This window comes from Ixodes scapularis, unplaced genomic scaffold, assembly GCF_016920785.2.
Source record: "Ixodes scapularis isolate PalLabHiFi unplaced genomic scaffold, ASM1692078v2 PGA_scaffold1__304_contigs__length_218370807, whole genome shotgun sequence".
Taxonomy (NCBI): domain Eukaryota; kingdom Metazoa; phylum Arthropoda; class Arachnida; order Ixodida; family Ixodidae; genus Ixodes; species Ixodes scapularis.
The window spans coordinates 128,118,909-128,190,997 of record NW_024609846.1 but is presented as its reverse complement, the minus strand read 5'-3'; the positions used below and the strand labels follow the sequence as shown (position 1 = coordinate 128,190,997).

At 44.1% G+C, this 72,089-nt stretch overlaps 2 protein-coding genes and 1 pseudogene across 3 annotated transcripts; all 3 read left to right on the top strand.

Moving 5' to 3' along the window:
• Positions 1-10,885: 10,885 nt before the first annotated feature.
• LOC115313992 (pupal cuticle protein G1A-like) lies at positions 10,886-14,270 on the top strand. The gene is made up of 2 exons (XM_029973003.4): positions 10,886-13,597; positions 14,163-14,270. Coding segments are annotated over exons 1-2 (972 nt in total). The 5' UTR covers positions 10,886-12,627; the 3' UTR covers positions 14,165-14,270.
• Positions 14,271-21,524: 7,254 nt separating this feature from the next.
• On the top strand, positions 21,525-38,758 carry LOC115315792 (cuticle protein 16.5). 2 transcript variants are annotated; one of them, XM_040221829.1, is made up of 3 exons: positions 21,525-21,564; positions 23,405-23,803; positions 38,286-38,758. In XM_040221829.1, the coding sequence occupies exons 1-3, from the start codon at positions 21,556-21,558 to the stop codon at positions 38,694-38,696; spliced, it is 819 nt and encodes a 272-aa protein (XP_040077763.1). In that variant the 5' UTR covers positions 21,525-21,555; the 3' UTR covers positions 38,697-38,758. The 2 variants fall into 2 exon arrangements, with proteins under 2 accessions (XP_040077763.1, XP_040077764.1); XM_040221830.1 differs by lacking the exon at positions 38,286-38,758 and adding an exon at positions 24,323-24,417 and having other exon boundaries at positions 23,405-24,188.
• Positions 38,759-40,679: 1,921 nt separating this feature from the next.
• LOC115319309 lies at positions 40,680-54,446 on the top strand (annotated as a pseudogene).
• Positions 54,447-72,089: the final 17,643 nt, after the last annotated feature.

The window sequence follows — 72,089 nt, the reverse complement described above, 5'->3', positions numbered from 1 at the left end:
CCCTCCGGTGTTTTTTTAAGTATGGTGCAAGTTATCTGGGACGCCCTGTATGTCGGGCGTTCTGAATGGAAAGAACGGTCTCAAATTGACCAGAAAAATCGGCACCTGCATTTAAAAAGCTGGCTTTTCAAAGGTGTTTCTTTGAACGGCTGTATTCCAACCTGTGAAATTTCATCTCATACAGCTCCATTCTCGTGAAATGTTAAGAAACGCCGTTGACAACTCAATTGATGATGATAATGCAGAGGCGCCACCATCTGGAGATGCACTCTTAAAAATGAGTCAGGAAATTAACGAGAAAATCTTTGGCAGCTCCATTCCTCGTGAGAATGACGTACCGGCGTCTTCTGAAACTGTCTGAGAAAAGCCATAAAGAAGAGGTGCACTGCTTTTTTCAACTAAAAGTATGTATGTGTAGCATACAAACATTATGATCAGTGTTCTTCGCGTAATTGATAAGACAGAAATTGAAATCCTACTTATCCCTTTATTCAAGTTTCCGAGCATGCCTCACTGTACACTCTCGTTTGTGATGATGGTATGCCATTACATTCTGCGTAAAAAGAGAAGAGAAAATTACCCTATGCCACTCTATGATATAACATCACATAATTCGCTCAAAGGACCACTATGTGAGGAAGGCAAGATAGTAACAATTTCATCCTGACAAAAGGGCGAGGAAAATCGGACAATATCGCTTCTGAAAACCTGATACCTGAAAGAAGCTCTAACACAGAGTAAACAAAATGATTGGCATTTTCTTAATGTCTCCTTTTCTTTTGCTGTGAACACACATAGAAGTCATACGCTATTACACATTCAGTGGTGCGGCTTAATTTATGATAAGTACTTTTTTTATATAACTTCGAGCTTTTAGAGAAAAGATTCAATATAATGGGTCGGACATAAATGGTTGCTATGAACTATCCTATATATTTACACATTATCTGATATCATAAAAGCACTAGAGCAGGGTAAGTCTCTAGTGCATCAATTATAAATTTCTAACCAATTAAAAATTGGCATTTATTTAATTTATTAGTATTGGCTATTACTCTTTGACGAAGAATAACTCGGCGAGTTGGTACGTTGGTAGTCTTTCAACTCCATCGAATATTCTGGTCCTTGTAACATTTTTTTCATGCTTTTGCTTTTTCTAACTGCTCTGCCTTTTGTAGCGGCTTTCGCCGCCACTAAAAAACGTGACATCCAAACTCACTTTATTCACAACACAAAATCGCAAACTTGGAAAGCGTGCCGTTTCGGCATACGCAAAGAGATCGTCCGTCTCATATGGCACAGGCGTCAGCACGGGCAAGAAATCATGCTGCTCGCTCTTGTAACGTTTTTCACGCTCCCGCTTTATGAAACAAATCGTTGACGAGAGACTGTTAGAACCACACCTCAGAACTAGCATGACTTGTGATTACTTGAACTGCCGTCAGACTGTACTTGAACGCTCCGCAAAAGCGTCGTCGGGCGACCGTCGTAGGGACGGCGCCCAGGACAGGCCCTCGGCTGGCCCTCGGTTCCGCCGCACGCCAATCTTTCTCACTCTGCGGAGAGAGCCATAAATTTTGAAGATACGCTCTTCTCAAATAACGAAATAAAACCGGGTAGAGCATAGTGAGAGTCAAGCATAGCTTAGCAAGCACACGGTACAAGACAAAGTTTGAAACAGCGGCGCACTTCGCAGAAACAAAAGGAACTTCCTCACCTTCGCTTGCACCAGTCGGCCATGACTGTCCGCCACTTGCAACGCTGTGCCTCACAGCTCTCAGTAATCGCTTGCTGTTATTGAACACGGTATTCGTAAGGACGATATCTAAAATATCCGCAAAAACGGCTAAAACGTATAAAAAGGAAGCGATGCTCGAACTCTCCGGAACTCCAACGGCGGCCGAACCACTGATCTCAATGACAATTGCTGGATCGCGCTTGCCGCTCCCGCAAGTGAAGCCACCGGACTTCACTCGCTTGGGATACGATTTGCCGTTTTTGCTAGCCTTTGCTGCGGTTTTCCAGCGTGCTGTGGACACGTTTTCTACTCGTTCGTCGTCATTCGCCGAAGAAGTTTTTTGAAGACTCTGTGTATTGTTGAGACTTGCCGTCGTGAACACGTGGAAAATTTTACGAAAGTGCAGTGTCGCAGGAAAAAGGCACAACGCGTCGAAAGGAAGGGCTGGCGGCGTGTTCAAAGCTTCCTTGGCACGCCGAAGTGCCGTGTCTCTGTGCCTTCGCACGCTTGGATACCGACCAAGAATCGACGCCGTGTGGATGTGTTTTGCGAGTGCAATGTGCGTGAAGCCGTATCAAAAGGTACAACTCGTCGAAAACAAGTGTCGCCGGTGTCGAGGCGTGATCAAAGCTTCCTTGGCACGCCGAGTGATGCATCTTTGTGCCTTCGCACGCTTGGATACCGGTCAAGAATTGACGCCGCGCCAAAGTTCTGAACGTGTGTCGCGCGTAGAAGCCTTTAGATCAGTTATATATATCGGCCACGGAGTTCTGGATCGTCCAGCTGTTCCGGTGAGTTGCTATCAATAAAAGGGAGAGATCTGTACGTGTTCTTATGTACTATATTAACCATGGCTATGTCCCAAATCTACTCTAATAGATTCCGTGGGAGCACGAATAGGGCAACGTTGTGGAGCCAGGGGGGTTTTCGAAAGCAAAAGTACAAGACGGCGAGAATGAAAATCTTTGAAGCGCGGCCGATATGGTCGTGTGCAATCTGCTGACCAATTACAATTAGGCTAGCCGCGCTCAAACGTCAAGTGCAATTAAGTAGCTTGATAATAAGCCAGCACTGATCAGTGATGAGGAGCTGTTGTGCACGGTATTGTGTAAATCGTCTAAGGACGAAAAAAAGACGTACCTTCCCCCCATCTTCCGTCGCTAGTGGACGCTGGATTAAGCTCGTTCCTAAACCGCGAGGGGAAAAGACGCTGATCCAGAGGCGCGAACAGCTTCACGCACATTGCACTCGCTAGACACATACACACGGCGTCGGTTCTTGGTCGGTATCCAAGCGTGCGAAGGCACAGAGACACGGCACTTCGGCGTGCCAAGGAAGCTTTGAACACGCCACCAGCCCTTCCTTTCGACGCGTTGTTCCTTTTTCCTGCGACACTGCGCTTACGTAAAATTTTCTACGTGTTCACAACGGCAAGTCTCAACAATACACAGAGTCTTCAAAAAAATTCTTCGGCGAATGACGACGAACGAGTAGAAAACGTGTCCACAGCACGCTGGAAAACCGCAGCAAAGGCTAGCAAAAACGGCAAATCGTATCCCAAGCGAGTGAAGTCCGGTAGCTTCACTTGCGCGACAGCGAACAAGCGGGGAAGCGCGATCCAGCAATTATCATAGAGATCAGTGGGCCGAACGGAAGCTGATTGCAATAGCGATGGTCTTGCGCAGTTTTCAAAAGTCTCTTCTTTTCGTTCTTTTTTTTTTTTTTTGATGACAAAACTAAGCAAATTAATATATTAATAATAATAATGTCACTTTATTATATTCGTAAAATATTAACAAAACGTTTAGTCTATCTTAGGTTTTATCTAAACTTTCGGTTTTCTTTTTCAGTGTAAAACCGAAACTATCTGAAGCAATTTCTCCCTTGTCGCCAAGGCTATTTTGATTCATCAGCGCATGCTTGCACCGCTGGTATTTCGGCTTTTCTGGAAGGATCGGCTCTCGCGGCACATAAATAATGGGGGCAACCTCGTGTTTTGAAACAATGAGCGTGCCCGTCTTTTTTGACGAGGGGAAGACACGTTAAATTTACGTCGATTTTTTACAGTGTGTAAATCTCGATCGACGGTGTTGTTCGTTGTTGCAATTGTTAATCTCTTTTCACGTGAATTGAGATGTCTTAGAGTTTTGCAAGAAAAATCTACACCGTGAAACACTTTCGGTGAAAGCTTGAGGTTGTTACATAAAGGCGCCGATTTCTCCAGCCAATTTCAGAGCGAGCTTCCATTCATAACATCACTTCGCTTACGCGGTTCGGAAGTTGATTTGCGCTGCATGCGACCATGCAAGGTGGAGGATCTTATGTCCCCATTATTAGCCGTGGTTTCTTTTGCCTCTTGTCCTTTTGATTTCTGTGGATGCAGATATCTGAAACAGCGTATAGTACGCTGAGACCTGCATTACAAAAAACACCGGATTATCCTACAAACGTAATTTGTCTACTAGCCTATGAGGCAGCACGCAAGTGGCGGTGCACTTTGAAAACAAAGTCATGTGCATGCTTTTTCATCAGCAGCATCAAACACTTGGTGCGATTGCCCTCGATCGCCCAGCTTCCGAATAGTGCTAACAGTTTTTTTACAGTAAACCTTCATTCTTCAATAAAGGTAACAAATACAGCTCAGGGAAAATACAAGCTATGTTTGCAATAAAAGTAGACTTTTCAATTGCTAAATTTAAAGAAATGACTAGCTAAAATAATTATTGACAAGTTAGATAACGCTACTTTCCGTGGCGTACAATGTAGCTAATTTTTCTATTTGTGTTTTTTTTAGGCGTAAGTCCATGTTGCATTTGCGACGTAAGTATGCTATGACAGTGCCGGTCGTTTCCCCGGGGAACTTTTGGACCACGTGGTCTGCGCTGAAATGAGAAATGAAGCATCCCTTTGTCACATTGTATCAGCTATACCCGGTGATATTTTTTAATCAACTGGTTTTAGGAAAATTGGGGGCTCATGTCATGTTGATGCACTTTTCATGTGTGTCGTGCGACTCGGCGGACATTACATGGGTGAATAACCGTGGCAACATCTTTTTAAGTAATTAAAATCCGTAAATTTACTTTTTTTTATTATTGCTGTTTTAGAGGCAGTCGTTATTGGAGCCTAACACAATCAAAACTATTCACGAAACAGCAAGGGGCTTTAAGATATTTATTTATCAAATTTCGCACTTTTTCTCTCGATTCAAGAACCACGCGCGGCAGGGGCAGGCAAAGTGGAGAGTGAAATTAGCGGTTTTGACATGGCATATCGGTGATGGCATGTTTGTTTGTGTTAGCGAGAACTTCTCATACTGGAGTTCTATGCATTATTTAATTTTCTAGTGAAGTTACAACCCTCATAAAGTGCTGTCTCATTCAGCATGAAGGAAGTTGCACTCTTTTGAAAGCGTGCCTTTGGTGGATGCTCCAGCATCATACTTCCAACGGTTCAACTGAAGGGAATACGTAAGAATAGCACCTGCGCTCTGTCCAGTGCGCTGTTTTTAATCAGGCGACGAAAGGCAGGGTTTTAGCTATGAATAACCCAAAACTCGTCACCTTTTCGCAAATTGTTTCAGTTGGGCTAGAGTTTATTCATAGCCCCTTTAAAATTGAAAATTCAACATGGTCAATTACACTGTCAATTAAAAAAGCTAATTAGACAACGTACTGCGACGTTTATTTACTCATCTAATATCCACCGAGTCCCACAAATATTCTGTGAAAACGGCATCGGCCTATCTATCGCGTTTTTAGTGTGTTGATGTTAAAAATCGCACTATATATATATATATATATATATATATATATATATATATATATATATATATATATATATATATATATATATATATATATATATATATATACCCGTTATTATAATCTGAGTACACCAACTGCAAGCACTGAAAGTAGACCTTTAGTATACATAAGTGCACTTTCGGTATATTGATTTTGAACTACTTTTTACCGCGGGCACTACGATTCTACTATATGTACTAGTTTTGTCGGGACGAGTATACTTTCAGTCCACCGCCATTTTTACTGGAAGTATATTTTAAGTACACTTAAAGTATACAATCAGTACAAAGACCGCACTCAAAGTATACTTTTAGTATACTTCAGTACACTTCGAGTGTACTGGTTTTGAACGACTTTTCGCTAAGGGCGGGGAGACGGGGGTGGCACCCCTGTAACCTCTTCCGCTGTATCTGTTCTTAAAGCCAAAATAGATGTCACGTGCAGTTCCTCGAGTGGCCGCTGCGGGAGGAATGTTGGCGTTGTGTTCGTCATTAGCTCGGTGCTCGGAGACAGATTGGGGCCACTTTTTCAAAGCTGTCTCTATGGGAATTTCCCAATTGAGTGTTTTAGTAACGCTGGCAGCTGGGGATGGTTGCACTATCTTTCCACGGGCGCGGTGCCGTCGGGGCGGAGATGCGGTCCGATAACAAACCGAAACTTAAAAACCCGTCGAATTTGTGCGGTTTTCAGAAAGCCGTAAAATGCTTCGCGTGCCTTTTATCGTTCTGCAATTTGTTGATTTAGGGGTTTTCGATGATGCTGAGCAATTTTCTAATTTAAACCATGCCCTTAAACACAATAATAAAAAGTTAATTAGGCAAAATAATTAACAAGTTAATTATCCCCGACTTTAATAATTTTCATGAATGGGCCCCTGGCCCAGGACCACAATGCCAGAAGCCTTTTTTCGTGGCGATGAGTAGTTTTTGGCAGGAGCGATTTGGCCTGCGTTCTCTGAAACACCCTATATATATATATATATATATATATATATATATATATATATATATATATATATATATATATATATATATATAAACGAAATTGTGTAGATGAATGAACCGTACTTAATCCAATGAATTAAAGAATCCAAGTTTCCAGGAACCCACCGAAAGCCAAAAAACGACGGAGCCAGGATTTGAAGGTGAGTGGTTGATGCCCATCTGGAGTTGGGAGTTTCATTCCTCACAAACACTCTATTTCTTGTCTTTGAAGTGGTCCTGTGTCAGGCTTTTGGGAGCGAATCAGGCACGGTACGAGTATATTTGGTTCAAGCTTTTGTAGTGGTGGGCGATGACTCAATAATTTGTAACATTTTTTTTTTCTAAAAGTGTGGTGGCAGAATATTCGGGGATGGGCATTTAGTCGGGATGTTACGGTAAAAATTTCATCAACGTGTCGGGATTCATGTGCCTTGTCTCCATAGTGGGGGGGACAAAGCAGGTTTGAATTTTAAATCTTTGTTGCGTTATGTCCGCGAGGTATATATGTATGACCAAAATATGACACCGCCTTGCTCACACATTAATTGGATATCTTTCGGACACCTTTCTCGCAGTATACGAGACGACAGCTGGGGCTGTAACTTCGTCGTTTCAAGAAGTACGTGAGCGTTTCATATCCTGCTGTATGATTGTGAAAGACGGAAAATCAATTCAAATGAGCATGTGAGTATTTTTTGTTTACTTCGCAGTGAACGACACACTGAACCTTGATTGAAGCTTTTTAACATAGAGTTTGCATATGCAATGTTTATGCATGATTGTGGACGTGTTCATACTGCCCTAATGGATGGCAAGCTTTTGTAAACAATTGGAAACCTGTCTTGCCAATGTAGTTTAGATGTTACTACCTAGCAGCTCTAATCCCTTGCATACACACTGCTCGTTAACCTTTTTCCACAGTTCCTGAATGGAAGTAACAGATCCATGAACAGGAGTCAATTATTTCGGAAATGGTTCTGCAATTCTCAATAGAAAAATTAAGCTACACACCTGAAAATTTCATAACTGAACATGTTTTGAAGTTTTGAACTATGGTGAATGACGTTTAGATGCAGTAGCAGCAGTATTATAAAGAAAGCTTATATACATACCTTGCACGTTACGTCACGCTGCGACGCCCCTCCCCCCGCCCAGTACTACGCGAGCGCCTCCCAAGCCTTCGGTATGGCCCATTTCGCACAGCCGTCTAATTTTTACGTTGTTTGACAGTATCTCGTTTAATTTTTTTGTTTGTTTTGTTTATTACTTTGTGTAGTGTCTAAAGTCACGCGGTCGATAAACGAGTCTATTTAGCGTATTTTTGTGGCTCCCTCGCGGGCAAAAGATGCCTTCGTCGCTAGAGTGGAGTGGCCGCTTTGTGGTGGCTATGTAGACGTGCTCGTTGTTCCCACAAGAGCCAAATATGTGAAAGAGTTTGAACTTCATGCCTTCAATTATCGATAGAGACATTTTCAACAACAATTTGTTACGGTGAAGATCCATATACAAGCTTTGCGTCCATCTAGATATGCATGGAGACATCGTAAAAAAACTGATGTTTTCCGTCAGCGACATGACTCTTTAAGTGATGAAGGCATTCAAATTGCTTGAATCTCATAACTACTTCACCATTGGTGGGGTGAAAGGTGTACGGGTGCGAAGGAGCGCCTGTAAAAATGAGAGAACGGCGGTCGTTGACGCGTTCACGGCCGCGAAAATCGGCGCAGCGAATGCTCCTCTTGTTTACATTGCGATGTTACGCCATCATCCAGGTTACTGGCGCCTCCCAACAAAAATACACAATAGAAAAGATTCTTATATTTGCTGAAGTGGAAGCTACACACCTGTGAGTTGCCGTTTGCTTCCACGTCGGCTCTGCATGCTCATCCTCGTGATTCACACGCTTCTTCGCTTTTTCGACTGCTCAAGCATTTGCTGACAACTGCGCGTAACCACCTTTGGTTGCCTGAAAAACCTCGTGTCGCTAAAGGTGTCCCGGTAGCGAAGGTCTTTTTTCGTCTTATTTTCACCGGCAGAGACGCAAAGGGGAATCGCAGAAGGACGGTCGCCGTACTCGGCCGGCTACGATCACTGTAATGCTTTTAGTTTGGGTGCGCAGCCATGGCACCGGCTAGTCCTGCATACAATTTTGATGACATACGTGCAAGGCATGAATTGTTTTTGGCTGCAATTTGAACTACAATCACATTGATATGATTCAGATGGTCTCACAAAGTGTAGGGATGATGATGCTTTTATGACAATAGTTTAACCATAATAGTACCAAGCTGTGACTTAGGCCTCTCAGTTAATTTTCTGATGTGCAGGCTATCTTGGCACATTTCGAGTGCAAAGTAGGGGTGTGCAAATAGTAATTTTTTCTAACCGAAACGAATATGAATCGAATAGTGATGGGACCGAGTCAAATATGAACCCAATGGTGACAAAACCGAATGCAATAGTTTTTGAGTACTTGGTACACTTTTTGCAAGTGTGCAATCTACTAGAAAGAGGTGGGAATAAATGGCAAAAACAAGAACTGTGCATGTGTGAGTTAGCTGACTACAACAGGGTCTTGGCAACACGCAAACTGCGGAAGCATAGAAATCAAGTGAAGGAAACCACTCGAAAACGGTGTGAGAGAAACCAGAAAACCCACCAACGTCAAAACGCCTAAGTGAGCTCATAGGGCATCACTGATTGCAGACAGTTTTAAAATGAAAATAAAAATTATGTTAGTTTTATTTACATACCTCTCCACAAACTACACGGGGACAAAAGCAATTCGGGCGTGCAATTCAGGGGGTGTGCTATAAGTGTCGTGAGAAAGAGTGCCAGGGGCTTCATTACACGAATAAACGACACCGCTCGAATGAACAGACCGCTACTGCTAGCGGTAACCATCTGTCTCGGACAGCAGGGACACAAACTCTTTGTCGAGTATGCAAACCACCAGAGAGAAGTGACATCTTACAGCACGTATGTGGCAGGCGTGTTGTATATAAGCGTCTACGAGAGAAAATTTGCGGTGCTGAATCGTGCCTATGTTGTTTTCGGCTATTCGAAAACTTCGAAAAATACTCGAAACTTTGAGAAACAAATATTGGACACCAAATCAAATAGCTATTTTATCGCCCTATCCGATTCGGATACCGAATCGAATAGGGCTATCTTCGATTCCTTATTGGAAAATTGCAAATATTCGCACACCGTTAGTGCGCAGTGATTGGAGCGAAATTAGCTTTAGCAGTGCGGTCAAACTCGCATCGCCCATAGGGATTGAATTCGGTATGGGGGAATACTGTTCGTTTTAAAGGCTTTCATCAGTGTCTTATTATGTGCCCATTGCCAAGAAGTATTGTTAACTTAAAGTATAGAAATTACAAATTCACAATGCTTTGATTTCAGTCTATGATCCAAACACTTTAAGAAATATTCTGAAGCATTTCAGCATGTTGTGCTAAATGTTTCAGAATTGGTGCCTACTTTGCACCCACTAACATGGATAAAACCTTTTAATTTATGTTAGTGCTAATGATGTAATGAAAATAAATAGAAGCAAATGTGATTTCTCCAACCAGCTGCAAACACATCGCCCCGGGGTGGTACATATTTGTGCCCCTAACTATATTTATGTGACTCATGAAAGTGGTGCCCATTCGGGAAAGCGGTACGTATTGCAAGTTCAACAGTGTCATAAATAAAAAAAGTAATGTTGAACGCAAACTTATGTAAAAACAAAAACTTGCGTTGCAGAGCACAAAAAATAGTCCTGTTAAGCAAAACATTTTGCGCAAGTTGTCAGAAAAATCATCACAAACAAACACTTGCGATAAATCTGCCGCGTGTCGAAACCGTATACAAATATTCAGGAAGATCGTCACAACTTTCACAATATGGCAACACATTTCAAAGTGCTACAATATTATGCCATTGCCGCGACACGGTTGCCTGAAGATAATTTCTGAAGTAGCACATGTATTCACCCCTGCCCCGCAAAGGGTTAAAAAGCTGAAACTTTGTAAAACTAAGTTATATTTGTCTAGCGATACTTCTTATATGGGTATGCTAATCTTACTCGGCTTACATCTTGCTTCCAGGGAGTACAAACTATAGGAAATGGCTACACACCTTAGAGATTACCCATCTTAGATTGTACAGAAATCAATGATGCATTCAACACATTTTAATGTACCTAAGTACCGCGTTCACTATATGAACGTGTGACCATCTGAGCTTGAGCAAAACTGTAAGATTACACTAAAGCAGAAATCTAGTCGACGAGTTTTTTGCAGATTTACTTGATGGTCGGAATACTACGTGTTCTATATAGGCAATTCATTGGTAGCGTTCTAGCAATGCAAATCAAGGACGACCAATATCACGTCTTTATTTTCTTTTTCTTTTAGTGCGGGCAAGATTTATACGAGTAATGACCATATTCGAAGGTTACACCTTCGAGTATTGTGTAACCTTCGAGGCTACACCGTACTCAACGCTGCCCTGGTACAACTGGCCTTGATTATACGAAGCTTATAGCTCGTGATCTGAGTTTTCACTTGAAACCTGACGCACGTTTATGAGAATAAAAAAAATACAGGTCATCGCGCGACGTACCTAGATAAAACTACAAATAAAACTCGACTCGGCGAATTAAAGACAGCCTATTGCTCCAGTTCATTGCAGTGACTGTGATCTTTTTTTCTTTCACTATTGGTTTTATGCATACATTAATTAGCCGCACGTTCACGGGCATATCCTGTATAAGGCTGCGTTAACTTCATTGTTAAGCTCGATGCGAAAATTCGTTCTCTTTTTTTTTTTTAATTTACTCCCTACGTACTACTGATGATGGGACCAGCGCCGTCTACGAGTCGGGACATTTACATATATAAGGGGCTTCAGGACGGATCCTACTCAGCAGTCGCACCTTCGCAGGCTCGTATACTTCACCATGACTGGAGTAAGTTAAAGTTTACCGCTCGCGGAAAGTAAGATTTGCAGATTTAATCTTGAAATGCAATTTGCTTAAGTAAAAAGGATAATTTCAACTTCACGTGAATGATAGAACTGACTTAAAATTTCAGCAATACGATTAAGGCTTCGCGGGTACTAACATAGCTGGGGTTAGAACTCAATGTATTTCTACTAAACGATAGCAAAAATCAAATAGAAACGACCACTTACCCGTATCTTTTATTCGATTGCAAAAACCTTATACCCAAGCGACTCTCTAATATCTTCAATCAATGTGTACATGTTTGTATCAACCGATATTTATGTAGGGCCTTTGAAAGAGTTGATATAAACTTTTTCTCAACTTAATACTAGATGCATGCGAGAGTTCTCACCTTTTATTTTATATTGCTACTTTTAAATTTGGTGTTTCTAAGGAGTAATTCAGTAGTGGTAATGATACGCAGTCACGGGGTGAAATACATACCCAACTTTTTTAACTTTGGGCATTACCGTTGCATCCTTCTTATCTTTTTTCCCGTTACTACTGATCCATTTAGGAGTAATCAGATTTTGCTGAGCATTTAGATCACGCGTTTTATTGAAACAAGAATTTTAATTTATTTTAGTACGCACTTATAATTTTCTCATCGTTTTAAAGAAAGCAAAAGTGCTTATACAATTTTCAAGGGACTCGAGAAAAATTAAATACGTATTTTCAACTATTTAATTGGACATTGAGAAAACTATCCGCCAAATTTTTGCCACTCCGAGCAAGCAGCTCCAAGGAAGCGCTAAACTTGAATAATTAGAAGGGCGTGCAACCAAAAATGTACAAACTATAAAACTATTCTTTTTCTCAGATGCCGCAAAACGAAAAGCCACAAAACTCATCAGGTTGCCACTTAAAACGCAGGGAGAAAGTGCTTTCACATCCGGAGATTAAATTTCACTTGCAACAAATGCGATTCCTTTATTGCTACGAGGCATTTGGAGTATTTTTGCCTTTCGAGTTCACTTTATTTTAATCTAAATTGTCTATTTAATCATCACTTATTCACAAAAACGCTTTTATTTCGGATGAACATGTTCTTTGCAAAATAATGATTACATTAATGCGCTAATGAAGTATAAGATGTAATTTATGGTTTACGTTTTCCAGCTTCGAGCATGCCTTCTTCTAGCCCTGGCCAGCAGCGCCATTGCTGGTCAAATCCATGGGGGCCTTAGCCACGGCATCGGCCTTTCCGGTGTCGGCTATTCCGGCCTTGGCTACTCTGGACTGGGCTACGGTTCCCTAGGCTACGGGTATGGTCTCGGCTATGGCCAAGCCGTGGGTTTCGGCAACGGCTTTGGCTACTCGGGTCTGACCGGATACACCGTCGCTGCCCCAGCCGTGAGCCGCACTGTGTCCACCTACCACGCTGCTCCAGCTGTCGCCACCTACCACGCTGCTCCAGCTGTCGCCACCTACCAAGCTGCTCCAGTTGCTACCTACCACGCTGCTCCAGCCGTGACTAGGGTGTCTACTATTCAGGCTGCTCCGGCTGTCGCTACTTACGCCGCTGCCCCAGTCGCCACCTACGCCGCTGCCCCAGCTGTCACCAGGGTCACTAGCTACCAGCCAGCTGTCGCCCGTGTGGCTACCTACCAGGCAGCTCCAGCTGTCACCCGTGTCGCTACCTACCAGGCTGCTCCAGCTGTCGCTACCTATGCCGCTGCTCCAGTTGCCACCTACGCCGCTGCTCCAGCTGTGACTAGAGTGTCCACCATCCACGCTGCTCCGGCTGTGGCCAGCTACCAAACCTACCATGCCCCAGCTGTTGCCACCGTCGCCCACGCTCCAGCTGTGGCGAGCTACCAGACCTACCATGCTCCCGCTGTTGCCACTGTGGCTCACGCTCCAGCTGTCGCCAGCTACCAGACCATCCACGCTGCCCCAGCCGTTGCCACTTACGCCCACGCTGCTCCAGTGTACGGATACGGCGTTGGATCCCTCGGCTACGGTGTCGGCAACTACGGCTACGGACACGGTCTTGGAAGCTACGGCCTGAACTACGGTTACGGCCTTGGCACCTATGGCGACTACAGCACCCTCCTCCGCAAGAAGAAGTGTAAGTACATACTCATCTGTATAATGATTTCAAATGCTGTCGGAACAATCAGCTTAACTCCTATTGCATCCAAAGTGTTACTAGCCGGAGGCATGCTGTTTAGAGAAGCTTGTTTTAGAGAACGCCGTTTCACCGACCCCAGTTTATCGAATTATTTCGCATAGAAACCCAGTTTAGAGAAAAATGGCTATGACCCTCCTTTTAGAAAATTCAGCCGGCTCGAAGTGGCGTGTGCTGATGAGTCAGGTGGGTTGACATTTTCGTAATGAGCCGCCACAGACTGTCGCCTCGAAGTGGTGTAAACGCGCGAGCTGAGGGGGGAAAGTTAGCACGAGTTCTACTGTACACACGCAAAGCAGTGGAGCCTTTTTTTAAACAGCGTTCCTTATCTATCAACAGCATTTCTCTAAACTGAAGCTCCGCTTTCTCCACAAGCTTCGATAAAACGTGCTCATTCTCTAAGATGTGGTTCGATAAAATGGTGTGCGGTCAACCGCTGTAAACCCGTTACTAGATTATCTTTTTATGCATTTGTGCTGTACGCCGCTCTATTTCTTTTTTTCAGAAACTCTTATCCGGAGTTAAGCACAAGAAGTCGCCTGGATGCTGGGTTCTCCTGCCAACCACCAAGCACAATAAACATTTTGAAATAAAACACACTAAAAAAACGACATTTCTTTATCGGATGGCTTTGGTTTTGTGTTCAACCCACTTCATAAACGATTTGTTTGAAGAAGTCGCTTTTTGTTGTATGGGGTGCTGACAGTCGGTATTGAGTGTTCCTTGCCCAAACCTTACAAACCGTCAGCTTCGCTGCTTGAAAAACAAGTGACTCTTCATGCCTTCATTTTTTTTTTCATTTTGAAAATCACTCTACTTTTTAGTTCCCCCTAATCCCCAATGTCTTCGTATCCCTATAAAAATATAACAGAACAAGATGAAAAGTTACGATCACGCCGATGTCTCAGGAAAATTCGATTGTGCCATTTTGATTTTTTATCTTGTAACGTATTTTTATGTTACAATATCAGCTTCGTAACACGGTTATAAAGCCTATATCAAACTGGATCACTTTCACTGATTTACATTGAAATGTAGAAATATTAGTAGACCTCAGTGCAAATGTTGGAGTATTTATTTTCTCGAATTCGCCCGGAAATCGTTGGCGCGGCTCTTTTTCAAAGGATGCCCCACCAGTCGCCGCAGAGCATGTCCCGACGGGCCCGCCGATGTTTTCGTCGTGCACGCGGCCCTACCCGGACATGTAAGATTTCGACTCCTGGCAACACCCGGACTCAGGAACGTCACGTGATACCTGCTTCTTCGGATGGCTACATAAGCCCACCACGCGGGACGGCCAGTTGGGGCATTGCATGGCTCGAAATACAACGATGCAAATCCTGTTTATGTTTCGTGTTAGTTCTCTCTAAAATGTCGCCTGATATATTAGCGATGATTTGTGTTTGCTAGTGAAGTCGTGCCCCTATGACCTGTCTGACTATAATGCATGTCATCGTGTTTCTTGTTTATGAGAAATAGTTTATTTTACAACCAGCAACATGGTTTTCGTAGAGAATTATTATAATCTGTTTACTATATTGTTGATTTGTTACATTTTTCTTTCCTTTTATGCGCTCTCCCCCTATGTTAATGCCTTCGGGCCCTGAGGGTACAATAAATAAACTGGAAAAACTCTACAAAACGTTGGCGTCATAACCTTCAGTTGAGAGTGCGCTTCGTCTCTGTCCCCTTCTTCGTCCTTGTTTATTCTGCGCTTTCCATTCGAAGATGAGAAATCGGTATTCACGAATGCTTTCTTAAGTGAGGGAAGGAAAGCGAGTTCTCGTACGGAAAAGCTAAAAGTTCCGGTGTATCTCAAACTCCCGATCCCCGCGAGAGCTGGCTGTTGCCATAGCGACGGCGTCCCCGGCAACATCAAACACCAATTGGAGAGCTCGGCATGGTTGGGAGCAGTTCGCAGCATGTGGATTTTTAATAACAAACAGAGGCGGCCTTTCTGCCACCACTTGTCTGGGGTTTGTGTACGTACAGTGATATGTCGACGCTAACGTGAATTAAACACGCACGAATGCCGAGGCTGTGATAACCGCCTTCGTTGACTGCTACGAACTTGATCGCTACGAAGTCAAAACAAGTGTCATCGTTGCTAAAAGAAGATAGCCCGTGCCAGTCGTTTGCAAAGCGGCGTATATAGAAAAAAATCGCCGCGGCGTTTTCCGCGGCTTCGGAGGTGCAGGAGCGAGCCGACGTTAGAGGAGATACGTTTGAACTACGAGAGTGTCAGCAAGAGCCACGTAAATACCCGTTCACACTCGGAGCGTACGCGCACGTTTGATCAAAGTGTTGGATTCGCGCTGTTGGGCCGCGCCTTGCCATGAGGTTCGGGATCAATCTTTTACGATTGCAACTCGGTACTGACGTGACACTCGGCAAAGAAAGGCTGGACCGGCATCGCGTAGCTCCCACGAACTGTTATAGCTCAACAGTGACGTACCGTCATACCATAATAAAGATGGCATACTAATAACAAAGTGTGCATATATACCGCGTTGCAAAGGTAAATTATACGGCGTTTATTTGAATCCTACATGCATCACACAAAACAAGGAGATAGAGTCGATGATAGTCCCTTTTCCATGACAGCGTTCGTCACCGCTGCGTAGGAAAACAAGGAGATGACAAGGGGAGAAGATTGATCTAATCTAAAATTGAAGTCAGCGATGAAACTATTAATACAGAAAGGGTACACAAGGGCCGCGAGGGCATATTCCATTTAGCAAGCCAGCCGGTTGTGGGCTGACGGTCTTTGCGAAGGACCGTCGTACCAACGCTGCGTCGGTGGAAGTCCGAGTTACTGCAAGGCCTGTATTCTGCCAAGCTTGGTCAGTGGGATCATTGCCGTTGTAGCTTTTCCCGGGTGGATCCAGCGTTCATGTTCGTCGTGGCCGGTTTCAATTACTTTTTTTTTTTGCTGCTTGAAGTCGGGATGCGCGAGAAGCGAGCACGTAGAAAAAAAAATTATGTTGGTCGTCGTGACGAAGTAACTGAGCGACGATGTCGGTCATGTTGATTTGATCGTAAAAAGTGCGCAAGACAGCTCCGGAGCTGTTCTAAGATTCCATCGTAACGTAAGCTAAAGTTGCGATAATTTCGTTTCGTAAATACAAACTTGTTTTTACGTTTTGTCGTACGCACATTTTTGGCGTAAGATCGTTGCGTGAATCTGGCCTCCGGTGTTTTTCTTTTCTTAATACTTGTAGTTACATATTTGAAAAGTTTTCTTATTCACAGATGTCTCAACCAAAGCTCGACCTGTTCAGAACCAAAGGAAGAAGAATATTGATCAAAACCCCATTTATTATTTCATTATCACCTTACTAATACCATGTTTTGCTATGGTCTGGCAATATATGCCGGACAATAGCAAATATCTAAGATGTGCATAAATCAATTCTTATTTCAGTTTTGGCTAGTTGTATTACGAGTTCTACAGCTTCGTGACATCCACAATAGAAAATTTCAGTAGATTGTTTCGATGAATCCGGTAACGATACTCGATACCCCGCCGCTGTCTTTGCGCATGCATCATATCGTTATCGGGTATCGTTATCGGGGGTATCGGAGGTATCGGAAAGATCTACTAAAACTCTCAGTTATCAGGTAATGGCTGCAACAACGAAGCTTTGCTGAATCTTCGAGGTAAATAGCACTTTCATTGCTTCGCTGAAGAAGCTCAATGTAGAGGATGAAGCATTCGTGAGGCACGGTATGGCACTCCCATCCAGCGCTTCAGTTCAAATGGTGTTCAGCGTAGCAGTCGACATCTTCACTAAGAAATGACGCAAAATGGCTGACGAGGCTTTCGAGAGCCAGGTGTTGCTCAAAATGAATAAAAACTTGAATAACTCTCTTCTGTTAGGAAAGTAATGTTGGAAGTAACGCCACTAAAGTAACGGATTACGTTTTGGGGTAACGGTCACTTACTTTTTATTAGAGAATAATTGTAATTAATTGCAATTTAGCTTGGAGTTAATGTAAATGTAATTCCTTACTATGTTCAGTAACGTGTACATGCTTGGTGTAGAACTTCATTGGACGTTAACCAAAAAAACTTTATTTTGCATTGATATCGACTATTAGCGTATTGCAAAACTCCAGGTGGAATGCAAGAAAAAAAGTTAGAACTGAGATAAATTCAGCATACATAACATTTTAGTTATCGATAACTTTTTTCTGCATGCACTACCCGACAGATTTGTAGCAAGCATTCTAAAAAGAATATTTTTTTTTAGGTAATAGTTGGCAAGCAGGAAGGTACATGAAAACACACCGGGATAAAATCATATTAATGTTAGAGCTGCATTTGATGCCTCTACATATAATTAGATTATAAACGACACCAATTATTCACTAGAAAATATAATAAAGAAACGACAAATTTGAATATTTTTTTAATTAGGCAATAATGTAGTGCCCATTTTAGATTTTGTCGGCATGTGCACGTCACCGGACAACGTAGTTTGAAGTAACTTCAGATCGTGGTCAGCCACAGCTTATGGGAAAAAATATTTGATTGCCGCAAACATCGTTTCTACATGGCAAAGTACACAAAACGCATATTCATAAACACATGCACCATCGCCTTCTGGAATCATTTTTTTGATCAGCTTTATTTGCTCACTTCATCAAGGAAGAACCAAGTATTATACCGGGAACGTTCATTAAAACTCAGATGCGTTTCTAAGTTTCATGGCTTTCGCCAGATGTGGCTGTCAGCAATTGGAAATACAATGTAAAGTTTTCATAAATTTATATAACTGCTGCGGGTCCTTCATCCATCACTTTTGATTGACAACATTTTAATGTTACCAATCAATGATTGAAATATCCACTATAGTCGGTTACAAGTTAAGAAGGTAGGAGAAGCTCTTCCCACAAACGTGATGCGCCGGTTTCAAATCCCTCCGCAGTAGAAAGAAGAGTTCACTGGAAACGCTCTTTGTTCCGCTTCAATGGATAGATATTGGCTACAGAGTGATGCCAACTTGTCTCCGATCCCACTTTTAAGAAAGCGACCTTTGTATTTATAAGAGGGGGAACCGAGCCCCTGAAAGCAGCCTTTGTATCCATCAGAGGGGGAACCTAATCCTTGAAAGTCGTATTTGTTTCCACTGGAGGGTGAAAACTCTAATCTTTCTCTCGTGGCTTCCACAATGCTAAGTCAAAGTCGAAAGATAAAGCAAATATGTACAGAAAGGCAAGACCCTCCTCGCGCGTTGCCCGCGACGTCACGGAAACGGTGGGACGCTACTGGATGTGGAGGTGGCGGAGGGATATGTGATTTCCTTTGAGGGGCATTTGCCGCTACCTTCTTGACTTGTGACCTACTATAGTATCATTGCACCCTCTTGTATTAAACCATCGAACTACTGCAGGAAGCTGCTCTCTTGCTGCAGGGACTCCCGATACTCCTGCCATATAGATTATAGATAGGGCTCCGTGTTTTCTGAGTTTATTTTTCGTCAAGTTCGGAGGGTGTTTTTCGGAGTTTATTTTTTGCCGAAGATTCTGAGTTTATCGGATTTTATATTTGTTTGATTCCCAATTCGCCGAAATTCGGAGTTTAATTTTGTAGTGTTTCCTATTGAAAATAAATGTAAATATTAACCGGATGTAAACGTACGCCAGATAAAAGACAAAACGCGCTTGTATCGATTAAAATTTCTTCAGTTGAATTTGCCGTTCGTGCCATTACCATTGGCAATATTAATTTGTCCCGCGACAAAAGTCGCACACGAGTGTTGCTTCGATAAACGTCGATACGCTGAAATCAATAAACTCCCGGGGGCAATCTCTAAAAAGCTCGTAGTTATCCCATCCTATTCCATCAATCTAGCCCGCGGCCGCGCGAGGTGGAGTGGTTAACGATGTAATAGAGAGTTTTAACTGTCCCTTTTCTCTATTTAATACAATCTCTATAGTCCATAGCTTTCACTGTTACCAAAACATACCTTCTACTTTTTCTAAAACACAAATCGCATGGCTCAAACTGGAAACCAAAAGAGTGACTTTTGTCTTGACCCGAATATACGATGTCCTGTTGCACTGAGTCAACCTCGACGAGACAAGCGGCAAGACCCCCTTTGACAACGGTGTGAGATTTGAAAGATAATTATGGTGCCATTTTCCCCGAACCATTGACTCCGTGCAAACCAAATTCTAAAAAAAAAGAAAAAAAAAAGACATAAACATTCGGAGTTTATCGGATAAATCCGAATTGACCAAAATTTAACCGGCGGGTGTTTTTCGGACTTTTTCGGATTTATCCGAAAACACGGAGCCCTAATTATAGATCGTGTTTGCGGTCTCGGAGATTTTCACGTGAGGTTTGTGTGGAAGCATCATGATATTTGAAGTATTTAATAAAAATGCAAGGTAATAAAAAATCAAAAGTGTCTTTTTTTATGCCATTTGCGCATCCAAGGAGCTAGCTCTTATAGCTATTGACTATAGTTATGTCTCGTTTATACGGTCACCTCTGTTCCACGAAAATATCGTCCATAATGTGAATTGTCAATAATAACGAGACAAAAATGCATGTATTTACCCAGTTCATCTCCGATATTTTGTTCATATAGCGGTGTATTCATATTAACGGTGTCCGTATTAGCGAGAAATTACTGCACAGGGAAAGTTATTTCTTCTAATGCATCCCGTTCTCATGTACCCGAGAAGCGTGGAACAATTATTGTCATTTCTCCCGACCAAACGTCATTATAAATCAATTATCTGTGCAATGAGCACACAAAAAAACTAATGCCGCCAAAATTAATTTTTTTAACACAGATCGATTTCAGGTGCCTAGAAAAAACTCTCTAATGCCCTAATATTTTCTAATTTAGTCTGATGAATCTGTATAACCAAACTGCGAAGAGCTGTTTAGTATTATTTTCTTGACAGCAGCGTTAAGCGCAGGGGAAGCATAAATTGTTAAAAATTAATATATTTATATTTTCACGAAAAAACAACACAAACCCATTGAAAAGCGCCTAATGTACGCCAGGAGCGCTTTCCTTTTACAGACACCTTATGGCAGGAAATAGGACTGCAACAGAAGATTGTGCAAATACAACCATCTAGCGGGTGCTGTGACAGTATAATTAAATCTAGTGTTGTAGCAATCGAGGTTTTGGTTCAACTTTTAGCAAACAGAACGCAAGGGCGCAAGTGAGCTCGTGTTTACTAAATATTTTGAAGCAACCCGAGACTAAGGGATACGAAAGTTGGGGGAGGGGTGGGGGGGGGGGGGGGGGGACACAAAAAAAAGAAAAAAAAAGAAGGCGAACGTCTGAAACACAGCTGTGTTTGACACGTTCTCGTTCTTCTCTCGTGGTGTCAACTTTCGTACTCCTCAGTCTGGGGTTGCTTCAAAATATGGTTCAGTTCATTTAATTTTAGGCGAAGGTTCACCGAATTTAGAATTTCTCAATTACTACTTTTTTTATATATACAATGGCATCTAGCGCTATAGAACCTGACTTGACGGAACTTCCCTTGAATACACGAATCTCGATAGCGTGTGATTTGCATTTTCGATGGAAACGAAAAGCACGTCACACGGTAAAATTGAATTTTCCCCATACTAGTATTAAAAAAAGTGATACCAAGAATCAACGATGTCTTGTAAAACCAGTTCAATGCAGTGAGTGTTACGATTTTTTTGTGTTAACTGCCAGTTTTAGGCAGGCAATAATTATCAGCGCGTACTCTTCCAAGGCTGCGAAACCTCATTGTTAACCGCAGTGGGAAAAGTCGCTCGCTATTTTATTTTTATTGCGCTTTACTTTATTTTATCAGCCAGAGCCGTTCAGTATAAAAGGGCTTTCAGGACAGACCCTCTTCAGCAGTCAAACCTTCGTGGACTCTCATCATTCACCATGACCGGAGTAAGTGCCTTTCTCGTGCTCTCGGGTGGTAAAATTTGCGGCTTATAATTGAAGATTAAGGTCCCCCAAGAAACAGGGCGTTATGAACTTCTATTCTGACATGAAACTATCCTAGGGATGGAAGTATTATATTGAAGGCCTTACTCACCGTTCAATGTATATTTATCCTAGGAATCTACATATCTGTAGAAACGTAAAAAAAATACTTGAGGAGATACGAATGATTGACGCGTTTCTTTTGTTTACTTGCAACGAACCTATGACAAATTACTCGTTGAGTACATTGGTTTGTGTGTAGAACCTTCTGCACGTTTGGTTTGAGATGACATGTTGTGTGGCGGTGAAATTTAGGAGGAACAGGCTGCATAGGGAGACGCCGCTCAGCCGGCGTCTCCCTGTTCAGATACCACAATAGCTGCAACCAAACTGCAAGCTGACGATAACTTTTGAGCGCTGTGTACGCGAAAGCAGATACCGTGTCTTAGTGTTCCGGTATTGAATGTCTCATGTTTTATGGGAAAATCTGAGAGAGAATTAGGTTTACCACTTAATCAACTTGATCTTTAGACCCGATGAGGAGGATCACCAAATCGCTGTGCAGCCGTAATGAACTAACATTTAAAAAAAAAATACGTGGAGCTTAATTGAACACTGGATTATAATCGCATATATTTTACATAATAAGATCGCAATAACATTCTGCGGAATACATTTTCAAATAAACAACATGTATAGGCTTAAGTCGAGCTATTTCGTAAAGATTAGTGATGACATCACTGACAACGTGCATATTTCATTTTTAAAGCTTACTTTTTTTTTAATTTGTCTGGTGGAAATTCTTACATAGTCCGGGTCCCGGTTGGAGCAGCTGTGCAAGTTCCACACGGTTCCAGCCTCCCAACCCCATAAGAAGTGCACTTTTATGTCATTGGGCCGTAGGTAGTGTAATGGAATTCGCTATAATGAGATTAGATTGCAGTTAGCCGCGCATATCTCACAGAACAACTTTATCTTCAGCTGAGGCTTCAACGAGAATGATCAGATTTTGTGTCGACGTTACCAACACGCGGCGCTTAGTCGCGCAAGTACGGCTCTTCGACTATTTCAAGCAGTTAGGTTGTACCGCGTTGAAGCCACAAAGTGCGAAAGCTCATGACCAAGATGGATTATGCCCATTCTGAGACCAAAAAGCGCCATCAGGGCGACATATATTCCAAAACGTGCTCTTTTTTTTCTCACGCTGCATTTCGAGCCCTTGTTAGCTAAAGAAATTTAGAACCGAAATAAAGCGATAAGTGTATAATGCAACTCTTGCATCTTCATTTATAACTTACGAATCGCATTGATTACATTTCACAGATTTCTGAGGTTGCGTTATGTGTTTGTCTGCTTTTGTTTAGTTCAATATTCCGTTAGACTTACAAAATCGAGATGTCAAAGCAAAAACCTCACACGAATGGAAATGAAAGCAGATAAGACTTGTTTAGCGGAATCGAAGTTTTATTGAAGAACCTGGAGCGTGTTAGAGAGGTGCTAAAAATATGAAAAACCTGGAAATCGAATACTTTCCCCAATACAAAGTACACCGGACTTGTTTTAGCAGCTGAAGATAATCTTGTGTTCTGCTACTTCTACAGTAACGATCACTTCTTAGTTACAAGAAACATAACGCGGTTATTTCTATCGAACTTACGTTGCTTATTTTTTTTATTTATGCATTTATTAATTACCTATACACAGAACAGCAGAACTTACACTGCCTTTCACTTTTATAATAATGTACACTTTGGTGCTAATTAGTTTAAATAATGTAGGATAATATTTGGTTTACTCCTTACAGCTTCGTGCCTGCCTTCTTTTGGCCCTGACCAGTAGCGCTTTTGCTGGTCTCCTCCATGGCGACCTTAGTCATGGCGTCGGCCACTATGGCATCGGCCTCTCAGGCGTCGGCCACTCCGGGCTGGGTTACGGTTCTCTCGGCTACGGTCACGGCCTCGGCTACGGTCACGGCCTCGGCTACGGCCACGCCGTCGGTTTTGGCAACGGTTTTGGCTACTCTGGTCTGACCGGTTACACTGTTGCTGCTCCTGCCGTGAGCCGTGTCGTTTCCACCTACCACGCCGCCCCAGCCGTCGCCACCTACCACGCCGCCCCAGCCGTCGCCACCTATCACGCCGCTCCAGCTGTCGCCACCTATCACGCCGCTCCAGCTGTCGCCACCTACCACGCTGCCCCAGCTGTCACCAGGGTCACCACCTACCAGGCTGCTCCTGTTGCCACTGTCCACGCTGCTCCAGCTGTGGCCAGCTACCAGACCTACCATGCCCCAGCTGTCGCCACCGTCGCCCACGCTCCAGCTGTGGCCCGCTACGAGACATACCATGCTCCAGCTGTCGCCACCGTCGCCCATGCCCCAGCTGTGGCCACCTACCAGACCTACCACGCTGCCCCAGCCGTCGCCTCTTTCGCCCATGCTGCTCCAGTCTATGGATACGGCGTTGGATCCCTCGGCTATGGTGTTGGCCACTATGGCTATGGTCACGGCCTGGGAAGCTACGGCCTGAACTACGGCTATGGGCTCGGCACCTATGGCGACTACGCCACCCTTCTCCGAAAGAAGAAGTGTAAGTACAGTATCGGTGACAATTTATTGTTAAATGTTACTAACAAAAAAGCAATCATATTCGTGCTACATTCATTACTTGGCCAATATATTGTCATTTCCTTTATTGGGGTTGTCTTTTTTTTCTCCTTTCAGAAATCTTGCACGGAAGCCAAATGTTACCCGAGGTTGCTGTGATGCTCATTCTGTCTGACCACCAAGAAGTACAATAAATATTTTGATATAAATCACGTGCAGTGTACTTTTCGCGATAATTTTGGTTGATGATAGCCTACCCTACACTGGCTTTTCAAAAAGCTGACCACTGCTTGCCTGACGTATGTTGCTCCTGTTATGAACTAGTACGTTAACATGCATTTGCAACGTCCGGCAGCTGCCAAAGGCACAGTTAAAATATTTTCCCTAGAAATGATCAAAAGTGGGCCTAAACTTTATTATGTAACACTTCAACGCTCAAGAGAAGTCAGATATAAGGGAATTAACTTTTCTAACGAAAGCACCCAAACTGTAACCTACTGCGTTTGGCGTATGTACAAATAATGCCGGTAGTTAGTTACTTCTGGTAATTAATGTTTTTATGTGAAAATGAATATCGGAGCTTATCGTGCACGGCGGCCTTCCCCACATTCGGTGAACAATCTGCAGGAACGAACAAGCGGACAAGTTATCCGATGAAGACATGAAAGAGGTTATGCGTGTTTTTGAAAGACTGTGTTTAAATATTACGAGCTTTGAGATTCTGAAGTGAAATCAAACTATACACTTGATCATAATGTTTTAATATCGCATTTCTGTAAGCATCTCAGGGTGGCGCACAAGGCTTCTTAAGGTTCGTGCATTTTCACGTTCCTGTCAGAAGCACGCATGTCTCAAGAGTGATATTTGGGATAGCGCCCGTTGCCGGGGGAGCACTGTCGGCCACCAGCTCAGAATGGAAAAGGGCATGTATGTCTAACAGCTTCAGTTTTCGTTGTGAGTCTCACTGCACCAGAAATGGTTACGGAGTGTAAGAGGTAATCTTACGAGTAATTCAATGTAACCTATTATTTGCACATATTTTCTACTACACGGTATCGTTAGAGTCCTGGAGTAAGTAAGTTTAGGTGACTTTCAGATTCACTTAGATTGATTGAGAAATATTTATTCTCTTTATGCACGATTAGTATAACCAAATACCTCGTTTTTTCGGTAAAACTATGATGCTCGTAGCGCGTTTTCGACTGGCGTGATTGTCTCGTCCTTAGAAGCGTTCTCTCGATTTCCGCCTGAGGAGGTCATAAAAGTGTAATGCTCTTGACCGTCGCAATTCCGAAGGTGTCCGAGGTGTAGAGCGGGATGTGACAGACGCCTGTTCTGCTGCAAGTAACCCTGCAACGAGACAGTTGATGGAAATAAAGGCAAATACGAGCTGGGACGCCGCGGCGACAGCGTCCCTAGCGTCCTTTCACATTTTTTCTTATAAATTTTACAATCAAACGCTAGGGTCTGCGACATCTCGCAATGTGAACGCCGGCTCCGGTGACGTCATTTGTTGCACCTTCAGGGTTCACTGTCGATGCATGCGCGGAATAGGACGGCAAACACAGCAGTCGAAGACGCGTTTTAGGAACGATAGTATAGCCTACCTTAGCACTCACACACGCCGATTAAATTAACAATTTTCCACAGAAGTTTAGAGACCACAATGTATTTTTTTTCATCTATAACTATTCACTTCTTACCTATGACATTGGTAATACCGTTTTCCTGGGGTAGGGATATTGATAAAGTAATACAAAACGCCACATGTTTTTTTTTAATTATTTTGAAGGATGGAATGGCAACTGGGTATGCGCAAGGGTGAGTCCGCGTTCTCCTATAGTGAACAGGGAGTTTTCGTAATCGTTTTCGCCGTCCCGCAAGGCCCTCCGCAATCCGATACGATAGCGGGAACTCCACAGTTAAGGCTATCGGCGCGCAGGCGCAGTGGGAACTTCTTCGTTGCGGAACGCTTAGCGGAGGGGGCAACGCGGTCTACGAAAACCCCCTAATAAAAGTGCCACTATATGCTGCGTCTCAGTCACCGTGTTTAACGAAGCATCATAACTAGCACAAGATACGTCCGCAAGACACGTAAAATTACGTGTATACGTTGCTTATACTGGTCTGACACGCCGTCTAGCAATTATATGGCCATTTTTACCATTGTTTAAGGAGGAGCATCCGCTAGAAGGAAACGGAGTAGCAAGTATGGTATAGCTTTGAGACAAGTTTATTTATATTCTCTGTGAGTAGGTTGTCAGTGAGGCAGTTATCTTTCACGCAGGTAAAATGAGGGCAAGCCCGGAATAAGAAAGTACTTTAAGTCAAGATTGAGTGCAAGTCAAAATGACTTAAAATATACTAATTATTTTCTCGGTCCCGAAAAGTATTAGGACATGCAGAGATAACATTCGCTTATATCGACTGCTTGCTTTTGTTTTCTTCCGCCTGATGCGAAAATCGGAACAACATATTGCTTTTTTTGGAGCGACGACAAGCCCGTAGCGTGGCCCACTTTTGGCCGATTTATCGAGCCAGAAGTTTGTCGGCAATTTTTTCATTAATACATTACTCCGTAGGCTAGTTGGCTAATTGTACACCACTAATAAATATTATTGAAAACACACCAGTGCGTCGTCAACAGGCAAATGATCAGGAGGTTCACTGAGTTTGGCAAATCTTTCGAATGTATTCAACGCTGACGCCTAAGCGAATTTGAGCATGCTATGTTGGTCCGCGACCCAGTTCTCTGCTTTTATTTTGCCTGGTGTGTATTTTAATGCAGTCTGGTGATGTGGAACTTAATCCTGGACCAGTAAGTGCCGAGTCTGCTAAACTGGATGCTATCATGCAGTCTCTTGATCTTCTGACAAAATCAACTCATGAGTACCAAACTGATAACACTTTGAGATTAAACCGGATTGAGGCAGGTGTTTCGCAGATTCGGCAGAGAGTAGATTCGCTTGAGGGTAGGGTCACTGAACTCTCCAAGGCTACCGAAGGTATTCCCTCACTGAAATCGGACCTTGAATTTGTGAAAGCTGAACTTGGGCCTGTTGCGGAACAACAAAAACTTGTTGAAGAATTATCAGCAACCACAGACGACCTTAACAACCGGCTACGACGAAACAATATTATCATCAAAGGGATCGCGGAAGAATCCACTGAAATCCCTGAACAGCTAGAGACAACCGTCAGAACGTTCCTCTCAGATAATCTAAACGTGACGCCTGGCGTTTTTGAACGTATTCACCGCTTAGGGCAGAAGCGTCAGGATTTCCATCGACCTATCATCATAAAGCTCTTGGACTTCCGGGACAAGATGGCTGTATTCAGAAACGCTCCCAAGCTAAAAAAACCTTAACATTAAGGTATGGATAGAAAACGACTATTCTCCGAAGATACGCCTCGCACGTGGCAAGCTTTGGGAATACGGCTCTACGTTTCGAGCGGACAGGATGAGAACCAGACTTGTGCACGACAAATTGTACGTAGGCGATAAGGTGTTTGTTTACGACGTTCAGAGCGAAAGTGTGATTGAAAAACACTGTGTCAGCGGCACGCGCCCTTGACTACCTCCCGCAAGGTCACCTGATCATGCCTCCCATGCACACCAACTTTCATTTTTGTTCACAAACTTTCGCAGCATTTTTAATAAACAAGATATTTTACTTGATCATGTGCGCATGTGCAATTCTCAGATTATTTTAGGCACAGAGACATGGCTGAATAGTAACGTTCCAAGTGAACTGCTTCTTGATTCAGATTTTTCTATATACCGTAAAGATCGTACTCATCGCAGAGGAGGGGGCGTTTTGATTGCTATTAAAGGTTTAGAGTCTGCTGCTGTGACAGTCACTACTAATCTTGAACTTCTATGGGTTGAAATTAAAATATCGTTTCAAAAATTTGTGCTGGGAGTGTGTTATTGCCCCCCCAACTCTGGAAGAGATTTTGTTGATGAACTTGGCACCAGCTTGGAAAAAGTGTTTTTGACTTATCCTGACAACATTATTATCCTAGCAGGAGATTTCAACTTTCCCGGCATTAACTGGGCGGACAGTTCTGTCGTTCCTTCATGTAGTAACCCCTTAGGGTGTTTAGAATTTATGCACCTGCTTTCTGCATTTGGACTTCATCAACTAATTGCTCAGTTAACACGTGGCGATTCAACATTAGACTTGTTTTTTATTACTCATCCTGAACATATCTCTTCCATACATTTCCTATCGCCGATTAGTGATCATGCCCTCATAGCCATCAGTCTTTCACAAAAGGTACCAGACAAAGAGAAGACCTCGAAAATCATTTGGGACTACCCTAAGGCAAATATAGAGGATCTGAATTCCGCTCTCCTCCGGGCATTCGTAGACTTCGAAAACTCCTTCAATGACCGTTCAGTCGAGGTCAATTGGACTTTTTTCAAGGACACACTGCTTAGCTCCGCGAACCAGTTAATTCATAAAAAGATACTTACCTCAGACTCATCTCCCCCCTGGTTCTCAGTGAAAATAAAGCGCATTTTAAATAAGAAAAAGCGTTTATACCGCAAGGCTGTAAAGTTAAACACTGATGAAATTTGGCTTCATTTTCACGCGTTTTCCAAAGAGTGCAAACGCGTAATCCAGTCAGCGAAACATGTTTTTTAATGTTGACCTAAAAAAGGTACTAACTGAAAATCCCAAAAAGTTTTGGTCTATAATTAATCCTACACCCAGGGGCGCCAAACTTCCTACCGTAGATCCACAAGATAGCCCATTATCATCCGCGGTAATTGCCTCCAATTTTAACGCGTATTATGGTGAGATATTTACACGCGAAACTTTTCCAGAACCTTGCCTATCTAGCATCGAAAGCCCAACGGTCATGCAGGATATTTACCTCTCCATAGACGGAATTTCGAATGTTATTGATCGACTCCCTGTGAACTCCTCACCTGGCTGTGACGGAATTAACTCCAGACTCTTAAAAATAACGAAATATACTTCCGCCAAATTTCTGCTCCTTATTTTCGAGCAATCCCTAGCTTTCTCCCAATTGCCGTCCGATTGGCTAAATGCTAACGTAGTTCCCATCTTCAAATCAGGTAATCCGAATGAGTTAAAAAATTACAGGCCCATCTCACTGACCAGTGTGTCATGCAAAATTTTAGAGCACATCGACTTTAGCAGCATAATGTAACATCTCGATAGTAACGATTTGTTGTTCTCTAATCAGCATGGCTTCCGCAAAAAACTGTCTTGTGTTACCCAATTATTCGAACTTACCCACGATCTTCATACCAACATGCACTCTTTAAAACAAACTGATGCAATATTTATAGACTTCTCAAAAGCTTTTGATCGTGTTCCCCATAACAGATTAATACTTAAGCTCCTCCATCTAAACGTCAGTAGTAACCTTGTCTCGTGGATTCGGGCCTTCCTGTCTCATCGCACCCAATCTGTGATTGTCAATAATGTCACCTCCTCTCCACTGAATGTCATCTCCGGCGTCCCTCAGGGTTCAGTTCTTGGCCCACTTCTTTTCCTAATTTATATAAACGACATTGCTTCTTCCCTCTCTTCCACCGTGAGATTGTATGCTGACGACCTTGTGCTCTATCGCTAATTTTTTTCCATCAATGATTGCATAATTCTACAAGACGATCTAGAAAAATTAACTACCTGGTGTGAATCTTGGCTCATGACGAATAATCTGGATAAATCTAAAATTATGTCGTTCTCCAGATCAAAAAATAAACTCACTTACACCTACTCTATTTCATCTTGTGAACTAGAACGTGTGGCCACATTCAAATATCTAGGAGTGTTCCTTTCTGCAGACTTGTCATGGAAGTGCCACGTTGACTATATCTGCTCTAAAGCAAATAGAACATTAGGATTTTTAAGACGACATCTTTATCTCGCAGACCCGTATGTCAAACGTTTTGCATACACTACGTTAGTTCGGACGAAACTGGAATACGCGTCCATCATATGGAATCCTCATCAATTGTATCTCATTAACCAACTCGAAGCTGTCCAAAATCGCGCCACTCGTTTTATTACTCGCAATTATTCTCAAAAAAGCATTTCCTGTCTAAAACAGTCCATATCTCTCCATACACTCGAAACTCGTAGAAAAAACGAACGGCTCTCTTTTATGCACAGACTATACTACCCATGGTCACCAAAAACATTTATTTTCCCGGCTCATCATATTTCATCTCGCCTAGATCATCCATGTAAAGTCGAACCCATTTTCTCTAGAACTAACGCCTACAAATACTCACCTCTCTCTCTATGCATATCTGAATGGAATAGCATGCCCTCAAGCCTGGTGACGATATGTGACCATAACCATTTTACGCAGGAGCTTGTTAAGTTGTTTGAGTAATCTCTGTGTAATGATGCTTTCTCATTGTTCTCATTCAATGTTTTCCCCAATTTTTGTGAATTTGATGTACCCCCCTTATGTAATGCCTCACGTAGAGGCCCTTAAGGTAATAAAATGAAATGAAATGAAAGCTAAAAAAAATGTCTAAAGATTTGTTAAATATATGTTGTCTTCTAAGAATGCATAAACGTGACTAACTATATAAAAAAAAAAAACTTTCTCCTCCAGCCATAACTTCACTACCAGTTTACCACCGAAACCTAGACAAAAATGATGTTATTTTTAATTTTAGTAGGAGTTATTTTACCCTTTTCACAATTTTCAGTCCTATGCTGCCGTATATTACACGAACCTAGGCACAGTAATTGCTAATTGTAGACTTGCTTTACAAATCAAGTGGGGAGTTGGCCTATTTCAGAAGCATGTGCCGTATTACACTTGAAATATATTACTGTTGAAAGAGAAGATTGCTAATGTATATTTAAGCATAATCTCGAATGGGCCACCAACTATTTAACCAGCTTCAGGCAAGTAGCGTTTCGTCCCCAAGGACTGGCTATGTGCCAGAGCTGTTGCTTTCTTGGAATGTGGCTGACATATAGAATGCAACGACATTTCACTAAATTTTGTTGACATGTCCGTGCGCTAAGTATTTTGAACTCGCTGTTTTCAAAAGTGTTTATGTTTCCTTTTTAAAACTATCATAAAAGCTAGCATGCATTTTCACATAGTTTGCGGCCCTGACACGATTACTGGAAACATTCGACGATTGTACTTGTTCTACAAACAAAAGAGTTCAAGTTGATGCGGCTTGTTTAGACTTATATGAGAATTTGGGGCGTCTACCTCAAAATGAACCTGCATAAAAATAATTACACATAGCGAAACTAACGATGCAATTTCTTTTCTTCAAGCACAACTGAGAAACGGGGACACGCATTTTGTGGTTTTCAATTAATCGGTATCAACATGCGGGGTACCACAAGAATGCGTTTTTGGCCCAGGCTGGCTCTTATGTTGCATTCGAGATATCATTATTTAAGTAAACCAAGACATTGTATTAAGTATGTTTTCGGACAGAGTTTGCGCCTATTCAAGTGCTCAGCACTGGGAAGCCAGGAAAACCGGAAGATCAAGAGATACTTCAAATTATGTCCATTAATTTGTATGCTTATGAGCAACCCTAGTGAAAAAGCCATTTGTGTGAGAAATTTCTTGTGTCCAATTAACACATATCAACCGTACAAGATATATAAGAACATATAAGAATCATATCAGAACCATATAAGAGCTATACAAGAACTATATAAGATATATAGGAACCATATAAAAATCTTGTAAGAAACATCTCGCAAGCTTCTTATATGGTTCTTATCTGTCCTTATATATCTTATTTAGTTCTTATACAGCTCTTACACGGTTATTATATGGTTCTTATATGTTCTTATATATCTTGTATGATTTATATGTGTTTATAGGACACAAACATTTCTTATACAAATGAGATTTTTCAATAGGGAATCCTTCAATACTTAACCAATAAAGGCTTCGAACACGCTTTTTAGTAATGTTTTTGTTTAAATTGACACGTGCGAATGATTTGAAAGTTCTCCGATAAAACTATATTAAAGCTTTTGACTACGTGGGTGTTATACGGAAATATTTTGTATCTAATGTCCTAAACGTGTTTAGTCTTTCTGCAGCAAGATTTCAAACAGCGCTGTCGTGCTTATTTTTTGCAGGTAAAAAATGCATTATAACTTGCGTTCGACTCTCATAGCGCACGACGATAGGGTGGGTAATATTTTTAATAATTTGTAACATAAAAATAATATAAATGTTTAACTTAATGATTATAGAGTAACTGAATTAAAAGTACTCAAAAACGTACCTTTGTAATCTATTAAAAAATATTTCTACATAGTACGAATAAAAGTAGCAATCGTGCAAAAAACTGAAAATAAATGTTTAACGTGGTGAACGTCTACCAGAAACTCAGAACAGAACGTGCCGTACATCTTGAAATGTCGACGAGGGGTCGATCGCCCCATGCCTACCAACCGTGGCTATCGTTTCCTTCTCTTTTTTTTTCTTTTTGCCACTTGGCAGTCGATAGGTCTTTAAGCGCCATCCACTGTCTTTTGAGGTGTGCCTAGAAAGTTGTGAAGTGATTCGAGAGGTGCCGGTCATAAAAAAGAACGAGCCTAACGGAACACTGGCGCACAGCCAGAGGAGCCAGGCTTGAGCTACACGCGGTCTTGCGGAACTCTGAAGCATTTTTGAAAAAATCTGAGTTAGAAGCGGATTTCTACAGCTAACTGTGCAGAATTTAACGCAAACCGCGTATATTCTAACAAATGCGTGCAGCGATTGCTGCAAAACACGCGGCGATTCCATCTGATCTTAAAAACACGCAGCACATTATATAGGGTCCGATTGAGAAAAGTAAATCCTACTTTTAGGCCTGCGTAAAGACACTACGCATCGCAGAACGTTCAAACTCCGCCAGAATGTAACCCTAGCGGTCAAAGCAAGGTGCTAAAGTTTCAGCCCAATCCAATAACTTAATCAAAAGTTATGAGTGATTTTCTGAAAATTTCAGTGGGAAAATGGCGGCCGACGGAGTTTTCAAACACATTGGGCTCTATGGCACCAGAAACCGAAAACGGGCAAAAATGGGCTCCATTTTCCCATTGAAATTTTCAGAAAATCACTTATAACTTTTGATTAAGTTATCGGATCGGCCTGAAACTTAGGCATCTTGCTTGGACCGCTAAGGTTACTTTCTGGCGGAGTTTGAGCGTTCTGTGATGCGTAGTTTTTTTACGCGGGCCGAAAAGTAGGGTTTTCTTTTCTCGATCGGACCCTGTATTTTGTAAATAAACCTTGAGTTAATGTAGTCTATACTTGTTTGACAAAGTTGAAAAAATAGAAACGCACTTCTCTTTCATTAGGGTCGGCATTCCTGACTGCCATGAGTGATCACCATATAGTATAAAGTTTCAAAAGAATTTAAAAAAAACTTATTATAAAGCATAGAATCATCGTTACTTATATTTAACATACTTATGCTTGTTGGGCACACGGTTGCTTATTTAACGTGTGCTAGAGACCAGAGATCGGACGGTGGTTTTAACACTCCGCCTTTAAACAGCATGCGTTGAGGACAGCTGTGAATATGAGTCTCACGTAGTGCTCGCTACATGGCCGCAGTTGTGGTGTCATCGCGCACGCCACCCGAGTCTCACGCCGCGCCCGTTACAGGGCTTCTGTGTGCATAATATGAAGAAGTGTGTCACTCTCTGATGACACATTTGGATGATTCCAGCACGTAAAGTGCAAGATGCATAAGTGTACATAATAATATTAGTTTCTGATAATACATCGCAGCTATCGCTGTAACTGCACAGGACTGCTATATTTTTCTCTTGTTATGCAGACGTCACATAATGTTCCTGGCACATAAGCGGCATTTTCGATCTCAGGGATTGTGATGAAAGCTAGGAGCTTTGTATTGGCAACATGCGGTACGTAATCAATTTGATATTTATACCGACTTAAAAAAACAAAAGTATAACAAGTCTTTTCTTGATGTCGGCGCGCCCAAAAAGCCCTTTTATTTAAGATTTATTCACTCTTCTGAAACATATTTTTTCTAGTATGACGAACTCCAAAGTTAAGAAGCTCTGAAGAATGGTTGCCGTTGCTCCGAAAAAATAATAAATCGAATAGAATTTTCTACGAAACGAGCACCGAAATAAACTTTTGTTTTCGAAAATAATTCGCTTTAACACAGTCAGATTTATTTCAGATTCCTAGAACAGACTGTTGTAATGAGTAACGGTTTCTAAAATAGTTGGCTGCTTAATTGTTCAACAATACTGCAGAAAGGTGTCTGCCATTGTTATTTTCTGCGGCTTTCATCGCCGAGGATGTAAGAAGTTATGAAAAAAACTATACCTTGAACGTTCCAGAAAACATGCAAAATTAATTGAAAAGCGCCTAAGAGCACTTTCGTTGCACAGACACCTTACTATAGGCGGTAGGAGGACTAGTCTAGATATTTCCGCAAATGAAAGCAGCTAGTATATGAGTGTGCTTTGAAATGGCAATGAAATCCACTGTCTAGCAATGGAGGTGTGGTGTTGCTCAAAGACAGAAATGTTACCTCTGTTTATTTAAAGGAAGGTAATCCTCTTAGCACACTCCTCTACTAAACTGCTAAGGGAGCCGTGCTCAGTCATGTTAAAGATTCGACAGGGATGTAGAAAAGGAGGAAGGGCTGAAAAGCGAAAAGCTCAAAGTTAATGTCGGCCTTTAAGTTTACATTGTTTTTTTTTTTGGAAACGCACACAAAACATAGAAATTCTCCTGTAGAATTTCTTTTTCTGAAACACTCGCACCACTAGCCATAAAACCTAATTCGACAAAAACGCCTTTAATGCACGAATTTCTATTAGCCCCGTGCGCGACCGAAAGCGTCGCTGTGGTCGGCCTTCCACGATTGGCCGAACGCTGACTATGACGTCGGAAAGGGGATTTATCATCGACGGAAATAAAGGGAATGAAAGAACTTTAATTTTGACGGTGTTGGCAGTGTTCCTTCGAGAGCGCAAGGATTTCAAGCTTCCACCATGCTATTTACAAACACCATCGAAGTTGTTGTTTGCAAGGTAATGACGTCACAAAGGGGAACCATAGGAGGGCGCCACCAAAACATCTCGCCGCTAATAGACAGGGATCTGCATTTTCGATGGGAAGAAAAAAGCACATTCAAGGTAATACTTAATTTTCCTCATACTAAGAATAAGAAGCGACTTCGGGAATCAACGATTTCTTGTAAAACCAGTTTATTGTAGTGAACGTTACGTTATCTTTTCACTACTAGTTTTAGACACGCATGAACTGGCCGGGAGTTCACTTCCAAGCCCGGTCTAGCCTCATTGTTATCCAAGGTGCGAAAATTCGTTCGTCATTTTTATTTGTTTATTAAACTTTACTGCAGGCTGAGGCAAGTGATCTCGACCAGCTAGGGCGATATTATATAAAAGGAACTTCTGCACTCATTCTGTTCAGTAGTCGGACCTCTGTAGGCTCTCATCCTTCACCATGACCGGAGTAAGTGCATTGTTCCTTCTATCAAGCGGCAAAAGTCTGCGGCTTAAGATTTGCGATGGAATTACATTAAGAACTAGGAGATATCACCTTCTATCTTGACATTCAACTAGCATATGCATGAAAGTAGCATATTGAATGCTTTTCCCTTCTTACCATTGGTGCATGTCATAGGAATTTATATATGTTCAGAAAGTATAACATGGTTCATAGAACAAAGAAGAGATACGCGTCCCGTTTTTTTTTTTTTTTGTTTACAGCAGACGATGTCAAAACTATGGTTGAATTCCTCAGTGTGTGCATAGTAATTTTAACCAGCTTACTTTTCTATTTTCATATTTTTTAAGACTTTGTATTGTAGCAGGTAAGGAATGCAGACAAGTGATGATGAGTAGAAACATTGTTTGAAAAATTAGATGCAATTCATAGTTAGCTTTCATCCTAATAATCTCTAGTCAGGCTTATTTGTGGAGAGCGTCTCGTCTTTGGAGTCACGCTAATGTTCGTATAATGCAACGTTCATGCAGTTGCACTCCATTACAATTTATTTTCTTCAAGCGCCTATGTAGATGTTGATGAATATATTAAAATATTGCCATTGTGTCTCTTTTTTGTGTGTGTATCTTATACCACTCATTTTAATATTCAGATCATATAGGGAGGCACCGCTCGGTGCATATACCAAAATAGCTTAAACGAAAGCGCAATCCGATGTCGATTTCTGAGCGTCCTCTATGTGAAAGTATAAATAAAAATTTAATTCTTTGCCTTCTGGTATCTGATATTTTCTGGCAAAATCAGAACCAGCATTTTTTTTCTGCTAATTGAGCTTGAGCTTCAGATTTCATGAGAAGGTTTACGAAGCCACTGTAAGCCAAAGATTGGAACATAACCCAAAAAGAAAAGGTTTTGTCAGATAACATGCTGCGATGTGGCGTATAAGATAGTGATTGCATATCCCAGAAGACTTTTACGCTACGATCCTTTCTTTGAAGCTATTAGTCTAAATTTAACTTTTAATTTATTAGGGCTAAGCTGCAAATTTGCAGCACCACGTGGTTTTAACACCTCAATCTGATCGAATCACCACGCATCAATTCGCGGTAGGCTAGGCAGCGTAGTGGAGTTTGCCCTAAAGACATCGAACTGCAGTTAGCTGCTGATTGGTAACAAACTAATTTCTGTGCTAAGTTGAGAGTACAGCGGGCTGTGACGTACCAACACGTCGGGATGACGGGGAATGAACCGGAAGCACTTAGAGCACAACCCCTGAGCATTTCCCAACAGGTGTCATCACAAGTGGATGTCCGCAGCGCTGCCAAACTCGCGTCAACGTCGCCGCCATCGCGTAATGCAGCGTGTCAGAAAGATGACACCGCAAAGCGTCAGGCGCGGGAAAGGCGGAAGAATCACGCACATACGGCTCTTTGAGATTCTCAAGTGGCTATAGGTTGTAAACGGGTTGGCACCGCCAAGTGACAGATCTAAAAATCAGTACAGCCTGGTCCGTTTTGAGGCTGGTGACGTAATGAGGTCGACAGATATTTTACAAGAGCAATGGCGTTCCTCGGTAGGTGTGTTTTTAAGCGGTTGCCAGCATGGGGCCTTCAAAACGCAAAAATATATTAATGTCTTTAAGGTTGAATCGCGTTATTATTGCTTACCAATATTATTGATTTTAATTCTAATAGTTATGTGTTTTCTACACATATTTCATTTTACAATTTAGTATTGAAGTAAATATTTATGTATTTATATTTCTGAGAAGGCATCCTAAAAGCTCACAAAAAGTGTATAGGGCAATAACGCGCTTATCGAAGAAAACCTGATACCACTTTGAGAGATACCAAGATTAGCGTACCTGAGAATCGATGACTTCCCCGGTTAAAAAGAAACCTGGCGTGTTCTAAAAACCTCTCCTTTGACAAGCCCAATGACTTAATAATTTTTAGATACACAAAAAATTTATTCCCCTGACTAATCCTCTTAAGATTTGATCTTTACATTTCCTGATTTCTTAACCGCAGAAGGGCGTTACTCGTATGGGCTTCCATTTCTATAAAAGAAATACGGCTTTAGGTGTTGTAATGTGGTATCATGTTTGGTTAATATCTTACAGCTTCGTGCTTGCCTTCTTCTGGCCCTGACCAGCAGCGCGTTCGCTGGTCTCCTTCACGGCGATCTTAGTCACGGTGTCGGCCTCTCTGGCGTCGGCCTTTCTGGCGACGGCTTCTCCGGTGTTGGCCTCTCCGGCCTCGGCTACTCCGGACTGGGTTACGGTTCCCTCGGCTACGGTCACGGCCTCGGCTATGGCCACGCCGTCGGCTTTGGTAACGGCTTTGGCTACTCTGGTCTGACCGGTTACACTGTTGCTGCTCCTGCCGTGAGTCGTACCGTGTCCACCTACCACGCCACCCCTGCCGTCGCCACCTACCACGCCACCCCAGCTGTCGCCACCTACCACGCTGCCCCAGTTACCACCTACGCCGCTGCTCCAGCTGTCGCCACCTACCACGCCGCCCCAGTAGCCACCTACGCCGCTGCTCCTGTCGCCACTTACGCCGCTGCCCCAGCTGTTACCAAGGTCACCAGGGTCACCACCTACCAGGCTGCTCCTGTTGCCACTGTCCACGCTGCTCCAGCTGTGGCCAGCTACCAGACCTACCATGCCCCAGCTGTCGCAACCGTCGCCCATGCCCCAGTTGTGGCTAGCTACCAGACCTACCATGCACCCGCTGTCGCCACTGTGGCTCATGCCCCAGCTGTGGCCACCTACCAGACCTACCACGCTGCCCCAGCTGTCGCCTCCTTCGCCCATGCTGCTCCAGCCTATGGATACGGCGTTGGATCCCTCGGGTACGGTGTTGGTCACTATGGATATGGTCACGGCCTGGGAAGCTACGGCCTGAACTACGGCTACGGCCTCGGCACCTATGGTGACTACGCCACCCTTCTCCGAAAGAAGAAGTGTAAGTACATTATCGGTTCAACTTAACCTCGAATGCAATGAAAAACGAGAACAATCTTCTCTGTGCTACATTCAAGGCGTTGGTATGTTAGCGGAGACTTTCGGGTGCTTTATTATGGCTGTCCATTTTTCTTTTCAGAAACTCGTCCGCTGAAGAAAATTGTTATCTGAAGTCACTGAGACGTTGAATCTGTCTGAGTCCAAGAAATGCAATAAATATGTCGAGATAAACCATAAACTGTTTTCTCTTTATATATTAGTGTTCTATCAGCTGTTCACTTTGGCTATACACAAGGGGTGAAAATGTAATCTCTGGAACGGCCCTGTGAACGCAAAGTTTGGTTATCTGTACATTAGTAGTTCGGCTTTCTAAGTACTGCCCTTTTAAAGCTTATCAATTCATGAGTGAAGGGTGCCCTTGCCGCAGACATTTTCGAGATACGTCTTCCGGAATACCTCAAAGTTAGATTGTTGTGTTCTGCTGGTTGGCGGTAATGCAAGCAATTCTTTTTGCTTTCGGGGAATTTGATTAAAGTCACAAGTTGTGTTTGGCTAACTTAGGTATAAAGGGCGGATATTTTAGCTTCGTTTATAAATTTCTTGTCCAAAACCTTTAAAATTCTTAACGAATCATGAGCAGATCACTGCTATGATGGCGAACACACTTATTAGTCCACAGCTGAGGTTTCGTGTTGCGAAAAAATTTCATAACCAGGTTGACCTTTTCATATAACCATGTTGAGTGATAGTTTACTCTTTCGTAAAACAATTAGTGCAGTATCTTGTTAAAATTAAAACAAACACACAGTCCTGGTGTTGAGCTGTGGGCATGGAATGCACTCCGCGCATTTCTTCTGTCATCGTGCGCGTCGTCCTAACCTTTCCTGAACCGCTTGAGCCACTCAGAAACACTTGACTCATTCATTGCATGTTAACCAGAAGTCATTATGAACAGAGTTAACATTTCACTGGAATTGCTACCAATTTTTGTACAAAATTTGATGCTAATGAACTACGCAAAATTCTTGTCACGGATTTTACACCAAAAGTGTAACACGGACATCCTCTTGTGCAGCTGAGCAACAAATGACGTTATCTCGTGTAGGGCTCAAATTACCACAAGTTAGAACGCCCTTGGACCTGCAAGGATACACATATTTGTCAGATCGACCGCCCCAGAGGCACGCGAAGGCTTTTCCTGCCGTTAAGCGGTGACACCGAGCTACAATATCGGCCGATTTAACAAGAAAAAGCTACATAAACTAGCTTTAAAGAAATGCTAAAACTATTGTGTTCTTAATGCGAAAGCATTAACTGTCCCATGGAGCGAGCCGACGCCACCAGCTTTGAGGCCCCGCCAAACGGCAGCTAAACTCCCCTGTTCCAGTAGAGCGAAGTGAGGCCGCGATCTCAATGCTCCCATCTTTAAAGCCGCGCCAAAAGCCGCGCCAAAAGCTGCGCAAAACGGCAGCTAAATTATCCTTTCCTAGTGGAACTAAGTGAAGCCGAAATCTAATGGATAGGCTCCCATTGGTTGGCGCGCGTCATAGTTTCAAGGAACGAGGCCCCCGTTGGCCTCCGCGCGTCAAATTCTAGGAGTGCCAGCCGATGGCACTGCGGGCCCGCGCGGCCAGCGCACCGGAAAGCGGAAGCCTCTGATGGCGTTGCCAGGCGAACGCAGCTACCGACGTTCTGAGAAATACCGTAGAGGCCGGCACCGTCGTGCATATGTAACTATCCCTACAAAGTGGCCGCCGCAAAACGTGGCGCTTTGTCGCCTTTCCGTAGTCTGAAGAGGGTAATGCATGACGGGAGCAACGGCCATTGTCTCGTCGGTTTCGGATGCACCGGAGTCGCCGGAGTTCTGCTGGTTGTGCGTTGACGGCGGTGACGGCAGTGACGGGTCGGCAGTGTCGGTCCGCTAATTTCGGTTTGTGTGAAGAAAGTCGCGGTGGCGCGTCTGGTCACAGACGAAGTGTGAATAATGCCTGGAAGGTACTGCTCTGCGAGATGGTGCGGTAATTCTAATAAGACGCCAAATGTTTCTCTCTTGCTGTTCCCAACAGATCACAGGTATGATCTCGGTTCGGAAGTTCTTTAGTTCGCTACTGCGAAGTCTGGTGAATATAAGTTCTTAGTAATTATTAATATTAATTTAAGCTACGACAGATGGACATTGTACGCCAATTCGCCAAATTATCACAAGAGAACAAAAGAGCGCTTTCTCCGTTCAGCCCATACTTCGGCGGACGCATTTATAAACAAGACTCGCTTGAAAGACAACGCCGTGCCTTAACTTTACCTTTTACACTTTTGACATTTGGCTGAGCAGGACTAGAGCATGACATAAGACTGATTTCAGGTTTCCTGCCTTCACATTGTTTTTCCTGTTTTTGATCAGACACGGTTGAGAAGAATGATTGTTTCTTCAACGGCAGGAAAAAAAAAAAAAAAAGACAGCTGCCTTTTAGCCGGCAGAAAATGTCGTCCTTGTATTTAACTTTTAATTAAGTGGGAGTTTTAATATTTACAAACAAATGCACCGCCTAATTAGCCCCCTTCGTGTTTTTTTTAAGATTTATTTTCAAGGGTTTGGATTTATACTGACCATATTGTTGCAACTAACGTTGGATAAACCTCTGTTTGTGCTAGACGAACAGGGAGTAGAGGCAGAAAAGAAAGAAGTCTGTTAAGAGGCTCCGGCACGTGGGTACAAAGGAAAACGGTGAAAAAAAAAGAACGACGACGTGGAACGTGAACGATTGAACGTTTGGCCCAGCAAGCTTGAAAACTGTCGATGTATTCTTCCCACCCCTTACCGTTTTGATCTGGATGAGCATCGTACCGGCGTGCGGTCGTGTATCACTACTGCGTGGTGCACGTTAAAGACCCCAGGCTAGCGGTTGTACTGCACCGGCTAAATTGCTCATCTACAGCTGGGAGACTCGTCGCCCCTGTGAGGCACACCAATTTCTAGGCTGTATGAACATACACACAACCCAATTTTTTTTTCAGCGATGTAAATAGTAAAGTGTTGCTTGTTGTGTGAAAATGAAACGATTACTGTGACGACCCGCAGCGACTGCAACACCATATGGCTAGTTTTCTTTTCTGTTTCGCTATGTCGTGTGGTGTGTAAATAATTTATGCTATATAAGTCAGTGTAATAATTTGCATGTTTGCGTTCATTTGCTGTACCATCTGGTACACTCTAAAAAAAAACCTGTGCGTCTGCTTTCCCACACAACACTCGGAGAGCCAATCACCGCAACTTACGGAGGCAGCTCAGCGAATGACAATGCCGAAACATATGTTTAGACCGAAAAACGCAGTCTGAGTTGTAACATTAAGCAATGCAAGCGTGACGTTTTGCATTGCTTAATGTCACAACTCAGACTGCGTTTTTTGGTCTAAACGTATGTTTCCGCATCGTCATTCGCTGAGCTCTCTTCGTAAGTTGCGCTGATTGGCTCTCCGAGTGTTGTGCGTGAAAGTAGACGCACAGATTTTTTTTTTTAGAGTGACATGTAAATAATTCTGTGTAATGATTTTTATGTTACGATGTTCATGAAAAAATAAAAAAAGGAATAGAAATCACGTGGAAAGCCTGCTTTCATGTCTTTGTGCACGAAAAAGTATATAAAAATTGATACAAGAAAAAGTCGAGAAAAGGAACCGGACCGGCGCAAGCCATCAGGGCCGCCCGTTCGCCGTGGCGCAAGGCAACGCCTGATTCAAATGAACCATTCGTATTAATCTATCCACACATCCTCACAATCACCCGATTACTTGCGCCCCTAGGGGCAGGCGTGGTGCATACCCCTGGAAAACCCTTTCGCTTTCCGTCCACCTCCTACCGTGGCGCCCTCTCTTCTTTACGTTCCTCTCTTCTTCTTCTCTTTCTACCTTGGTCCTCGAGCGCATTTCAATAGCCAAGGCTACGGCTGCGTAAGTCTGGTGGGGCCCCGCAAATCCCGTTCGGGCAGACTCCAGAGTGGCAGCACAGCCGATGTTAGGGCGGCGTGGCCACTTCACGAGAGCGCGCGCAAGAACGACATTCATGCTTTCGCATTCACAACTCATAAGAAGTGCTTAGGTGTAACTCGAGCTTTCTAAAGAGATACTTAATACATTCCTTAGGCCCGTTCACACACTTGACTCCTTAGGACTGAATAACTTAAAACATCTAAGGATTTCTAATGACGTGAGAACACACTGGCACGCTGGCGCCATCTATGCGGCAACCCTGCAATTGCTTTTCACTGGAGCGAAGGTTCTGCGCCATTAGTGAGGTCATTGGTAGCACGTATTGCGTGCTACCAATGAGAAATGGTCTTTTTGTAATATTGGCATATGTTTTTCAGGCCAAAAAAGAAATAATGATGCGCGAAACAAATATGAAAGATACCGGACCGCCAAGTGTTCTTTAGCTACCCGATAGGTGCCACCAGTGTGGTCTCTCGTCGTTGAAGATTTTAAGGGGTATCAAGGCAAACGGTCCTAAGAAGTCGCAAGTGCCTGAACGGGCCTTGAGACTAATGAATAGCTTACACAACTTGTGTGCGTCCAATTTTCAAATATGCCTATGTAGTATAACGCCCGCACCAAAAAAAATCAGATTGATAGATTAAAAAAAAAAATTAAAGAAGGGTGGCTGGCTTTCAGCTAGAGCCTACAATGTACTGCAATGTGCCGTCGAAGGGGCTGAGTCGTTTGTAAGCTTGAAGAACTTAGCCTTCATCCTCTGTATATCCGCCAAAGAATATCAAGCCAAATGTAAGCTTTGTCTGAAAAAAAGAAAGAAAAAGCTTGCTTAACGTAAACACATTGTGATTTCTAAATCTGCGCACCGCTGGAGCTGCAAGTCGGGTGGCCAAGCGACACTTTAAATTCTGCGCGTTATTAATTAGTCTTAGGAGCAAACCTTTTTGTGTAAAAAACAAACGCTTCACACATGTTTTTTGGTATTTTATAATCTGACAGTTGATTACTTTCTAAAAGTCATTCCCGTACAACTATATCACTTTTCTAATTGTGCCACTGTGCCGTTCTAACATATATGTCGTACCTTATCTCGTAAATATGTCTGTTTATTGGGTAGAATCATCGAAGCAGCGTGACTGTGCATTTTTGTTGCCCGTGAAAGAAAAAAAAAGTATCGTAACACGTATTCAATTTTCGTAATACGCTTGTTGATAGGTATTTGTAAATAACAACTAATCCGCATAAAAAATATGAGATTCAAATAAAATAAAAGCTTCGAGCAAACTCACATAGAGTCGCTGAACTAGAGATACGTTTAGAAATGACACTTTTAAATCTGAAAGAGAAAAACACCGCTTAAGTCACACAGCCATTAAAAAAAAAAAAAAATGTTTGATTCGGCGAACAAGTGCCAGCGTCTCAAGCTGGAAACGTGCCATACATCTTGAGGCTGCGACGATGAAGTGACTGCCCGCGCTGCATGGCCGACCGTCGCTTCTATGCTCCGTTACAAGAGAGTTTTAGGGAACCGTTTTTGCGCATCTGATGCAGTACGGTGGGTCCTCCGGTACGAACTGAAGTACAGCCGCGCCAGTTCTGGGAACTGCCGCGGCTGTTCCGTAGGATCAACAATCGCATTGTGTCGAAAGATCCCTGCGATACCATGGCACCGCACAAAATACGTGGAGAGTACTACGGGAGTTGTCTACGAAATTCCAACATCATGCGGCTCGCCTTAAATCGGCCAGACGGGAAGGTGTTTCAATGATCGTGCACGGGAACGCGACGCGGCGACGAAAGCCGCTCATCGGGGCATCTTGCGACTCACTGCAGTCGTTGCCCACGTGCTTCGTCATTTGGCGACACCAGGATTCTGGCTAGATACCCGGATAGGGTTTTCAGAGGGCTGCATGAGGCCTTCGAAATCTAGGCAAAGGGCGAAAAAGGCATAACTGATATGTCCCTTTCCTTAGCGCTGAATGAGTATTTCTTCTTGTTGCGGGTGTTACACAGAACTTAAAAGAGATTATGCGTTATTTCAAAACTGTATATATGATTAATTTTCACAAATAAAAACCAGTTGCGAGTGCGCTCTTGTCTGCCTACTTAATCGTCCTTGTATTTTTTGGCGCTTTCTTAGGTGATCACGAATCTACTGTCCCGAATTGCTACATTAAAGGCATTCACAGCTTAAATATAGTAAATGAACCCTTCGTTATCACCAAAAAACAAACTATCATAAATTTGTTCAATGAACTTATCAGAACTTATACAAATTATCCCTATAACCCGAGCATAGGCTGTTTGTTAAGCGATCCTCTATTTTTTATGTTTATTTTTTAGACACTTTTATATAATTTTGTTTTTCGCTAGTGTTTGGAGGGAAAGGGTGTTGTGGGTATATGATACTTTTGGAGCGATACGCCCTACTTTCATTTCAGAAATATATAATAGAGCTGTAATAGTTTTGTGGCAATGCTTTTATGAATTACTTCATGGCCCTTATACCACTTCATCTATTCATGTTAACGTTCGATGGTGAGTTTTGCGAATTTCTCCTACTTTGAGAACTGAATTATCTCCATTAGCGTTATTACCCGCCCTCGGACCCCTCGGTGAAGTATCTAACACCCTCGGTGAAGCTGGCATCCACTTTTTTTAAAATAAATCTTGTAGCCTTTTATAAGTTTCTAACTTTCTGCTTCTTTTTTGCATCATTACAAAGGCGCCAGCGGTTATGAGTAGAACAATATGAACACATAAATGAATGAATGAATGAACTCCTACTGCCCTTAAAATTTAGCAAGCGTGGCCGCTATTGTGCGTGGAAGGTTGTGCGTGGAAGACTCTAGAAAAATACCCCATACTTACCTGGTATCCATCAAAATAGCAGCTAACGTTTCCGTGTAAAATGCTAATCTGACAAAGTTTGAGTTACCTGGTATCTTACCAGCTATCAATCAAAATAGCAGCTAACCTTTCCGTGTAAAATGCTAATCTGACAAAGTTCGAGTTACCTGGTATCTTACCTAATATCAATCAAAATAGCAGCTAACCCTTCCGTGTAAAATGCTAATCTCACGAAGTTTGAGTTAGTTTTTTTCCCGTACGATTACAATGTTTCTTTATGTTCAATTTATTTTTGGTGCAAAAATGTACCGGCCTAAAGGGAAATGCGATGCAGATGCATTACGTTGTATTTCTTTGAAAACATTTATCCAGCCTTTTCCCCAATATAATATCATCGGTTCCTCCAAAGAGGCTACAGGCAAGTTCGCTCCTTTTTTTCCAGAAATACGTGAAATATAATTGTAACTTTCTAAGTGTACATAGCAATATGTTCATCGTAATATAATAATAATTACGAATTCGAAATACTATATTAATTTACTTTCGTATTAAGGCTTTTAGTGCTCACATTCTTGAAATTTTTCCCCGGATATCCCCCCTGGAGCAGAATTGACTATACTTCGTTTCAGCTTCCGTCCGAGCGCAGCCAAAGGCTGAGGGACGGTTCACAACTTCGAGAAGAGCATTCCTACGCACCACAAAGTAGTTCACAAAAGTAATTTCTTTTAAAATAACTGCTTTGTGCGTAAAAACTGCACAATGTTCCAGATGTGTACTGCTGAGAATGGTTTGCAACTAAAGGAATCAAATCTTTGAAGTTTATATTTCTATTAATATACGTAAATGCATGTGGTTTGGTGAAAACATGTATATCCGCTGGCAACACGGCTGCAGCGCTCGGTTTTTCTGTGTGATTTCGTTCCCGTAATCGCCGAATCATGTGCTTCGCTGCTTTCCTCACCGAGTCGCTTCAAAACGTCCTTTCGCAAAGGCACCTTTGGGCGTCAGGCGCGAGAAGTCGTGATGAATGTCTACTTTCAAATTCGGCAGGAGACTCCGGCCGCGTCGTACCGACGCGTTGTAAACAAGCAAAACGTCCAAGCCACTGCAATTCAGATACGCGGCGAAATCAGGGAACCCCTTTACCTGCCGATCACATTGAACGCCGAGAAGCTGGTGGAAAGGACTGCGCCTCGAGCCCTGGTATATCCAAACAATACAAGGAAACATCAACGGCCGGGTCATCGGGGATCTTGCAACGTGTACTTACAACTCGAAACTACGCCGAACAGGTGGAAAGCTCGGACACAGATGCCAGCGGCCAGCCTACGTACTGACATCCCCTGTGACTAAGTTTCAGAACGTGAAAAGGCACTTTTTAGACCTGTAGCAGACGATATCGTTGATACACCCGTAGCAGACGAAATACTCGGCGAGCGCGGGCGGCGCGGCCGACCGGCGGCGCAGCGGAGTGATACAAAAGTGCAGGCGAGATCGCGTGACCTATTGCCGGCATGTGATTGGCTCCGGCCGCACGTAGCTTTGGCTGCGCTCGGACGGAAGCTGAAACGAAGAGCGCCATTGGTGTGGCAGGCTCTCTCGATGCCCTGTCAGAACCACTCTTTGGTAGCGTATCACGCCCATCCCTGGAACCTTGCTTCCAGCTAGTCGATGACCGCAAAATGACGTCATCGTAGGTGTTTCTTAGTTTTCGCGGCGTCGGCGTCGGCGTCACCATCGGCATAATCACGCTAAATTTAGCGGGAAAATTTTCCGTTAAATTTACGGGGAATTTTTTCTGCTAAATTTAGCCGGGAATTTTTCCCGCTAAATTTAGCGGAGAATATTTTCCGTTAAATTTACGAGGAATTTTTCCCGCTAAATTTAGTTGGGAAGTTTACCCATAATGCATCGCGCGGTTACGCCGACGCCGACGCCGACGCCGACGCCGACGCCGGCGCCGACGGCGACGGCGACGGCGACAGCGACGCCGCTCAAGCCGGCAACGGGCGCCTAAGAGCTGCACTCCAAAATTAAGTCTGCGCAGTGGAATTACGCAACGCAAAGCGACATGCTTGCATTGCGTAATGCCACAGCGCAGACTTAATTTTGAGGTCTAAACGGATGTTCGGCCTCATCATTCGCTGAGCTGATTTCGTAGACCGCAGAGGTTTGCTCTTCGAGACATTTGCGGGTAAGTAGACGCGCAGGGGTTTCTTACAGTGTGCCGTAAAATAAAAAGACATCAAGGGAAAAGTTGGAACTGGAATCCATGCTGTGAAGGTGGTTGAACAGCGAAACTGTGGTATCAGCTGCAACGATGGCCCACTGCACTGTAGACCCTTGTTTCCGACAAACGCCACCAGGTGGTGCTCCAGTCTTAGACGCCCTAGAGAACTTCCGGTTTATAGAAAGAATGAAGAAAGGCCACACCGCTGCTTGAAATGTAGGTGAAACGTTTGACCACCAATTCTCCAGATGAACGTCAAAAGAACGAAGGAGTGCGAGATCTGGTAAAAAGTTTCGAGTATTTCTGTAAACCAACTTGCCTCCTCCAAGATGCAGTATTGTCCAGCCGAAGGCCCTTGTTAAATCTTCATCTTTGTTGTCCGTGTAGCATTTATGCTTTCTAGCACTGGCGACATAAGCAAGCTGAACAGGCTTGCAAAGACGGAGCGACGAGAAGTTGCTTGGGACGAGAGTGGCAGTTCATGTTTGTAAACAGCAAAAGGGTCCATTCCAAATGATTCACGAAAGAAAAGTAAATTCACTGTGCCAAAACTTTTTATTCATGAAAGGCTAGTGACATCACTCCTCATGTCGCAGGCTACTGTCGCGGCTGCAGCTTGCGCAACATTATTCTTTACCGCGAAACGTATGCGGTGTGCGCTACGTGCTACGAATTGTTATCAGAAGAGCCTTATTATCAGTTACCTGGTTCGGATTCTTGCATTGTGCTTGTTTTTATTGAAACGAAGACTGTGCTGGGTGTGTTGTATGCGTGAAATACACTTTTCACTTCATTCGCTGAAGATTGTTTTTCCGGAAGGACGACGACAACGAAAAACTTCCGTAAATCCGACCTGTGAGTCATATACAATTCGCTGTAAAACGTTTTGCCCCTCGTAGAAGCAACCGCAAAACATCCGGTAGGTTCACAGACGCATTCTGAAAAGTAGAACAGACGCCTTGGTGGCGGCACCAAGTTTGCGTGACGTGGGGTCTGTCGAAGTAGTATCGTGGACACTGTTAGCTATAGACCTTTCCAGCGGCAGTCTCGAACGAAGCGATTTATAGCGCGTGTCCCTGGTTTTGAGAGTGTACGTCAGTGTTGCCCGACTGCGCTGAGCTGTGGAGTTTCTCGTCAGTAGGCTGTGGCAACCTGCGTAGGCGCAATTCCGGACGCTGGTGGAGGCTGAATTGCCGCGTTTTCTTTTTTATCTTGTGTTCTGTGGCGAGCATAATTTATAGAGGTCTTTAAGAAAGCAGTGCTCTATTTTTGGGAACAAAAACAAAGAAATGAAAGCTGTTTTGGTGAGTCCGTGCGCGACAAAACAAATGCAACTGGAATGTTTGTTTCATTTTATGTTAATTGTTTTACGGCACCGTAAACTCAGCCGTGTCAATCTATAAAGGTCAAAATATTTGACCACACAGGATATCGGTACTGCATGGATATTCCCCGCCCACAACATAAAATTCAACGAGTCTCATCAATCGAACAAAAAATATATTGTACGTACCCCTCGGTGCCGCGTTATCCGAACAGGATTTGAGAAAGGTCTCAAATAACACAGCATATCCAATATACGGTGTCGACGATAGTCACTTCACGACAATCGGACGGAATCCGGCGTGTTTTGGGGAACATGTAGAAGAGAGCAGCATTTTTGCACAGCTTCAAAGCAAATGAACGAACGTGTCTATTCTGTCCCCACACCCCGGACCCGACCCTATCAGCTATTTTTCGCGAAGACCCGGAACACAGCCGGGAAGGCTTTTTGGAGATTATCTCAACGGAAATAATCCTCCAACAACGTCGAACTGCCTGCGTCACGGGCTGCTTGACGTTCGCTCTCTTCGTTCGTTTCCTGCGAAAACCGAGCAGCCTACGAGCCCTGGTATTTTCTGGTTCTCACAGTGGAAGATAACATAGAAAGGGTAAGCATCCCAAGCAGGCGAATAAAGTAAAAACTTCCAAGAAAAGCCGGCCAACTCCGAATGCAAAATGCAGGTGGGGAGTCACGCTGACCGGGTTTCCACAGCTCAGGCGGGTGCCAGAAATTTCTGGCTGATAGGGGTCGCTCGATTCGCAAAATGGCGGCGGCCAGAGCGCTCTTTTTGGAAAGGTCTATAGCACGGCAGCGGCGGCCGCCCCGTACCCCCAGCGCCCCATAGCAGGCGCCGTCCGAAACTCCGCGCATGCGCCGTGTGGCGCACTCGCTCTTCCCGCCTGCGAGCACACCCTCGCTTTGTCGTCTGCTAGGCATAGAGCAGACGACGCCACAGCGCTCGCCGATTTTCGCTGAACATGGTTCAGCGAACCACCGCGTATGAGGTGCCCACGGTTGATTCCCTGACTCCGCTGGCTAAGGATAATCATCGTATACTAAATGTGACATCACGGTAGATTATTTTTTTTTATGAGACAAACTTGCAGTTATCATCCGTTTCACTTTAGGTCTAAGTGCTGCGGACGCTACGAGACGATATGACCCACCAAGCAGCGACAAAAGCACTTTTTGCACTTTATTGGGTCCCCCGGGGATGCACTCCGTGATGTTGCACCTTTTCCGCTATTTGATTGGCTCTGTCGTTTTGAAGCGTACGCTGCGGTCGGACTTAAGGTGAAATGGAGTATAACAGTCTATTTCTGTATCACACCTGCTGCGCTCATACTGGTTTGCGAACGCATATCGGTAAAAATGCTGTTTCTGACAAAGCAAAAAAAAATCTTAAACAGGGGTTATGCCCTAATGACTCTGCAATCTGACCCAATACAAATCGCCGGTTGAAAATGAGTTTGAGACCAGTTCGCTATAGCGAGGGTACCAGACGAGCAGCAGTGTAGCATCGCCTGCTCTGCGCCTAGCAGACGGTAAAGCGAGGGTGTGCTCGCAAAAGGGAAGAGCGAGTCCGCCGCACGGCGCATGCGCGGAGTTTCGGACGGCGCCTGCTTTGGGGCGCTGGGGGTACGGGACGGCCGCCGCTGCCGTGTTATAGCCAACAGTGTCCACGACAGTACATCAAATAACGAGGCCATCGACCAAAAATAAACATACCATCTTTGTTCCAGTAATAACCGCACCTCTCATAAACATGACCTTTTCATCTACTTTCCTGGGGAACACAAATACAGTCAATCGTCGCGTGCTGCATAAAAAAACGCCGTGAATGGCGAGGTCGCCGAACACAATTTTTCATACGAATGCGATCTGAGCAGGTAGCACCTTCGCGTGAAGATATTATCGCTGTCCCCCAAATCGCTGCCGATTTTCTGCCGATCGCGGTGCTTCGTTATCCCTGTGCTCCCCGGAAAAGCAGATCCACACGCTTTGTTCATCAACAGCGCGGCTATTATCAACACCACCTAGATAAAATTGCCTATGCTTCGTTTCACCTTAAGTCCAGACGCAGCCGATGCTACGAGCTGATGGGATCATTCAGAGAGCGTCAAAAGTGCACCGTCATGGTGTTCGTCCTGTTTAAGTACGTATCCTATCATCGCTGAACCAATCATTAACAGAAAAGGCCCAGGGACTTGAGCTTTTGACGCTTCTTGATTGATCCCTTATCTCGTAGCGTCGGCTGCGTGCACCCTAAAAGATGCCTGCGCGTCTACTTACCCGCAAAGCACTAATATAACCAGAATCTGCGATTTACGAATACAGCTCAGCAAATGACGAGGAGGAACATTCGTTTAGACCTTAAAGTTAAGTATGCGCTGTGGCGTTACGGAATGCAAGGCGTCATGCTTATGTTGCGTAATGCCACAGCGCAGACTTCATTTTGATGTCTAAACAGATGTTCCGCTTCATCATTCGCTGAGCTGATATCGTAGATTGCAGAAATTGGCTCTTCCAGTGTTTTGCGGGTGAGTAGACACGCAGGCATTTTTAAGTGAGTACTTAAGCTGAAACAAAGTATAAGGGCTCAATCTTCCTGTGTCACTAAAGAAGGCCACCGTAGGCCAAAGATCGGACGGGATTTCGGCCTCAGCGCTCGACTAGGAGTCGTGCTCTGATTCGACACGAGCTCCAGCCGAACACTGACGCAGCACTCGGGTCCAATCTTTTGCCTACGATTGCCTTCTTTAGTGGCTCAGGAAAACGCTCAGGCTTTCTTATCTATTAGGTGTCGCTTTTACTGAAGCAAATACGGTAACTGCGTTGGCCGGGAATATAACACCACGGGGCAGGCGAGTATTTTTCCACTGAACCACCAAAACTTCTTTTTTTTTTTTGTTGCCTCGTATACACCACCAACGCTTTTTTTTATAGTCAGAGGCAATTTATTTAAGCCGTCAGCTGTCGATGTAACCTTGTGTAGGGTAGACTTGCTCCGTCCTTTTTTCTTGTAAAGGTTGTAAAACAACGAGACAAAATTGAGCATGTGAAGGCAAACAAACAACCTTTCAATATTGGGAAATGATGGAATTTAGTCACGTTGGGCATTTCATTGTATATAATAGATATGCAATATCGACGCAGTAACGGTTGGCCTTAATCAATAAATAAACATATTTTTTTACGATGGCTAGTTGGGCGAGTTGGGCTAGTCCATGATACTTTTTTAAACGCACCCGAAGGAAAAATCCATCAATGTAACCCTGTTTGGCAGTCAATGTTTTCTAGTGGACCGCTGACTGTGCCTGACTGAACGCCAAGCATGTCTGATTGGCCAACAAGCTACTCTGACCGACAATCATACTTCAGTCAGACTCCACTTGTCGGCTTTCTGATGGTTTCCTGGTGGCAGTCGGCCACCGCGAAACGCCATCAAGATGTCTTGGTGACGATTCTGATTGTGCATCGATTGGCTCTGACTGTATGTCAAAAAGCTTTGACGTGCAGACAGACGTACGGTCAAAGGACGTAACGTTCGTTCGGATACCACTATTTCGTCAAATCTATGAATACGAAAAATAATCTATGCACAAGAAAACGATTTCGGGACGTGAGCCCATAAAACCGCTGATGTTAGAGATATGACACGCAGCCGACCGACACCCTTGATCAGAAGCCCGCCGAAACTCCGCCGAACACGGCACCACGGCACTTCGCTTCGCCCATAGAGGCTTCGCCGTTTCGCCGAGCTTTCATGAACGATCGCTCTCGACTCGTTTTGTTTGCCCGCTTGCTCCAACCTGTCGATCCTGCCCGGGCTCTACAATGTCTTATGTTTTATTAGAATTTCTACCCGACAAGACCCAGCCTGTTGTGAGTTCCGACGATGTAAGGGACTTTAGCGGTGTAGTTGAAGACGACAAGGTGTACCAGGTCTGCTGGGCCGGAGCCGCGCGAACAAAAGGATCGTTCTACGACCCGAAAGTACTCTACATGGCAGGTGAGTGGAACTGAAGTACGGCGAGTGATGTACGAGTGCTTTGCATAACATGCTGAAGGCTTAACTGCATTTGCAGCCGAAGCATCTCGTATAAAACAAATGGTCAAATCGCGTTTCCAAAGTGATGGCATAGCATTGGGATCCTGTTGCCGGCGCTCGCAGCGATCGGTCGATAGGATGGCGAGCTCCGACGGAGCGATGATAACGGCCGTTGCCGGCCGCGGTATCTCGTCTGCTGATGATTATAAGATACTTCTGCCTTCTCTGCCTTCTGAAGCAGCCACTGTGAATTCTGTTTTTCTACACTGCGACGTAACCGGCCGTCCGTACCGAATTGAGGACTTTCGAGAAGAACTGCAACGACTGCAAATCCTCGGCGACGTGGGGTCTTTTGGCGCCTATCAAATGAACCACGTGTGGCTCGTCACCTTCCACTCTGCGTCAACGAGGAACCGGCTGCTCGCCGCCAAGGAACTGACTGTCAAAGGCAAGCGATGTATCCTCATAGACCCGAAGAACTCGGAAACCTGTCTGAAACTTCACTGGGTACCTTATCACGTCCCGGACGACACAGTTCGACGAGCACTGGAGCCATATGGCAAAGTACACGAAGTAACCCGTGAGACGTGGAGAGCCCAAGGTTTTCAAGGAGTCCAGTCAACAACAAGGCTTGTTCGGATCACTCGGAAGGAAGGCGTCAGTAAAGAAAGCGTCCCGCATCAACTGCGTTTCTTCGGCGGCTCTGCACTCGTCCTAGTGCCCGGACGAGCCCCGCTCTGCCTCCGGTGTAAGAAGACCGGCCACATCCGAAAGGACTGCCGCGTTCCCCGTTGTGACGATTGCCACCGCTACGGCCACACAAGGGAAAACTGCGTCAAATCTTACGCAGTGGCAACGGCTGGACCACTTCCGGACGAGAACACCGACCTTACTATGGACGAAGCGGAAGCCGAGCTAGCTGCCAGTGCGAACGCCTCCGTAAGGACGCTTCCTGCGGCCCCGAGGATTGCCGAAATGCCGACGTCTGGAACCAGGGAACCTTCTCCACAGGTCGAGCTCCCCTCGGACGCTCCCTCTGGGGAACCATAACAAGGTGGCATGGAAGCGCCTGTTACAACGCCGGAGAAAGAGTCGCAACTTACAGCCAAGATGCCAGAGCCAGATGGTGGGTTCTCTGACAGCGAAATGCGGGACGAAGCCATGGTAGCGGGAGCCGCTACACCAACCAAGCGACTGCACAAGCAAGACCGAAGCCCTGGGGCAGAGGACGGTATGCCGACCCCACAGCGTTCGAAACTGGTCACGCCGTGTCGCGGACGGCGCAAGCCGCCCACGCTCCGTGCGGCTCTGGACAACCGCCTCGAGACGGACTCTTAGCACGGAACCCGGCACGAACCTTCTACCGCGGCTCGTAGTGAGTGCTTCTTCTTGCTAGTTCGAGCGCGTCAGTATAGGGTTTTAGGTTTCCTACCTCTTTCTTAGCTAACAAATGAAAAAACGGTTTAATGTATTAACCCTAAACTGCATCAGCCTAATTGTGCGGAAGAGAAAACAATGGGTACTCAACGAACTACTGAAAAGGGATGCCGATAGTGTGTTCTTACAGGAGACGAAGCTCGCCTCCGATTTACAGGTACAAGAAATGGCTTTGTTTTTTGAGAGACACTTCAGTCTTTTCCATTCTAAGGCTGTCGCGCACAGCGGGGGAGCGGCTCTTCTCATTCGAAAAGATAAAGCTTTCACGCTACTTCCCGAGTGGGAAAGTGATAAGAGTGGAAGGATCTGTGCAGTAGATATGCTGTTTCACGGTGATATCTTTAAGCTTGTTTGTGTGCACGCACCAAATGCGCCAGCCGACCGCAAATCGTTTTTTATCAATCTACGGGAATACTTAGATACGCCAGCAAAGACGATACTGGCGGGAGATTTCAATTGTGTTTTAAAGGCACGAGATTGCCACAACGGGCTAAAATCGGACTCCAGTGTCGTAGAGTTGAATAAACTACTGCGGGATTTCGATCTTCAAGATGTGACAGAGGTGGTGGCAGCACCGGGTCTAGAATATACCCATTGGCAGGGCACTTGTCACGCCCGTCTCGATCGGGTGTACGCTTCAAGTGAATGCGTGGCGACTGCTGACGCATACTCGGTTACCCCTGTTGCCTTCTCCGACCACGCAGTCGTTTCGGTCTGTTTAGGAAGAGCAAAGCGTAAGGAAAAAAGAGCCTCGAGCTGGAGCTCCTGGAAAATGAATGAAAGCCTTTTAGAGGATGAAACTTTAATTAAGCAAATTAAGGACGTCATCCGGAATACAAGCGAAGTAGGCGCGGTAGATGCCGTCAGCTGGGAATTGCTCAAAGAAGAAGTAAAGTTAATTACTTTCCGGTTCAGCCAAGAAAATGCTGCACGAGCGCGAGCAGAGAGACGCTCCCTAGAAAATACTCTGCGAATCTTAGTTCGTGAAGAAAACCATACTCCAGGAGTATTCGCGGAAGACATTCGCGAATGCAAATCGAAGCTTCTCTCGCTTCTAGAGGAGGAGTACCAGGGAGCGATGGTGCGATGTAGGCTGCAAGCGCTACAGCTCGAAGAAAGACCGGTTAAAATCTTCAAAACTAAAGAACGTTTGCACGTACGCCGCAACCAAATAACATCGCTACGAACTGGAGATGAGATTGTGTCGGAGCAAGAGCGAATAGAAAAAGAATTGGTCGCCACGTTCACAAAACTACTGGGAGGGCAAAAATATGGAAGCGGAACCTGTCTCGAGGAATTCTTAGAAGTTATGCCTGAAATTCCTTCAGAGATCTCGGAAAGAATAAACAGTGAAATTACGGAAAAAGAAATTGAAGAGGCGATTAAAACTCTTAAAGTCAGGAAGTCACCCGGAATTGACGGCCTAGGATCACTGTTTTATAAAAAGTTCACGAATCTGCTAGTCCCGCTGCTTCGGGCCGTCTATCAAGACATTTTAAAACGCAATTTGCTGCCACCGTCGATGCGACAAGCATTGACTGTGCTTATCCCAAAGAAAAACACTGCCTCCAGTGTCACTAGTGTAGACAGCCTAAGACCAATCAGTCAGCTGACCACAGACTACAAAATTCTGGCGAAAATTCTTACCAAATGTCTGGAGGTGGGATTAAGCGGCATCGTAGGAGAGCACCAGCCCTACGGATTTAAAGGCAGATCCATCACTACAAACGCGCACACAATGAGAATCATATGTGAGACAGCGGAGGCGGAACAGTACCCAATTGGAGTACTGCAAGTAGACCTCAGCAAAGCGTTTGACAGAGTGTCACACTCCTTTCTTTTTGCGCTTCTTGAACGATGCCGCCAAGGAGAAAGGCTAACGAAGTACATAAAAATTTGCTACAAAGACATCACAACCCGGCTGTTAGTGAACGGACAACAAACTGCCCCGATAGAGGTCAAATCGTCAGTTCGGCAGGGATGCCCGATGTCGCCTTTGTTATTTGCTCTATATTTGGAACCTCTGTGTAGATCAATCATGACCGATGTCAATATTTCTGGTGTTAATCTAGGTTCCGAGCCGACCAAAATATTAGCCTACGCAGACGACGTCGCTTTGATCTGTTCGTCGAAGTTAGAGCTGGAGCTGGCTTTGAATCATATAAAGGACTTCTGCAAAATATCAGGAGCAGCCATGAACACCTCTAAATCGACCGGATGCTGGCTTGGCCCGTGGACGTTCAAACCAGAGGAATATATGGGAATAAAGTGGTCTTGCTCACTCGATAATTACCTCGGTATTCGACTGGCGACGGAATCCTTGAGCACTGGCCATGAAGGTATCCATTTAAACAAGGTTAACGGGAAAATGAACGAATGGTATGGAAGACATCTCTCTCTTTTTAACAGAACGTTTGTCTGTAATTCTGTCTTTTTCTCGAGTGTATGGTACGCGGCACAAATTATACCATCCCGGCAAGCAGAGATCCATAAATTCCACAGACTTTGTGCCACGTTCATCTGGCAATCTTTATTTGAACGAATGCGTAGAACCAATTTGTTTCTGAGCCTGTTCAAAGGGGGTTTGGGGCCTGTGAACCTAGAGTTAAAAATAAAAGTTCAACGCTTTCTGTTTTTCCGGGACCAGATTAATCCTGTGTCAACACGAGCGCTAAAACGTCTAGGGGGACGGTACTTGCCCTCCTGGATAGTGAGTACGGAAGAAGCCTCAATGAAAGCACCAGTACTCAGATTTTATAAAGAAATTAATGATGCGATCCACTTCTTCCACGCCAGGTTTTCCTGGGACTACCTAATCCAAGTGAACAGAAAAAGGCTGTATTGGGATACTGTTGACTTAGTCATTCCACCTCCAATGTACCGCCCCCCACCGGGAAATTCAGAAGGATCGAATGTATTAAAAAAATTGCGTAAATTCCCTGTAAAAACAAGCATCAAAGACTTCTTCGTAAAATTTCATGTAGAAGTGCTGCCTGTTAAGACATGGCTTGAGAGAAAAGGGTTCTTTGTTGCATGGTCGACCAATTGTGCACTGTGTCCTTTCCCGGAGACTTTGCAACACGTTTTTCTGCTCTGTACTAATGCGGAAATATTCTGGTCTGAACTTCGAAATGCTTTTGACATCAGTGCACAGTTGAACTGGGAGAACTTGAAATATCTTCAAGTGGAGACGGGTGAAAATAAAAAATGCACAGAAGTGCTATTGCTGCTCGGGTTGCACGCCATCTGGAGATCTCGAACGGACCACACGCTGGTGTTAGAAAAGGGCAAACCTGCTTGGCACCACTTTGTTGACAACTTTGCATACACCAGTAGCCTCCTGGAACACACTGAAATGCCGGGTTTTGAGTCATGGCCAGCGATGGAAGTCGCTTTAAGAAACTATATGGTAAAAAGAGGAACATTTAAGCACTAGACATTGTATAATGTTCAAACCTCTATGTGAATGTACCGGGTTATGCATATGTAATAACGTCTCATTTTGTGCGAGTGCCCTCTGGCCAAGGTGGCCCTCTGTAATGCTTTTAACATGTAAATAAACACAGTTTACAAAAAAAAAAAAAGATGGCATAGCATTGGGGTTAAGGTGTCCGATTTGTACGCAAGTGGTCGCGGGTTCGATCCGCGGTGGTCCTGCTTTTTTTCCTTTTTTTTTCTCGAACATTTTGTTTTATCGAGGCATTTGGCGATATTTATGAGTGCGTATAGCTTTACTCTTATATAAATGCTGCCCTTATTGGTGAAATTTCCTCGGCAGTGGCAGTCAGACGTCATCTGGTGGACCATCAGATGACGTCTGATGGTCCATCACGTTTCACCAAGGCTGCTGACTGGCAGTCAGTGTCCCAAATTACGTATCTTGATGGAATACTCAATAGGGCAATTATCCTCCAATATTTTCAACCTCCGAGACCAAGCACTATAAAAGTTTCTTAGATCTTGCATTCTATGCATTATAGGTCTTTAGAGATAAGGGTTGGCAATTTTCATTCATGATGTCGTCACTAAGAAAACCACTTCTTGTTCCCTACCCGAAACGTTCTGTGGGTTCTATATTAGACATATTTGATTGAGAAACTAATGCTACAAGTACAGGGTGTCCCCCTAAAAAAAAGATCACTTTTTTTTTTATAAAAATAAACAATGCAACGGAGAACGCTCATTTTTCGCCCAAATGTAGCGCTTAAGGTCCAAACCTGATGTCAAACTTTACACACTAACCAATGTCTCATTCAAAAGTTATAAGAAAAAACTTATAAGAAAAAAACTTCGGTGGCGGGGTGGTCTAGCGTAAAGCCCCTCGATATGATTACATTTGTCTTGCCACGGCCGGTCTGGAAGCGCGCGCTCTTTCTGGGGCAATCGCCACCTCCCGCCGCAATTCGCGGGGGGCGCTGTCACCTTGCCCCTGGGCTACCCTTTGCCGTTTGCACAAAGCGCGTCTGACAGTGTATCTCAACGCTGTCGCAACTTGCGGCCGATATTTTTATAGCCTTTGATGCCTGATCCTTATGTTTAGACCCTCAACCACTATCTAATGCGCTTCTGATGAGCCCAAAACCGTGAATATTTGACGCACATCTCCGACAGATTCGGGAGTAAAAAGTAGTAAGTAGAGACAGCAAATGCGATTGCGGAAAAACTGTACTCGTCTTTACCTCCAGGACTTCTGTTGCAAATCAAGAACAGGAGGAGACGGACCCCTTCTATGTGGAGGAACTTTAAATGATAAATAATTCGTACACTCTCGTGAAATGTAAGCAGGCCCAATCTCTATTGCCGTGGTCTGCATCATCATTTCATAGGCCGCACATGAATCGTTCAGCTGCTCTAGACGAGGGTGTTGTAGTCTGTACAATTTTCGCACAGTGCACATTACAGCCTAAAGTGCTTCCTCGAGGGCTTGTACACATATCCAGCTGATTTTTCGTTTTTGTCTGTGACCGCATTTGCATGATTAATCATAAGTATTTTGAGGAACCGTTGCCAAAACAACAACCTACGATGCTCGAACACCAGCGCAAAGCAGCTCGAAGGGACTCTCCGAGTGTGGTGAAGGGGGTGAGGTAGTTGCGCCCCTGGCGGCGAGCAAGTGAACTACATACGGAGAAAAAATGCCATTGACTTCCGGGCGATTGCAAAGGCCGTAAGAAGAGAAAGAGAGCGCGCGCTTCCAGTCCGGCCGTGGTCTTGCAAGTAGAGTCAAATGCGCCAGTGCACGAGGCCCGTCTCTCGAGCGGCCCTTAGAAGCAAATGGCGGCGCAGCACTAAAATGAATGGCCCTTGGGAGCAAATGGCGGAGCACCCGCTCGTGGCACGTGTCTCGTGCGTTTCCACAACAATGGCTGGCGGTACTTGTAAAAAACATCTTTATTAAGGGGCCTTAGTCTCGCGCACACCAGCTCGAAGCACGTGGAGCGAAAGCTCGCGCCGTAGAACCCAGGGATCCTGTGTTCGATCCACGCCCCTGCCCGTTTCGATCTGGATGAGCTCCGTACCGGCGTGCGGTTGTGTATCGCTATACTGCCTGGTGCACTTTAAAGACCCCAGGCTAGCGCTTGTGCTGCACTGGCTAAATTGCTCATATACGGCTGGAAACAAGTCGACCGTTGACGCAGACTATGTGCTAGGCAGTAAACATATACAAAACCAAATTTTTTTTTCAAAAGTTATGTTGTTTTTTAACGATTTCAATGTGAAAATGGAGTCCATTTTCGCTCGTTTTCGGTAAGTGTCGCCATAGCACTCCATGTACTCGCGAGAGCTCTGTCAACTGCCATTTTCTCATTGAAAATTTCAGAAAATCACTTTTGACTTTTGAATAAGATAACGGTTAGGACTAAACCTTTGGCATCTTGTTCAAACCTCTAGCGCAACATTTGGGCAGAAAATGAGCACTTGGCGAGGAGCGGTTATTTTCGCGGTAAAAAACTAATAAAAAACCTCTGAATTTTTTGGGAGACATCTAATAGATAATAAATATACCATTACACACTGAAATTTTTGTGAGTAAAAATGTTCGTCAGTATCATAACTCAATTTCTTGCTGAATGCTACAGTCGTATTTATTTAACAGCGATAATTTTTGTAAACTCTTCCCCCAGTCGATATGACGTTGTAATTCTCGGCCGTTCATTGTGGATATCGTACGTCAAATGCGAAAAACAAAATAAAGCGAACAACAGCGGTAGCCGTTTTTTGAAATATTAATCGCGGGTCTGCTTATTCTGAACTGAGCGCGCTACCATAGAGCCACGCAAATGGCTTGAACGCGCCGCGTATTAAACCTAGTGTGTTAAGGGTAACTGCGAATGTGAGTCTCGCGTAGCGCCCGCTAGATGGCCGCAGTGTCGGCAATGTCGCAGCACGCCACCTAAATCTTACGCGCCGTCCGTTGAAGTGCTTGTGTGTATAGGCGGGATGAGTGCACCACTCTTGTCTGCTTGGGGATGTTCCAATCTCCGAGCAGACATCGGCGATGATTCCCCTATGTAAAGTGCACTTCGTATAAGTGCAGAATACACGAAGATACATTAAGTTACGATAAGGTGTCGCAGCTGTCGCTTTGGCTGCACTGCGGATTCACTCAGGGCTGCTCAGTTCTTTTTTGTGCAGACGCACATATTTCTCTTGGCGTATAAGTGACATGCGCGATCTCAAGGATTGTTGTTCCAGCCTTGTATGGACAGCATGCGTTATTCAGTCGATTTAAGAATATTGTAGATTAGCAAAAAAAGAAATAAAAAAGAATAAATCTTTATTAGCTGTCGTCTGCGCGTCCAAGGAGTTCCTTGGCAACCATGCAGTCCTCAAGAGCCAAAACACGCAGACGAGTGATTGCCGTGGCTCCTTACAAGCACCATTAGAAAGCAATTTCCCGTGAAATAGGCGCCGAAATAAACTACTGTTACTAAACAAGAATTTTATAGCATTGTTTTTTTGTTTTTTTTTCAAAATCCTAGATCATAACGTATTATCAGTAAAGTTTTGTAATTTATTTCGATGCATTTCTTCAACAATACTCAACGAGGTGAATGCGGTAGCTCGTAGGCAGCGACTGTTAGCATCGAGGATGTACAATCTGTTGAAAACGACTATCTTTTGATCATTCTTTAAAAAGAAATCTAAACCAATTAAAAATCATCTAATGTACTTCAAGAGCAATTTCCTTGCACAAAAAAGCTAAATAGTGAAGAGGATATACGAAAAGAGCAAGGGTAGAAAAGTAGAAAGCGCGATGTGAACGATCGGCCTTCAGGTTAATTTTAATTTTGTGTGCATGCCTACAATAATCAGAATCCCTGGTATACACACTTTTTCAACATGCGCAATTCTAGCCATAAAACCTGACTCGTCGCAACCACCCTTGAATACACGAATCGTTATAAACTGTGTTCATTTTTTTATTGGAACCGACTGCACTTTCCTGGTAATACCCAAAGTCGATTAAGATGCGGTGGTCCTCATACTAAAATTAAAAAGCGGCAGGCGATAACAACGGTGACTTGTAAAACCTGCTTCTTGGAGAGAGTGTTACGTTCTTTTTTAACTACTAGTTTTTTTAACTACCTTAGACGTCTGCGCTAACCTCTTTGTTAACCGCAATGCGAATATTACGTTGTCTTTTTTATTATGCTTTACTGTAGGCTGAGGCAAGCGCTCTGCACCAGTTAGAGCAGCTTTATATAAAGGGCAAACAAGGACCTATTCTTTTCAGTAGTCAGACATCCGTAGGCTCTTATCCTTCACCATGATCGGAGTAAGTACATTCTTCGTGCTTTCAGGCAGTAAAAGCAGCCGCTTAAAGTTTGCGGTAGAAGGACATTAAGAAATATAGGGATGACACCATATTTCCCGACATTCAACAAAGATATATGAATGGAAGTAATAAATTAAAAGCATTACTCTCCTTACCACACATGAATGTTGTGGGCATCTATGTATCTATAAAATTCTAGCAAGAATACATTATAGATAACGAGACACGTTTTCGCTTTGTACGTTTCAACATATGTATGGCAAGACGATCGTTAAATCTCTCAGTGGATGGTTTGCTGTTTGTACTCGCCAACTCTTTTTATTTGTATTTTTTTACAAAAACTTTTTTCATGCAAAGGATAAGGATTGCTGTCAAAATTAAAAGAATTGAAACATTCTTTTTGAAAGATTAGATGAATTTCGTACATCGAGAGCCTTCATTCCAATAATATCCCTCCAGGCTTTTCGGGGAGGGCTACTATGCGTGCCTCGATTTTAGAGCCATGGCAAATACTTGGTAGTCAAACATTCCTAATAGTTACACTTCTGTTACACCTGGTGTTCTGAAAGTGCCTATAAAAATGGTTTGCTCCTGCACTGGAACATAGGTATCAAATGTGTGTTTTTATTTTATGCTAGTCATTCCATTATTCACCTTGTATAGGGAGACGCCGGTAAATGGGGAACTTGCTGTGCACATACCGTAAAGGCCTCAACAAAACCTGCAGACGAACTGAATTTTTTGGCGTTGTCCTTGAGCAAGTCAAAATGAAAAAAACCTTGTTTTCGGACATTTGATGTCTGATATTTTCTGGCAAAATCAGATCCCGTCAAAATTTAGCATGAGCTCTGTATCACTTGTTGAAAAGGTTTATGAAATCACTGTAAACCATAAAACAAATATTTTCAAAAAAGGAACATAAGGCGCAGTCAGATAATCAGCTACAGTGTGATGTATAAGGCAGAAGATAGTTTTACATGACTCATATGTATTGACACGGATAACAATTGATGAGGCGACGAATAACTGAAGTGAATCAAACGCTTAAGGGTGCAAACTTGTGCTCGAAACAAAATAGGAGAAGGCCAGCGTCGCAGGCGTCGATGGCGACGCAGGAGAAGGACCGAGCGCTGGGACGCGACTGAGCCCGGCTCGCCACGTGGAGCCCTTTTTGCACACGCGTGGACTTCTGAAAAAATCGGTGGAGAAGATTCGGAACGTCGAACATTCCGGCCTCGAACAAGAAACAGAGTCCTCGAATCCACCAAAACTCGGCAATTAGGAAAACAACAAAAGTTGCCTCCGCAATCAGGCATCGAACCTCGGCTCTCCGCTTGGGAGCCCAGGACGATCATTTAGAAGCTACTAGTCTATATTTATTGGTGGGAACTCTTCAGTAATTAGACTCATGGTACATATGGGCAGCACGACGTTGTTTCAACACCCATGTCTCATCGGAAGTTCACCATGTCAATTGGCAGTATAGGCAGAGTAGTGAAACTTGCTTTAGAGGGCATTGAATTGCAATTGACTTAGCGTTGCTAACGAACCGATTCGGTGATGAGTTGAGAGTTTAACGGGAATCAACAGTTGTGGCGGTGACGTACCAAAACGACGGAATGACGGGGATCGGACAAACACCACCTAGAAGAAAAGGCCTGCGTCTTTCCACCCCAAATGTCTTCACTGTGAATGCACGTAAAGCCATCAAGCTCGCGTCGGCTACGCCAAGAGCGTTTCAGCGTCTGACAATGCCGCAAAGTGCCAGACGCCGGGACGCCAGGGGCACGCGGCTACCGCTTTCCGGCGTAACTCGTCGAGTTTCAGCGTGTTGGTCGCAAGAGGGAAAGGTGTGTGTGTGTGTAGGGGGGGGGGGGGGAGAGGAGAGGGGGGGGGGCAAGGATTCACTGATGATGACGTCACGAGCAGGACTTGTCTTCAAGGTGGAATTGACTGAGCACACCTGGCGTGTTTAAAGTGACCCCACTGCTTCTGAAGACGACGAAGCGTATGGGCCACGCAAATGCGGTTCTTTGAGTATCTCAAATGGCCCGTTTGTACAGCGATGACTCCGGAAAAAAGGCGACGCTAGACACCACGCCAGTCTTTTCTACCCTGGGACAGATCGAAGTCGACAGATATCTTAGAAAAATTGCATTCTCCGGCAGCTGCTTTTCCGGGGTTTTTTTTTCGTTTTTTTTTTTTTTTTGCGATTGTTAAGATGGAGCGTTTAAAACAAAAGAAAAAAATACGAATCTATTTGGGGATCAAAGGTTTGATTATTAACTTCAAATATTTTATTCAATTTAGATTGTTTGTGTGTTCGCAATTCTTTTTTTAAGAATTATAAAATTTCATATACGAGAGGACCGCCCTTCGACCAGTGGAGGTGCAAGCACGCAAAATCTATGTCTAGTGCAATCAAACGTTTATAAAAGAAAAGATGAAAGCACTTTGAGAGATGCCAGAAACAGAAAACCTGAAAATAGAAGATCTGCGCTTAGAAATCAAATCGGACTTGTATCAAGGGCCTGGAGAAAATATTGAGTTCTTCAACCAGGAGAATCGCTTCATACCTACCAGCAACGTAATGATTCATTTCCGTAGAACTTAGCTTGTTAAAGTTTGATTTTCACATTTTAATGATTACTAACCGCAAAGCAGCGTTACACGGATGGGCTTTCGCGTTTTTAAAAGAAATGTGACTTTTGGAGCTGTAATGTTGGATAATGTTTGGTTCATACCTTACAGTTTCGTGCCTGCCTTCTACTGGGCCTGGTCTGCAGCAGTTTCGCTGGACTCCTTCACGGCGACCTTAGTCATGGCGTCGGTCTCTCGGGCGTTGGTCTCTCCGGCGTCGGTTACTCCGGCCTCGGCTACTCCGGATTGGGTTACGGTTACCTCGGCTACAATCATGGCTTTGGCTATGGCCGCGCTGCCGGTTTTGGTAACGGCTTTGGCTACTCGGGTTTGACTGGTTACACTGTTGCTGCTCCCGCCGTGAGTCGTGCCGTGTCCACCTACCACGCCGATCCAGACATCCCTACTTACCACGACGCTCCAGCTGTCGCCACCTACCACGCTGCTCCCGTTGCCACCTACGCAGCTACTCCAGCAGTGACTAGAGTTTCCACTTTCCACGCTGCTCCAGCCGTGGCCCGCTACGAGACATACCATGCTCCAGCTGTCGCCACCGTCGCCCATGCCCCGGTTGTGGCTAGCTACCAGACCTACCACGCTGCCCCAGCTGTCGCCTCTTTCGCCCACGCTGCTCCAGTCTATGGATACGGCGTTGGATCCCTCGGCTACGGTGTTGGTCACTATGGATATGGTCACGGCCTGGGAAGCTACGGCCTGAACTACGGCTACGGGCTCGGCACCTATGGTGACTACGCCGCCCTTCTCCGCAAGAAGAAGTGTAAGTACATTGTCGGTGGCGAATTATTATTGAATGTTATTAAGAAAAGAAGAATTGTAATTTTGTTAGACTCCTTACTTACTTTATATATTGTAATTTGCTTTATTCTGGTTGTGTTTTTTTTTTTTTTTTTCGTTTCAGAATTTTTACACGGAAGCCTGAAGTCGCTGAGATATCGATCCTGCCTGAAAACCAAGAAATACAAAAACGATAATTGGAATAAACTCATGAATATATTTTTGTTTAAGTGTTAGTCCTCTATCATGCCACAACTTCGGCTATATTGAATGCGTGACAATTTTATTTCCAGAATGACCCAGTGAAAGCAAAGTTTGGTTAAATGTGTCTTAGTGGTACATGTTACCTTGTGATGCTATTGATTTCATGAGAAAATGATGTTATTGCCAGAAATATTTTTGAGATTCGTTTTCCAAAATTTTTTAAAGTAAAATTGTCGAGTTGATCGGTATTCCAGTAATACCGGCAAATGTCTGTGTATTCAGGGAAGTTCTAACATTTTAAACAGCCAAAAATTACAAGAGGCGAAGTCAGTTAAAAACGGTAGATGGCTTATTTAAAAAAAATTCTTATGCCTAACTTTATCATTCTTAGCGCATCAGGTGTAGGGTGCTATTATGATGAAGAACCAAGATATGGTTCAAAGTCGGCGTTTACTCATGTGAAAAATATTCTTGTAACCAGGTCTACACTTTTATATAACCATGTTGACTGACTGTTTATGCTTCTGCATAGGCTTCGTAGTGAAATACCTCCTTAGAATCAAAGAAGCACGCCAGCGCGGAGGGGAACTGGCAAAACATGCATGCTGCGCACTTCTTACATCATCGTCCACGTCCTCCAAACATTTCTGGAATCGCCCATGCCACTCAAAAACGCTTGACTGTTTCACATGATATTCATTAAAGTCGCTGTTAATAGGACAAACGCTTCACTTGCACTAGTACCGATCTTCACATTGAAATCGATGCTAATCCGCTGCCCCTGATTCCTGTCACGCATATAACCCCAACTTTGGAACACGAAACCTTACATCCCATTGTGCCACTGGGCAGCGAATGTAGTTAGTTAACGCCTCAGATAGCCGCAAGTTAGAACATGTGTGGATCTGCACGGATACAGAAACATTGGCTCCATGTTTGATTATTCTGCCAAACGCGTTAAAATGCGGTAGCTTTTTGGGTTGGGTAGTGCTTTTAGTTTGGGTGGTTCTATAGGGCAGGATGACCCCTATTCTTTCATTGCTTGGGGTATGTGGTCCTCTTAAGTCAGGTGGTGACAAGGGCCGGGTTTAGCATGGAAACAAATTATGTCACACTAATGTCTGTTTGTGACGCTGCGCTTGCTTTCCTTCAGCCCCGCCCGGATACAAACCCTTCGGGCTGAATTTTGTGGGTCACCAAAAGAGGAAAAGCACGGTTTTCTGATCCTTCCAATCCTCCTCGTTCCGCGCTCTCTATCTACAAGGCCTCGTTTTACACTTCCACCCCTTTCCCCCCGGGAGCTTTCTCACATCGTCTGTTTCTGCTCCTCAGGTCGTGCTGGTACCGTAGATCAATCAGCAGCCCACTCGGCTTCCCCGCCGATGACAGGAGCAAAAACCCCTAGCACCGCTTGCTTTTTTTTTTTTTTTTTTTTTTTTTCAGGATCGTGTAGTTTTTACGGTCTGACAAACCTAAACATTGTTACAGGGCTCCTGAGTTTGGTTGGCCCTATGAAGCTACCGTTTTATTATTTGTCAGATTCACCGCCCTAGCATTCCGCTGCGTCGATTCCGTGATCGATTTTTGAAGTTTCACACCTCGTTCACTCTAAGAAAAAAAGAAGGAAAGAGGTAGGAACGGCGCGCTTTCCTCCATTCTACTGACGCGCCCCCAAGCGGACACGAGAAGAAAGAAGGAACAAGACGTTTTTCCTCTTATCCAGGCAGACGGGAGAAAAGTTCCACCCTCCTACCTCATCTTCTTTCGGATTCGCTTTTCGAGCCCGTCGCGCCCGTTGTTTAATAAATGTTATTGAGTTGATTGAGGTTCAGCGGCAGCGAAGGCCGCCTGTAATTTCGTCTCCCAGTCCAAATGTGCAAAACATTTCGGCCGCAACATTGTAAAACTCGAGACGAGACCTGTGTCTGTGTTGTCCCCTTTTTTCTTCTTTTGTCCTACGTCTCGGGTTTTACAATGTTGAAAGATCACCAGCTCGCTTGCATCTTCTCTGTAATTTCTATGTTTCGGTTGCATTGATGTTTTTACCACTAATTTTATCATATGAGCAAACGAAGCCGTTAGTAACAGCGAAGTACCGTAGCAGTGCAAGCCGCGCGCTATACGTACACTGCTAAGTGGCCGCCTCCGGAGTGCCGCACGGCGTGTCAACGTTGACGACATTACGGAAACCGCGGAAATTGTGTCCAAGGGCCGGTTTTGCTGCCGGGTGCCCGGGTACCTTTCGTGCCGAGTTCGGTTTCGTTTTCTGATGCCGAGTGCCCACCGGGCCCTGGCTATCAACGTGGTCCTGTATTTCTGCGTGTCAGCAACATAGCAGCAACATCGCGATGGCAGCGTTGTGCGTTGTGAACGGAAGGCTGGAATTATCGAAGATGTGACTGTGTGTTCGTGTATCAGTGGTGTAACAACAAGATGAGCTGTTGGGCATTGATACACTCTTAATCTGGGGCCGTCAAACGTCACGGCCACAGCCAAAGTTTTCAGGACTTAGCCGCGAACTGATCCGGCCCCGTCAAAATAGCTGTGTACAACGTCACGGCTGCAGTTGGCCCTTCCCCTCTTCGATGGTGCTAATGGCTATATAGGTGGCTCCGTAGGCGGCCCTGTAATTTTTGGCGGCCCGTTTGTGGAAGGCCGGCGAAAACGGGCCGGCTATGCGCATAATAGCGGAAAAAAACACTCTGCTCTCCGCTAGATGGCGGCAGTAGAGGCCGCCCAGTGTTCTCCGCGGGCGCAGCCAGCGTGCAAGGACGATGAATTTCGAACGTACGAAGTACGATTCTAATCGGAAGCATCTGCGAGTGACATTTGTTTTCTTATCATGGTGATGTAAGCCTATGTTAGAGAATGCGCCGAAGCCGCGGGAAAGTGAGTTAGTTCTTCAGGATGCTCACGTCGAAAGATACCAAAGGAATTCGACGCGGGCAGTGTAACCATGAGCAAACATGTGAATGCGATGGGTTCACACGGCCCGCCGGTCGTGCCGCGTGAACCGATGGGTTCACGCGGCACGACCAGCACGACCACCCCTACTGAGCCAACTTGGCTGGTGCCGTTACTGCGGGCACAGTCCTCTTCAGCATAACCGACCGGGTAATTATGTAGCTCACTGGCTAATAACGAATTAGAGTCCATTGCTGAAAGAGTTCCTAACTAGTAACTTTTGTTCTCGCCAACAGAGGACAAGTGGGACCCTGTCCTGGACGATACAGGTATCTATACGTGATTAAAATAAGAACACCGACTTCACATAACAAGAAAAACAACTTCATTAAACGTTTCGCCTCCCATGCTCGGGAGGCATCATTAGTACATACACAGGAATGAGAGAGCTTCGGTCAACGCAGTCCTATTTATCGGGAAGGTCCATATAAGCTTCCGGGAGGGGGCCACGATTCTTGTTGCACGCCGTCTTATCTCCGCGGATGAACCACGGACCATCCGCGGAGATAAGACGGATGAACCATGAACCATCCGCGGAGGTAAAACGGCGTGCAACAAGAACCGTGGCCCCCTCCCGGAAGCTTATATGGACCTTCCTGATAAATAGGACTGCGTTGACCGATGCTCTCTCATTCCTGTGTATGTACTGATGATGCCTCCCGGCATGGGAGGCGAAACGTTTATTGAAGTTGTTTTTCTTGTTATGTGAAGTCGGTGTTTTTATTTTATTCATCACATCTCCCGGCTTTTGGACTATTTTTGCAGGTATCTATACACAATATTTTTGTATTCTACAAAGCACGTTTGGAATCTCCTCTTTTCATATTATTCAGATACCGGCTAGCGTAGCCGGTGGAAAGCGGAAAACAGGTTTACTTCGTTTCACCTTAGCATGGACTTACCATAACGGCTACAAGCGCGGACTCTTCGCGTTTGACGCCGGCTCGGCTGTGCATAAGCACTCGTGGTGGGTGACAATTTTTAAAGTTATCGGGTCACAGTCGCAGCCCTTACGGTTTGCCTATGGTAAGGTGAGGCAAAGAAAGCTAACCGGCTTTGCTTCGACGGTGGCCACCAGCATTTTACAGCGACAAGGTGTAAATAGTTTATAGGGGGGTATTTTTCTCTTGCCGGAAGTGTCCGCCGATAGAGCACGGCGTATACGGCGCACTCATCTGCTTGCCCCGTCCGAGGTATATAGTCGCGCGTCTCGGCCGGCGTCGACAATCGCGTTGAGCTAAGGAGGACGGCCACACAAGGAACATTTATACTAAAATTGATGATGAATGAAACATCTAGAATACACTAAGTTTGCCCTTGTGCGTCTACCCTCGTTCGCTCACGCGGCCGTGGACGTCGGCCGAAACGTTCTTTTTGTGTGAATGAGTTTATAAGCTTTCATTAGGGTAACTGAATTTAAGAAATGCAATGTATTAAACAATATTTTTGAAAATAAAATATCATACTATTTGTTTTACAATATTTGACGCAGTTTAGCAAGGTCTTTACCCAGACCTAACCGTACTTTTAAATTTATTAATTACAGAAAGTTAATTGTTCAAAATTTTGACACCATAATTATTTGAACATCAAACTTTATAAATTTTCATATTAAACTAAATTAGCTTTTCATGTGCAACGTGTAGTTTTTGAGCAATGATTTAGCAAGCGTTTCATGACGCAGCCTGTATGATTCAGTCATGGACCTGTAGATCCTGGCAAGTGGATAACCTCAGCTCCCCTGCCTGCAGGTGGCGTCAAAATTTACAGTTTTGTTTCCACTTTTCAAACTGCCATCAAAGCTATAGGGTCTATCCATATGACGTCAGACTGCTTCTTAATGTCGAGTAACTACAAACAAGCGTGGCCGCCGAAAGCAAAGCGGTTATCTTGTTGGCGAACTTTTGCTTTTTTTTCGAAGAGCATATGAATAAACCTTAGGTTAGCGGCCATGTTTGCGGCCGATGACTCAGCATCTGAATAGACTCTAACGTCCAGCAACCTACTTTCTAAAAAAAAATCAGTTTGATAAATTTTAGAGCATAATTAATATACAAGACATGTTCTCTCTCCCTTATTCTCTTATAAAATGCTGAAAATTCTTAATCGCAGCAGCATCGTGCCTTGACGACAGAGGCAACTGGCCTTCGGACGTGCCGCGGAGACCCGTCTTTTGGCACGAAGCTCCGGCTGACTGCAACACATTTGGCTCGGAGAGCGCACCTTCAACTGCGGCGGGTCCTAGTTCGCCAAGTGTGTCAAGTGAAAGCAACGACCATGCTTCCACCAATGTTTCAGCAAGTGACACAAGTTTTCATTTACGTTTCTATTTTATTGTTTGAATTTGGTATTTATTAGAACAAACCACCACCTGTATCTTCAGCTGTGCATCTAATTTAAACAAATAAATGGATTGTTTACCAGCGGACCCACTGTTCTTTTAAATGTTAAGAAACCATCGGCTTTGCCCTTGAGACAATTCTTGTATATTTACTTTCCCTTATAGCAGTCGGGAAGTCAATCTCTAATGTATGCAAGTTGAGCTTGGCAATGCTTTTCCAATATATTTTGCAACTCAAAAATAAGGTTGCGACGTGACTATGTGCATGACGTCTCACAAGAAGACGTCAGGCTCAGTGGTACGTCAGAGCTTTATTTTTACGGTGAATATTTGCTGTACTTCTCAATTCCCTGGCTTTCTTTGCGGATCACAGTTCTGGACCCTCCGAGATACTCTGCGGGGGAGTGGACGACGGGACATTTTTATAGCCAGCAGAAAACGGGCCACCTAGAAGACGGGCCAGCTAGAAAACGGGCCAGCTAGAAAACGGGCCAGCTAAAAAACGGGCCAGCTAAAAAACGGGCCAGTTAAAAAACGGGCCAGCTAAAAAACGGGCCAACTAAAAAACGGGCCAACTAGAAAACGGGCCACCTAGAAAACGGGCCAGCTAGAAGACGGGCCAGCTAGAAAACGGGCCAGCTAAAAAACGGGCCGGCAAGATCCAACTTGTCATGGCAAATTTTGGGGCCACCTAAGAAGAGACGGCAAACGGGCTGGCCATTTTAGGTGGCCCCAAAATTTGCCGTGACAAGTTGGATCTCTTTTGTCACGGCTATAGGTGGCTCCCTAGGTGGCCCCAGATTAAGAGTGTACCGCTGGT

Coding starts and splice junctions, on each gene's coding strand:
- LOC115315792 (XM_040221829.1), top strand. Junction 23,804..38,285: donor CCTACCACGCTGCCCCAGCT/GTCACCAGGGTC, acceptor GCTGTTACCAAG/GTCACCAGGGTCACCACCTA.
- LOC115313992 (XM_029973003.4), top strand. CDS start 12,628: ATGGTTTACGTTTTCCAGCTTCGAGCATGCCTTCTTCTAGCCCTGGCC.